This window comes from Perna viridis, chromosome 12, assembly GCF_037379345.1.
Source record: "Perna viridis isolate PV_CMFRI_1.1 ecotype Kerala chromosome 12, ASM3737934v1, whole genome shotgun sequence".
Lineage (NCBI taxonomy): Eukaryota > Metazoa > Mollusca > Bivalvia > Mytilida > Mytilidae > Perna > Perna viridis.
In genome coordinates, this window is record NC_142456.1 from 18,118,349 (window position 1) to 18,190,437 (window position 72,089).

General features: G+C 33.4%; 2 protein-coding genes across 2 annotated transcripts; one reads left to right on the top strand and one right to left on the bottom strand.

Moving 5' to 3' along the window:
* The first annotated feature begins 19,561 nt into the window (after positions 1-19,561).
* Positions 19,562-33,669, top strand: LOC148601534 (protein Wnt-4-like). The gene is made up of 4 exons (XM_088555953.1): positions 19,562-20,883; positions 25,082-25,317; positions 26,543-26,826; positions 32,070-33,669. Exons 1-4 carry the CDS (start codon positions 20,795-20,797, stop codon positions 32,535-32,537), a joined length of 1,077 nt encoding a protein of 358 aa, XP_088412079.1. The 5' UTR covers positions 19,562-20,794; the 3' UTR covers positions 32,538-33,669.
* An 18,356-nt stretch (positions 33,670-52,025) lies between these two features.
* On the bottom strand, positions 52,026-63,953 carry LOC148601535 (transmembrane protein 222-like). The gene is made up of 6 exons (XM_088554809.1): positions 63,716-63,953; positions 60,853-60,937; positions 59,624-59,655; positions 58,451-58,544; positions 57,339-57,469; positions 52,026-55,492 (listed from the first exon to the last, which is right to left on the bottom strand). Exons 1-6 carry the CDS (start codon positions 63,859-63,861, stop codon positions 55,408-55,410), a joined length of 573 nt encoding a protein of 190 aa, XP_088410935.1. The 5' UTR covers positions 63,862-63,953; the 3' UTR covers positions 52,026-55,407.
* Positions 63,954-72,089: the final 8,136 nt, after the last annotated feature.

The window sequence follows — 72,089 nt, forward strand, 5'->3', positions numbered from 1 at the left end:
GTTTTATTGGCGAGGGGTTAATAAGACAGTTAATATATTCCTTTTAACACATCTGAAAATGATGTATTTGCTTTGTGTAAAGTTTCATTAAAATCCATGAAGTTGTTTACGAGATATGCTTACAATAAATGTGGAACAAAACTTAAATTCTAATTATATATTTGTGGTGGAATCATATTTATTCATGCATATCATTTTATAATGTCGTTTAATTCAGTAAAGTTTGATTTAAACCCAGTGGTACAGGAGGACTTTGGCCACAGAGAAATATTGACCAAAACGTTCAAGTCTAATTATTTTACTCTCATAATATTTGAGAGTAAGTTGATTTTCATAGGCATCTTCATATGGAGACTTTCCTTTTTGTTAAGTTTTGTTAAATTTGTACAGCAATAAAGGATGAATTTTGAGAAGCGTGAAAAGCGGGCGAAATGTAGCCGTGTCGTGTATTTTCGGTACATTCCGCATACGTCCGTAACACGTTCAATATTTTTTCATCGAAAATGTTTTTTTTTTAAACACACGCAAGATAGATGGTTATCTAAGTTATTCTAAGTTATATTCATCTCTTAAGAACATTATTTTTTTTTCTGTCTTCTTATTTTTTCTATTGTTCGGATTTACTTAGTTTAAGATTCGCCATTCCGTGCCGATTGCTGATTCTCATCCTCATTTCAGCCAAACAAGCGACTTGCTCAATAAGCAACCGTTATTTCCTTGACTGTTACCCATGTAAAGCGACTAGTTTCCCGCGTTCAGCTTTCAATTATTTATCCCATCTCGCATGCGAGAAGGAAACAAGGGATAGACCCGTGGAAACATATGTTACGGTACATATAGTTAGCTTTAATCCTATATACCATTAAGTTCCAAATCATTTTACAACACATTGTTGAAATATGATAAATGGATGTGTTATGTAAGTTTAAAAAAATAAATATCTGAATAGTTACATTAAATCTCATTATGGTAAAGCAGGTTCCAAATTGCAAATAACTCCACTTTGCTACAGCAGATGGGAATGATTTTCGAGATACATTGGTGCATAACAAATTAACATAAAATCGATATTAGAACAGCGTCATAATTGACAAATGCCATATTTTTATCATAGTAAAAACTGGAAAATATATGGTTTCCTTACTTAATTTTTAAAGTGAATAACTTTAGAACACTACATTATTCTCAGGACGAAAAGTAATACGCGAATGGAAGTAACGTCTTAGTTACGATAATATAACCCTGCGTCATGTTAGGGTTACGATTCCTTCCCATTACTTGCAATGGAGCAGGCCACCAGATGTTAAGTACATGTAGCACTCCAGCTAAGAATCATGCAAAATGTGATACATGGTTAGAAAGCCTACATATTTTTATTTTTGATATTTAGTTTAAAATACTTTAAAATTAATGGGGATAACTCTGTAAATGACACTCAAATACAATAGAATCTACTGGATTTTCAATATTGATTATCTCCTAAGTGCTGACAAATCGGAATGAATAATTACACATTTCATAATATACATCCATAGAACAACTTAATTACAAAAATAAACATATGTAGACTTTTTTGGGGTGTATCACATTTTCCAGATTTTGCTTGATTCTCACAAAGAAGCTACATGTACTTAATTTCTGGCGCTCGAAATGGGAAGCTTATTTAAACTATGCAATAAATGGAATAAAAGGGTGGCCTCTACTGGGATCGGAACTGTTAATGCATTACATTGTCGTTGAGTACAGTGTGTACTAGGATATCATGTTTGCAATGACAATTTTTTAATCAAAAGAAGGTGTTCCAACCCTCTGCAATCTCCGTTGAGCTGGAACTACTTTATTTCATTTCAATTACTTTTTTTTTACTTTTTCTTCATATTAAGACGACATGACATCTTTTACCTGTAACAGGGAGTACAGTGTATATTGGGGCTAGAAGTACTTTGTTGCATTACATCTCTGGCTCTCGGCAAAGCAAAGCATGAATTATGATTTATACAACTGTATGTTCACCAAATACTTTTAGCCGACCGGAACTAATAACATGATTATCAGAGGTATATTTTGTTACATGTATGCATCAACCATGTAACATATTCTTCTTACTATTACATTGAAGTCAGGAAAGGAGATTTTAAACAACATGTCTTTTTTCTCAAAGTACGTATTCCCCGAGGACTTTTTAAACTCACCAGGCGCTTCCGGGCGTTTAGTAGGAACCTTACAAAACTAAAAAAAAATATCGGATTGTTCCAGAACTTATTCATATTTCAAACAACATTCGATGTAAAAAAGGCTAAAATTTTCAGTGTGCCCAATCAAGTTTATATACCCTTACATATATTAAGTTTGATTTGTAGCTTTCTTCGGTTTTACGTTTACGTTTATTAAATTTTAAATAATGATAATTACATATTTATGAATTTCAATTTCTAATAATTGTGAGGTTTCTTAATTTTCTCTTATGACATGTTCAAGCATTGAAATTTTCTTTACTATAACATTATCTTATCTATGTTATTGTCTGTCCATCAGTATGGATCCATAAATGTGGTTCATATTGCAGCTATAGTCGGTTCGAAGTATTCGAATGTGTTTCTAAAACTAATAGGCCACGCCGATTTCACGCTCGACCTTTGGAGAAGACAATGTACGAGAAAAAAAAAACGAGGGATGATGAATCACGAATAGCCAAGCCAAATCCGGATAAAAAGGACACAAAGACACAAAGTCAAACTGGAAATGAAAACAACAGACCAAAAACATTTTTTTTATATTCTTGAGGCGAAGATTTCATTTAATATACGTGACTTTGCAAAACTCTGGTCCCAGATTTAAAATAAAGAAGAGAAAATTAAACTTTTCTATAATTTCTGACAGCGTGTGGGAGATGGGCGTGTCAGTACCAAATTAAGTACTAATCTCTGTAAGAATCGGGTAGTGGGCAAAAACCATTATGAAAAAAACCACTATTTTAACTGTACAGTTTGACTATTCATACCATTAAAGACAAGATTTTCTTATTATTTTGGGACTACGAGTTATATTTACATTAAATGCAATGTAAATATACATTTCAAGGGCAGTTAATTCCGTCAGTAACCTAAACTTCTTTAACATTCAAATAAAAATGTCCAAACATGCAGAGATTATATAGTGTCCCTTTAAAATATAGAAGACTTTTTTTGAGTGAAATTATTATATTGCCTGCGTCAATTTTTTCTTCTTCAAAATGTGCCTGTTTCTCACAAAGACTTGTAATTAACACCTACAATTCAGTTATCATGGGTTAATAACACAGAATGTTTATTTTGGAAAAAAATATTCTCAAGATTATATCATGGCGTATTTTCATTCAGAACACCAACGACAACAGCAGATTGTGAAAGCCCTGACTTTTTACATTTCTAACGATAGTTTAAAGATTTTATGCTCATTTAAAGAACAATAGCCAATAACAATAAATTTCACCTACGTACGCCAGCAAGTCATAAATAAAGGTTAATATATCTGAAGTTAACGTAGCAAACAGCCATAAAACATTGCTAAATTCAATGGAAATATTCTTTGTTTGAAGGGATTATTGTTGAAAATTACTTCTCTCGCAATAATGATTATCACATTATTTGTCCAACGTTAATTTCCTCGTATTGTAACTTGTGTTAACTGATATAGGTGATCGGAAAAACCTTATCACTGTAATTGGGCTGGAGTTTTAAGATAGAAAGTTTTTGTAGTGGCAGGGGACATAATCAAACTATTTTTGGTTGACATGTATGAATAAATGCTATTGATATCATTCATTCAGAATTCCATCACATTACGTAACAGCGTGAGAAATAAATGACGTGTAGACTTATGCAACGCATACGAGAAAATAAACCGTAAACCTATTGCACAAGCATTTTAAAGACCACATGCAAAGAAATTAGTTTGGATTCTCAATGTGTTCTTACAAGAATCTCCAAAACATGGGTCCTTGTCTCTTATATAATTCTAATTCATTTAAACACAGGGACGAAGGAGCTACAAAGCTTCTGTTTCGGAGGTCGAAGCAACAACAACACAGAAAACAAAAATAAAATGAGCACTTCCGACTTCTGAAAATAATGATTAAATGGCTGGGAGATGGACCCATTGTTTTGAAGCAAAATCTTTGTTTTGCAGAAAAGAGGTTAGAGAGTAAAAGAACAATCTGCGGGGCAAAGAAAATCTCTCCTCTTCATTTTCCACAGATATTAATCATTATCAAGCGTCAGTTTTGGACTGGTTCAAGTCAGACAATTACACAGTTGTTGTCAAATGCAAGAACATATGTTTAATATATGTAAATAAATAAATTATGTAATTTTATATTGGCCCTGTTATAGGTTTGAGGTCTGTCATATTGGTCGAGGCGGTCGTATTGGTCCCGAGACATCGCCGAGGGCCAATACGGCTGTCGAGGCCAATATGATTGACCGAAACCTATAACACGGCCAATATGAATTTACATATTTATTGACAATTTTATTAACCAACTCAACTAGATGATTTGTAGAACAGTTGTTTTCCTGTATTACCAAAAACATATAGGTTTATTTGCATTATTCAGTCTTAAATATCCTTTTTGTATAAAACGGAAGATTTTTTTGTGTTTCTGCAGCTTTTAGGTCTGGTGATCAAAATTCATGAAATCCAATTCTAACTCAAAATGGTGGTGTCAAACGACCGGCAGTTATGATGCCGTATTGGCCCTGGTTTGATCCATATTGGCCCCGTATAGATGCCCGGTTTGAATTCATATCAATTGGACAGTTTTTGACATATTTTAACGTAGTTTGGGTAGTTGGTGAATAAGACTTTATAACAAACCCGTTAAAATTGATCAAGAAATAGGCTTTTAAAATAAAAGTTTTAAGAATTCCATATTTTGGAGCGCAGCAGGATATGACTGCAAGTATGGACATATTAACAAATTTGACACCCTTAAGCATAGGGACTTAGAGTTCATTATGGGCATGTCAACTGGTTTGGACACAATATAGCACAAAATTTTAAATTCAATCAGAAATTTTCGATATTGTTGGGTGTTGCCCCTTTGACCCCTTTTTACTGATTAAACTGTTAGAGATAAATGTATCTGAAATCTGATCGAAACATACAGGCTGAGATTTTATAAGGAATCCGACCAAAACAATATCGAAATCGGACCAAAATTTCAAAAGTAGATTTTTAGGAGTGTATGTGGCCACTTTTACGCATAACAAATCGAAAATCGTAAGAGATATCTGAATCTGTTTGAAAAACACAGACAGAAATTTTCATAAGGAATCCGATAAAAAATCAAAGTCAGACCAAAAATAAAACAGTACATTTTTTTGGGCGCGGTCCAACTTCGTACCCATTTGACTTCAAAACGGTTAAAGATAAGTCTACCATGTATTTTTTTATTATTCCAAAAGGAACAGATTGACATTTTCGCAAACTATATGGCCGTCCGCAATGTCCCTAGGAACAATGTGTTAAACTTTCAAAAAGGTCGGATACGTTTTACTCAAGTTATCGTAAATAAACTAAAGTTAACGGACGCAAACAACGACGACGACAGGGTGATACCTTTATACGACAAAAAAAATGCAGTCGTATAAAAGTCTCTCTCAAATTTTCTTTTGAGACACGTTAAAATGTCGTCAAATTTAGATCCAGCAATTTATAATTTAATACTCAAATTAACGAAAACTAAGTGTCTACGGACGACTTTGACACGACACATGCTCCGGTGGATCAAAATCCACTACAGCAGTGATGTCGGCTTTACCTAGACTCAGTGTAAATCAATTTCATCACAAAATCTGAGTTAGGTGCACGAACGACATCGTAGTCAAGCTAAACGCAGCGGCAGACGTTCGTTCCCCATCTTACGAAAGTGAATTTCATCAGATGCTGTTCGGAATTTGCGTCGCAGCTACCCAGATGACGACTTTTTACCATTATACGGAAAAATGTTGCGGCCGTAAAAAAAAAGTGTCGGTGTATATAATTATGTGAATAACGTAGTATTGAAATGTGGTACAGCGGTGTTGAATATTCATACTAAGTATTCTGTCCTCTTCCTGCCAAAAGAAAATTGCCTAGTCAGTACATGTAAGATGAAGTTAAATTCAGATATTCATATGAATTAAACCTTTAAATTACTTAAAGTGTTAAGAGTAAATATATGAGCAATAACAGAACTATAAAAGTGTCACATTTATATCCTTCTTACATGTTGTTACATAAATCAAATATTTTTGCATCAGATACATTCATAGCAAAATTTAGACGATTATTTTTTGTGGTTTAAAACATACTTAAATGCAAAATAAAGCCAGACTTCGGTTCAATTTGTAAGTAATCATTTCTTGTGTCAAGGTATTCGGAAGGCCTTTACATGCAGGTGTTTAGTTTGACAAGAATCAAATTCAAATGTTCAGCACTTATTCGATGAAATTTAAAACGGATAAAAAATAAAAAATACTTTCACATCGTTGTCATGCAAAGGCAGATGCAACAGACTCGGCATTCAAATTTCACGTCTCCCGTTTATCGGCGAAAAAGGTTGAAAAGAATGAAATCACTGAAGTTTGGCGGTGCTTGTTCAGATTCCTTCTCTGGCTCTGGTGTTTTTTGTTTTGGGGCTTTGGGTTTTTTGGTTTTGTTTTTTTGGGTTTTTTGTTTTTATTTTGTTTTTGTTTGTTTTTGTTTTTTTCGGGGGGGGGGGGTATATAGATGTGTTTTTCATTTAATGATATGGGTACGAAATTAAAAATATACAAATTATTTTTTACTACTGCGCTCCCGAATAGGGTTTTGTTGTTCGGAGAAATGCCTTCGTTTTTATTTTCCAATTTTAAAAGATAATCGATTAAAAAAAACAGTACATACCTACAATTATGAAAAACAAAGTTTTAAAGTAAATTGACTATTTTGTCAGGGGTGTAAGTAACTGTGACTGACCTCATTCTCACATTTGTTCTTTTTGTTTTAAGTGTAAATGGATTTATCTAATATCTGTACACGAGTTGATAAGTGTCTGTTTAATTTTTAAATTAAAAAAATGTGATATTAAATGGTTCTATTTGCTATGCGTTTCGAACATTCAAACAAGACAGGGAGTCAGAAAATATATAACGCACATCGTGATATGTTTATACATGATTTATATCTTAAAGTTCAATTGAGTATTGTGTGATGTCAGCAAGAGTGTAGACCGCAAAAACAAATATCAAGGTCACTACGTCGTCATCTTCTGATCTTTTAAAACCAGAAGTGATTTCTAAAAAGTCTTAATAAACCACACTAAAACATAGATTAAGGTCTGAACAATTGGTTTCATGATGATATCATAAAATGAAGAAAGAAACATAAAATTTGTCAAGCAGGCAGCCATTGCCGTGGCACCATAATCAGATATAGACGTTCTTTGTTTTGCCGCCACTCAAGTTTCATGTATTTCTGCGAAAGGTCAAAGTAAGCTTCAAATTAGACAAAGTAATTGTCGAGGATTGATAAGATCTGGTCATATCTCTAATGACAACGCAAAACCTAAAACGTACAAAACAGAAGTCGTAAACAACCGTTTTCCATTACGTCAGCAACATTTGAGAACGACAATCACAATCACCAGTCCGGTTTACGACAACACCCAGAACGAGGATGTTCAATCCAACAACCACAAACAAAAGAGATGTCATGGTCGTTTATTCACCACTCCACATTAAAACTTATTACTACTTCCGATCTTATTAAGATGGTTGAATGGGCCTATATGTGATAATATCGAGTCCGTAATTGCAGGAAGTAAACAAAAACGTGCTTTACAATAGGATTTACGGTAAATTACCTCGAGTTGGAATCTTAGAACATTGTTCTGAAATTAGCGGCAAAAACTATCATCCTCGTATAATTTCTCAATAAATTATTCTTTCCTGCTGTTTTTGCTATTTCACGTTTACGCGGTATAAGATTTTGTGGAATGAAAAAAAGCGGAAAGGGAACAATCTTACTGTCATATACATGTTCGTGAAAATTGTTATGGATTAATTTGGGGTAAATAGAGAGTAGGTAAAAAAAGCTTTAATTTACTTTTTACTGGGTGACGTCCTCTTGTCACCACCACATGGTGTTTAGATATCACAATTGTTCGTAAAAGTGTTTCGGATTCAAACGAAAGGAATCCTTATATAACCGAAAATTTTCATTTCAAGGTTTTCGGTATCAGGAACTCGTAAGACTTTCAACCGATACAAGGAACTCACTCTCAAATACAGATGCACTTGTAAACGATTAATACGCGCGGGCATCTCTCACCCTTTAATTTTACGGTAATATTTTAAACTAAAAAAACACGGAAAGCTCGATACTCACCCAGTAAGTTAACCAAGCCGTTGAATAGGCTCATTCGTAACAGATAAAGTTATGAAATACAATGTGGTTGTCAAATCATTAATGATACTTAGCATTTTTTTCTGTATTAACATTGATTCGCTCATACGGTCTTTACATCGAAATTAAACACTTGTTTTTAAAAGCAGTTTTTGGTATGATATGGTTTGTGTCCTTATTGTAAGACTTATGATGTACCATAATTTTCAACCCCGCATGGGAATAATTGGGATTGATTTCAAATGCGATGTGGACATCACTTTTTATAGGCTTGTACTGGTCTGGAGCTGGCATGTCAGTTAACTGATAGTTGTCCTTAGTTTGTGCATTAGTTAATTTATATTCCGTTTCTTTATTTCCGTTGTAACAAGGGACTCAGACCTTCTATTTTTTAACCGAGTTTTAGGTATGTATAATTGTGTAATTTCGCAGTGGTCAGATTTTAAAGGGGGACGGTTGTGATCACGACAAAGTACTTTAACCCCGCCCATGTTTGCGCCTGTCCCAAGTCAGGCTTCTGTATGTTTAGTTTCGTTTTCACCTTTACTTTATTTTTATCTTACTTGAGTAGATAAGGGCACCTCTTTCGCTGCACCTGTGTATAATGTTGTTTTGGGCCCATGTACAGCCTGCCCTATGGTATGAGGGTTTCCTCGTCGTTCATTGGAGGTCAACGGGTGGCCTTGGGCTGGCATTATAATCCCGGTGGGGTTGTTGTTTCTTTGATATCTTCACCAGACCTATTCTCGTTTTATTCATGTTCTTTTCCATTTCACGCATTTCAAAATATCGTACATTTGTACATTACTATAAAAAAAAGTGTATTCCTTTTTCGAAAATCTTTCATAATTGACATTTTAGAACGTTTCAAAGCTTCACCCGTTTTTAAAGTTCATTAGATATTCGGAGACTATGCGTTTCTCAGCTATAGTACAGAAAGTTCATTGCTAATCCATCATTTCATCTTTTAATGCAAACTTCCCGCACTCATACAAGTAAAAAACATACGTAGGACATATGTATATGTATACGTACTAGAGGTACATTTTGGTCTCATATGAAGCTAGTATTGACGGTTCTACGGCACCGATCAGCGGCATAAGGCGGTGTAGTAATATATAATTAGGCAAATCATATACGAATGTACAGTAGATCTACTTAAATTACGAGGGCAAGAACTCGCTTACAATATTATAATTAGCGACTTAAAAAAATTTCTTCATTGGAATTTTATAAGGTTGCGTCTTTCTTCTATTTTAGTTTAAAAATTAAAAAGTCAACATTTAAATGTTATAAATAAAAGGTCCAACGGGTTTATGTCTGTTTTGTTGATTTTATAATTCCAATACTTTTGAGAATCTCCAAAATTCACTTCCAATAATATTATGTTCCAAACCGTACATAAATTTTGGTGCAATTTCAAATATATTTCTATTCATCTCCAACATTTAAATGAATGAATATCATTTTAAGTAGCTTTCTTTATAAGAATCATGCAAAATCTGAAAAATGTGATACACCCTAAAAAAGGCTACATATTTTTATTTTTGTAATTAAGTTGTTTTATGGGTCTTTACTATGAAATGTGTAATTATTCATTCAAATCTGCTTGCTCTTAGAAGATAATCAACATTAAAAATCCAGTAGATTCTATTGTATTTGAGCGTCATTTATAGAGTTATCTCCCTTAATTTTGAAATCTACAGTGCATTCTATACAATTTTTATCTGCTAAGAGCATGGGTGTTATGAAAAACCACATGTTAATTTCTGTTTACTATTACATTTCAAACAAAATATCAAAAATAAAAATATAAAGGCTTTTACCCATGAATCACATTTTGCATGATCCTTAGCTGGAGTGCTACTTAACATTTTTTTTATACTAGTACTTTTATTGAACATTATAAAGCGCAAAAGGCAGACTCACCAAATCAAGCAACATTGATGCATTCTGTATACCGGTATAGACTAAACGCGTTTAATGCCGTATTTCTTAAATGTAAATATCGGAATGGGAGGTCTGAGCTTCAGTTAACCACAAAAAAAGGACAAAACGGAACAGACTTGAATCGATAGCATAATACAATGTATCTGTATTACGCAAAACAAATGAATATTGAGTCAATTTCGTTCTTGAGTAAGCAAAAGCATGCAAAGAAGAAAAAATACGCCTTTTCCCAGACATTGAAATTCCACTTCGATTCAGTTAAAAAACTTTTGATAATAGTTTATGACGCTGGAAAGTGCTTGTACACTTGGCATTGTACACTTACAAAGCCTTATAACTTGAATGCGCTTAAATTGAATTATACAAAATATCACAGTAAAAATTCGTGGTGATAAAAACAAATGGACATTTGGGGGAAAAAATGTCGAATATCCATAAAAAGAGATACAAATTATCTTTTATTTTTATATAATTTATAATTTATATATGAATGTATCATCCCAAAGAAGAAAGCCAAATATGTAAAAGTAAACAAGTCAACTTTCAATTTATTTTCCTCATTATTAGTGAAAAAACAATCAATTAATTTAATGAAGGAATGAAGGGGGAGGGGTCAATTTGTTGATGACATTTTTTTCTCATTTTGGACTTTCTGTAATAAGGCCATTTGCCTTTCCATGTCTTTCTTGATTCTCCCTTCTTTTAAATTTGATTCAAGCCCCACCCCACCACAAGCTTTCCACGTCAACAAAAGAAATAACCATTCCCTGAGAATTTCATACATTACTCATAATCACATAACAAGATGCTGCATGCTGCGTCGTGCTATGAATATCCAAATTAAGTCGTACAGTTTACAAGAAGTAGATAATATATATATATATATATATTATCTACTTCTTGTAAATTGTACGACTTAATTTGGATATATATATATATATCAATCCCTCCGCGGGATTCGAACTCGTGACATCTGAATTTTTCAGACCCTTCTATGCTTACGTTATCTTCCCTGTATCAATTTGATCTGATGGGACAGTGAAGCGATTAAGTCGTCACATTTTTAAACGTATATCTCCATGGCCTCACTCCACAAAGAGGGGATAACAGAAGCAATGACCCCCATTTTAGGGTGATACTGATAGCATTAAATAGAAACTCTCACGGACTGTATCATATCGCGTCAAATAAAACATAACAAGGTGTGACTTCTATCGAAATAAAGACATTTGAGTAAGACATTGCAATAGACACGTTGGGTCGAAAGATTTATCATCTTGTGAACTTTTCTCATAATGGTCTATCTTATCCAAATATAGGCGAATCTACAGGATGAAAGCAGTGTCAATATACCCCAAAATTAATGAGCTTTAAATAGTTCACAGACCATTGTGGAATTAGATTTTAAATACATGGGACAGTCATTCGTATGTCATGAACATAATAGAGAAATGACGGTTTGGTCATAGTAGATACACCAACTCGTATACCGTTCCTATACTTTAGTGATTAATTGGTTTGAATTTTGTCACCCTGGTCATGTACTGTCAATACGTTGATTCTCGAAACATCAAATGATGCAAGATTCAGTATGGTGAACATTGACTTTACGAGGTCAGGTCGTAGAAGTTGATCCAGAAATTTATAAAAGATGGGCCCAATGCAGATTTCTATTTAAAGGGGTTCCATGTTATCATATGGACATTATTTTCTCGCGCATTTTACGCCAAATTATCCCTACCCCCTTTCTGAATCCGCCACTTGATCCTTACTACAAAAAAGGCCGAAAATATGATTGATTGATTGTTGGGGTTTAACGTCCGAGCAGCAATATTTCAGCTATATTCAGACAATGAACATGAAATGAAAAAAAGGATGGGTCACAAGGATAATAGGGTCGACAAATTTTGATTGCCACTGGAAAAAGGGGGATGGGTAAGGTCGGGCAATTTAGCCTCCTGTGGCGGAGCGCAAAGGTTCCTACTCCTATCGAATACCACAGCAGGGTTCTTTAACGTGCGAGGCACGTGGCATCTTTCCCAACACGGTGCACCACTATGGTTTGCGGTCAGGTTTTCCGTATTATAGCCTGACAACCCCAGCATGTAACACGCCAGGGGTACCCCATTCCACCACCTGGGGCACACATCCCAGTTGCTCTGTGGGCAGAGCGCCTAGCCCCCGGCTAGGTTTCTGAGCACTATTTAGTCGCCTTTAACGACAAGCCTAGCACTGCTGCAGGCCTATTCTTTTAACACCCGGACCTGCACGGGGCAGGCCGAAAATAAACGGGCAAATCTATTTTACTTGTTTTTTCAAAAGAGCAGATAAGTATTTGTCAAGTAAAAGAACACCAAAGATCGATTATAAAGAAGATGGTGCTTAAAAACATTTCAGTTAGTATACATGAAGTATCAGACATACAATTGCGTATCAATAATCACGGATGTATTATTTTTACTTTATCATATCATTTTATTTATACCCCCAAATTCCACTCATTTGTAAAACAAGTGCTTCTGTTCTTTAAAAAAAATGCTTCATCACTCAGAGCACCCACTTCGTCTCAGTTCGTCTCCAGAGCAACGCCAGTTAGTATGTCGGAATGAGATGACAACATTTTACATCAAAAGTTTTGGAAAGTCACCTACTTTTGGATATAAACTTGACATTTTAATGGACATCCAAATCGTGAAGAAATCTTAATCCCTATTAGATTCGTGGTTCGTCTCCGTGTGAATCCATGTTTCGTCCTTGCAATAACAATAAAAACAGTTCTGTTTGGCATTGAAAATACATAAAATTGAAAAATAAAACAAAATAAAAACATTCAATATTAGTTATTTACTGTCTTCGAGCCATTTTGGTATTATTTTTATGATGAAAAAACCGTTCTTTTGTGGTTTGGCATATTATGACTTAATTTTAATGAGATACATCAATTTTTATTTAAACTATTGTCCAGTCAAATCCAACCAATCAATATTAGACTATCTGGTTTATATTTGTTTGAATTTCTACGTGAGCTCGTACATGCAAAAGAAAAATGAAAGTCTAACTTAAATTTTGGACATCAAGCAAGAAAACGCTGGTTTTGGGCTCTTTTTTTACCATCTTTTTCTACACGATTGAAGTCGCATACACGTCAGTCAGTCCAAGTCTTCATTTTGTGGTATGGAACCTTATGTTACAATTTCAAAGAGATGCGGATACTTATTTTCAAGTTATCGCCTGGATATCAAATGTCCACGGACGACTAATACGACGACGACAGATATCTAAACACCTTCATTTTGGACATACAGGTCCAAATAGGAGTCTTCGAAATGGAAGTAGTTATAGATCATCCCCGCCCACCTTCTAACTATAGTTAACCTTGCGAATATTGGAGGCGCTATCGAAGCAATAAACATAACATAACATAAAGGCCGTCCTTAAAAATAACTTCTGTGAAAATCGATCCCATCCAACCTTTTACGGCTATCATCAATTTGTTCAAGTCTGTAGAAAACCTGACTAAAACAAAGGTACCCAGGTGATATTTATAATTCATATAAGTATTCCCTCAATAAAGAAATGGTCCTCTCAATGGGGTTTCAATGAAAATCAATCAAATCGAACCAACAATGAAGCCGACAAAAATAGAGGCGATATTCTGGTAGCATCACAGGGATGACAGATTGACGGACTGGTCACCCAGAAAACAGTATGCGTTGTATAATTACCATCATCAATTGCTACTGGCATATATGAACGTGCATGTTAAGTCTCTTGAAAATTAACGCAAATTATACACGCAACTTTTAAGTTCCTATCTCCAGATGAGGAAAGATCTTATCATGACAACCTATACACCAATCGGAACTACTTGGCCATTTCCGGTACACTAAAAAATTACCTCGGATGCAGAAAGAAGAATTTCTTCTTGAAAAAATTGCCGGCATTGTCGTCATACGCGACTCAAAATAGTTCTACCCACCAGGTGACGCTAAAAATTTGGTTAGAGATCACTAAAAATAAAGGACAATAACTCCGTCAAGAATTTTGGCGCGAAGCGAGAAGCTAAAAAAAGTAATGGTAAAAATTTCAACCAGTAAAACTATAATTTTAGAATCGGATCGGTCAAATTCCGGATAGATTCTTTCGCCAAGTGTGTGTAACTAGAAAGTCTGAGGAGTTCCGATTGCCTATGTACCGAACTTAACATTTTCCCGGTTAACAACCTACATACCATACACCGAACTTAACATTTTCCTGGTTGGCAACCTACATACCAAACTTAACATTATCGGGTTGACAACCTTTATCTGGTTTCACTCACTTACATTGTGACGGCAGCTTTATATATATAATGCTTCAGTCTTTTTGATATTTTTCCAATATTTGAAAAAATACATGAAATGTGAAAAAGTATCATTGAGTCAAAACTCAGACTAAGATATTCTTAGCAAAGTTGAATAAAAGTAGCTTCATGTAGGAGTTTGCACAATGAGCTTATGGAATACAAAAGCTTTTCCTTGTGCATATATATTTTTAGAATGGTGTTGATACATACAGTATATACTATAACAGTTGCTTTGGAAAATGCTATTGCAGGGTGAAGCTCAAACCCGGATTTCGGAACAACAGTTTTAAGCAATATTGTGAGTTCATACATGTCCATTTTCGGGATACGTCAAGTTGTGGTCTTTTCATCCATCTTCGATTGATGTACTCCCAAACATTTTTTGGGGGAAAACGCTCTGGGACTTACATGGGATCTGGGAGTAAGCCAAAGCCTAAAAACAGCAGCCCAGTCGCTACTATGATATATATTGACCGAGTTCTTCGGTCAGATAACCCGCAGGCTGGACTCCGCCACTATCAATTGTTGGTTATAATCACCCTAACTAACACCGACCGTGCGAGATCCGAGAGAGCCCATATCTAGGTTGTTAAAACCCCTATAGTATATATACGTAGTAGATCTTCTTTCCTTTACCCAATTTTCAAAAATCAAGACATAAATGTGACTATGAATTATTATAGTTAGTAACGCAGCGAAACTTGCAAATTTGGTATACATGTGCGCATGTGCAAGTACCTGGAGCTACTGAAGAGCAAGGCAGATCTCTCCTGATACTTGAAAAGTTAGTTTGATCCTGTAATGAAAAAATTGGAAACACTGGAGCCGCTTTTCGTGATTTTTTTACCAGCCATGCATTAGATAAAAATGATGTCAGAAACAAAACCTTACATACATACATACATACATACATACATATACGAAATTCTAGATATTCTCAGGGCAATTTTGCACATTTTTGTCACGCTAGAGTCATAGTATGTAAATATTCACTGACCAGTGCAATTTTGTATCATAGTATAGCTGAGGTGTTATCTTACTTTTTTAAGTCCAAGTTTCATCCGAGAGGGTTGTAAAAAAGGCTGATTGTCTATGTCAGACCCAAAGATTTTGAAAAAAGAGGAATCCAGTTTAAATGAGGTTCTAGGCTAATTGTTCGCTCACTTCTGCTATAGTTTGCACGAAATGAACAGAATTTACAGCAAAAGGGGAATTTACATCTCAGTTAAATGTGATATCGATGATATGCGCTCCATTAGTATTTTGACGCGTTCACTTAATATTCGACAAATTGCGGATTATCGCGCTTTTTTACAGTGTGTAATGCTCCATATCGTTATTCACGAGCCAACCTATTTTAACGAATTACACGCGTCGTTAATCCTTGGTGAACAGCAGTCATTTTAATTCATCCCCATTAAAAAAAATCTGAATAAATAAATTTTCACACGTGCTGGTTTTCAGTAATACAAACAAAAACGAATATTAATGGATGAGTTTGACTCCGTAATGAACTCTGTCGAGTAACCGTACTCGAGAAGATTTGAGTATTCTTCTAAAGGAAGTAATCCGTCACTTGCTTTGATGTTTATTGAAGCCATCGGATTATGACAAGTTTCATTGCTGCTGATTGATAAATTGAATTAACCAATTGTTGAGTACAGATAATTGTATTGTTTAATAATTAAAATACTTTCAAATTAAACAACATATGTTTCATTGATCGTCTACTAATTATGGACATATTTCACACCTGTAATTAACCTAATTATCTTTGTCACACCTGCTTCGTTGGTGTGGGAAAAACTACATCTAGTAAGGAAAAAAAAACGTCGACGGTTATTCTTAAATATTGTCGATTGTTAGTCAATTAAAATGGGTTGTGTCGCTGAAATTTGTTTGCTACATGTATCTGCTGAAATGTTGACTGTTCCGTCTTTTATACATTTTGCTAGTGGAAAACCACGCATAAGCTACATGTATACATGTAAGTGTGTGAAAATACGAGTACATGCAGTTTGTCAAATGCATATTAGATATTAGGCATTGGACTTGCAATGTATATTGCATTTTTTTCATGGTATTAGAATAATATAATAAGGTTTCTGTCATTACTTCCATGTCTAATTGTTTCAATTTAGCGTGTGTATGTTTTACCCAAATAAATTAAGATAATTCATTCGTTTCTATAATCGTTAATGAAAAAAACAGAGATATGGATTTTGCTGTTGATAGGCGGAAACAATTTCTCAAATATTATATGTTTTTAAATATCAATTAAGATTAAAGTTGTCATCGAGGAAGTCGAAGTTAAATGTCATCCCCGATGTATCCATTTAAATATTTTGACAGAATTTTATCTAAAAATACTTATTTAAAAACTTTCAAAAAAAATCTAAAGGGTTTGAACTCGGGACTTCACGAAAATGTGATAACATTAACTGCATTTGTTTCCCAGTAAGATATCATAAATCAAGTACGACAACTCTGCACGGCTCTATAGATTCAATACATTTGGTGAAAATTAAACTGCATGAATCTGATGTAGAGAAAATTATCGTAATTTGAAACTTGCAAATCTTCTCGGACGGAGTCCAATTACAAAGGACTGCGTTGTGGGTACCTTAATAGATTCTATGTAGGCGAATTTTCAAAATTGGCTCATCTAAAATGACCATAATAGGATTAAACCCGAGGATAGATGCGTGAGTCCATCCTAGAATACATGCTATTATTTAGCTGATTCGTCTTGATATAGTATTACCCTCCTCTAGTATCCAATTGCAACTCATTGTGGAATGAACATAATTTTTTATGATTCATGCCAAGAAAAGGGCAATACACGACCAATCAATATCCGCTTCTAATCAAATAAAAAATTAAAAAAACAAAAACAAAAAATAAAAAAGTGAAAACGTAGCCATATATTGTGTAATCGCAAAATGCATTTATTGTTTTATAACGTTGCAAAATATAGGCAAACATTTGTAAAACTGCAAATAAAGCCTTACATTTTGTTTTGTACTCCATAAAGCGCCTTGACAATTGTAATTGCAATATACTTTTTGTACAAATTACAGCAAATGGCGCCTCGAGTTTTGTATTTTTCAGGACAAGCCTTAATTTCATAACTTTGAAATAGACATACCCGTTCACTGAGCCATGTGTAGTTTCTTTCGTGGTTTGCAAATATTGCATAGACAAGTATTGTTCACGTGAAATACACGTAATTTTCACGTGTAATCACTTAAGTATGAACTTCATGTAAAAAATTCAAATGAATTTCACGTGAAAGCTCGATTCACCCGAATTTCACTTTATTTGCTTAATTCAGGTGAAAATAACGTGAAATTCGTGTGAAATCATGTGAAATATTTTTATTTGATTGCATCACTTCTCACCTATTTTAAAATGCAAAAATGTTTAAAATAAATGATATTTTGATGAAGATAATCGTACCTGTCATCGTAACCTCCCCCAGTGTGCAGAAGAAACTTAATGGTAGAATTACGTATACATGTATTTATGAAACTATATAGCTATTAAAACGAGAACTGAAGAGGAGAGTGGTTTGTTATTGTTAGCTTTCAATTGGCTCGTGACTCCTGTGATACTTTAGTTTTTACGATTTTAAATACAAGTTCACCAAAAAATCATGTAGAGTGCAAAAGGTCCATGTTTTTATGAACTTTCGTAATAGTTTCAGTGCATCCAGAATGTAACAACACTAATATGGTTACAAATAAAAATAACGGAGGTTGGCAATGAGGGAAAAAAGAATGATTTAGTGATCTGGAGTGATGATGACGGGAAATTTTGTTCAATAGATGTGGATTTCAAATTATCTCTTGGGCAGTTGGTCAATTTCACTACTTTTCCAACCTATGATACCACCTTATCAGTATTTGTATAATAACTGTGACTTTCGGAAACATTTAAGGATATTTATAAAGTAAAATAAAAGACTTCGATTTACTACCTGCCATTTCGTTTGCAGAAGTTTTACGTGGACCTGTACTTAACTAATAAAGTTGACTAAAACAATAGATTAGATTACTAAAATAGCAGGTTTGTACACTTAATGGATTGCAGATTGGTCTTTAAACTGGTCATGTAAGGTGGCACAGTATAAAATCCACATCTTCTAAATCCCATTTTTGTAGAATGAATATGTTAATTGTCACTATCAGAAAGAAAAATATTGTCATAATAAAAAGTACTGTTGGCCCAAGAAGAAAAAATCTCTTCATCTAAAGTCATTTTTGATCAAGTTATCGCGGTGGGTTTTAAAGAATTTTAAGTGAAATGAATAATATTGTTCTTATTTCTGTTTAAAAAGATAAAAATTAAACCTAAAAGCATACATTACTCGTAAACATTCCTAAAAAACACACACACACTGCTAGTGCATGTAATGACAGGAATTAATCCTAAAAGCACACACTACTAGTAGATGTATAACACAGTAAGTATAGCACGACATTCTGAAAAGCCTCAATAGTTTTAAATGACATAGAGGAGGGTTAAAGCAGCAGCTTGATAGGGGAACAATACGTTTTTATTTCCAGCACCCCTTCATTCCAACTGCACAAGAACTGACTGATACAATGTAATAACACGCATAATCAAAAAGGAAGACTTTTGATAAAGCATGTATTTTCACTGTACTAAATTAAAGACGATTTATATTAAAAGCTGTCGATGTACTAGGCATAGGATGAAGTAATAAAAATTCACGTATATATTCTGCTCTAGAAAAAGATCCAAGAGTTTGTTTGTCTGGAGCGAGGCTTAGATCTGCAGATGAGAAATAAAAACATATAATAGTTTGTGATATTTTGATTACAAATCCACATGCCGGGTTTCCTCTGATCGCAAGTAATATGTTTATTTGTTCTGGAAGTAATCACATAGAAATCGCACAACAACAGTGCCACTACTACCGAAGTTTATTTCTTAAACTGCAAATATTAGCACATAATTCGATGGTAAATAACGACGTTCGAGAAAATATTGAACTGTGGTCTATAATTCTGGTTTTGGATTTAAGACATTCATATTGAATAAAATCAGGGATATAATATTTACAATGAAACAGCCTGTGTGTCAGCTTGTTAAGGAGTCTGTCGAAGACGCGCCGGACGAATAGACTAAATACATAGATCATTAAAAACAAATTTTTAAATTGATAATAAATTTTCAAAAGTGTGGAAGTATTGGATATTTAGTCGAACTTGTTTGAATGTGGCAATGTTAACACAACGTGTCTTGTTTGCGATCAAGAAATCCAATATAAACTCGTTGTTCAAATAAAAGTGAAATAAATGCTATATTTTCAAGGATCGAATTTAAAAGGATTAATGGATTGAGAAACCACTAAGAAAATATCCTTAAAATAGTTATTTTCTTCGATTTTTAGCATTTTACGTGGCTGGTTACATTATTTTCTGCTTATTTTAATCCTTTCTGAGAAATTTTAACTAATTATATTGTTATTTATAATTTTGTAATTACACGCGGAAATTGTTTTTATCTAATCGAAAATCTATTGTATGATTACATTTCTCAGACTCGTCATAATTGTACTTTTACTCAAAAATAGTCGGCTTCAAAAATCAGTCAACCAAAACAGTAATTATTTTCCGGTTGAATTCATCCAATCACAGGTTATCATTTGTCAAGGGGGCGGAGCTTTTGAGTAAAGAGGACGAGTCGAGAAAATGATTGTAATATAGTTATACCGACTTCTACTTTCATTCATACATAATTTGTGATAACCTTCAGGTTGAAAAATAGATATTTATTAGCGTCACGGGAGAAGAATGAGAAGTAACGATTGTACAACTTAAGGAAACGTTATATAAGTTGAAAAGGAGAGAAAGCTAACAGCCGGAATAAGTGTAATTTTAAAAAAGTTTATTATGGATTTATTTGACGGAAGGAACAGATTTCTTTGACTAAATATGTGAAATTTAAACCGTTTTCCAACATAATTTAAATATTAGTTAGTTTTCCTACATTTTGTTTACTTATTGCATTAAAGACAACACCGCACATGAAGACAGCTCACGATACCTTAACACGACAAGAAGAATGACTCGTATGGATAGTAACATTCTATATTCTACAATAGTTTGTATTATATTACAGTGCTTAACATTGGCAGGAGGAATTCAGTGGTTGTAAGTACAAACTTATACATTTTATTTATCTACAATATCGCAGCTTTGGCAAAACCTTAAAATAAATTCGTATATGCATGTATTTACATGTACATTAATTACACAACACACATGTGCAATAGCGGTGCATTATAAACAACTACTATAAACTATGATTAAGGAAAATTATAGATAAAGCTGACTGTCACCAAATAATACAGAAACAAACAAGGGGCTAACACAGGACACACATCTGTAGGCCCGGAAGAATTTACACTGAAGCTGTTGTTCAACTTAAATATTATTTTCATACCAAGGGGTGCAAGATTTAACACTCTTTAACGAAGAAAATGACAGGTTTGGATGAACTTGAAAGTTGAATGACCGGTTCCCCATTGTTAACTTTACATTCCTCACACAAGTCTGCATTTAACCACTAGCTTGATTTAGGAAGTTGATCCTTTTTTTTTTGCTGAGTGATTATACCATTGTACAATCATACCAATAAAAATTTTACATGTAATGTACATTCTTTGTGAACATAAGTATTTAATAAAATATAAACATTTTTTTCTGACTTGAAATTGTGCTATTGACCAGGTCATACGCCCTAAACTCTCAAAAGCACTAGATGACTAGAATACAAGGTAGCATGCACTTATCCGTTCTCTTTGAAAATCCACTACAAGAACATTACCATTTGTGCATGTAGTTTGCTGTTAAAACCCAGTCTCTGTGTACATTTGTATATGTACATATACATGTAAATAAGACATTTCAAAGTTTTCCCATTTCACTGCCCAATCAGCCTGTACACAGACCGTTCTGTCCGTAGACACGACGGCTTTCTTGTATCTACTATCAGTATTAATACATCTAAGTCAGAACGAATTAGTCTAACCTTTGGTATTTACTTCTGAACCCCTGTCTACCTTACTACCTTAATAAATTGTATTTGTTTAAATACGTATACGAGTATACGTTGTTTGTGGTATTTGGACTATTAGCCAAACTCATGTTGCGAAAAAGGTCCAACTTGTCAATGACTTTACCAATGGAAGCTTAAAATTTTGGTGTTATAGGGCTTTTCTAGGATTAAAGTATCAATTGTATGTAAGCTTGTGTACTAGGATTCACGATAAAGATTGGAATGTACCAACTTAACTGTTTGTCTTTCCGAGACACGTTGTGTAGAAGAAAAGGGCCACAGGGCCCAATCGGTAATGGCTCGTAGTTAAATATCACCCTAGGATTTTTTTTATGAAATAGAAAAATACAGGAGAAATATACAAGTTGATGCAAACAGGACCGGATCTAGATACATTGTACTTTGAAAAGGAGGGCTGCAAGCAAATATTCCTCAGAAAAAGGAGGTGCTAGGATATTATTTGTCATTTTTTGTTAATTTTACGCATGAAAATGACAAATTTTCCAAAAAGGGGGATGCCAACCCCATGCAGCCCCTCTGGATCCGCCACTGGGAAATAACATTTTTGAGCTTTCATCCTTATATATATGAGCCACTATATTGAGTATAGTTCTTGTACACTATATTTTGTAAGAATATTTTTGTGACTTTGGTGCATGAGAATGCATGTCAGTTTTCATATATAAAGGCTCTTAAATTACATATTTCATACAAGAATTAGTAAGGATATCCCTCCATTTTTGTTTGTTTGTTTGGTTTTTTTTTTGGCATTGCATGAATGAATCCCTTTTTTGACTGAAGCAAGTGTTAACATTCCAATCACAAGCTATTTTTTTCATTTGCGTTATGAAATAGTGGTACTTAACATTTTTGACATTAAAATTGAATTAAACTTTAAAAAATGTAGGCTGAAGATTTCCAAAGATATAAACTATCACACCAATCAAACTTTAACCTAATTTAGAACGCACAATGCAAAGCTATTGTCATGTGCAACTCTTAATATGCGGAAAATGACATTTTATTGGGTCTGCATTATATAAGTCGGTGTTTACAAGTTCACTATAAAATTTTGTCATTCTTTGGCGAGTTCTTGTGGTATGTTATCACAGCATTTATACCAAATACATCTGTTATTATGCGGATAAAGAAATGTCCCTCATTCGGATTAACATTACTTTGCATTTTAACAAAGCAACCGAGTTTCAAATTAAATTTTAATTTTGCACTTAGCTTTTAGAATATGCTTGATTGGTGTCAGAGTTGTTTATTTGTTCATCTATCAAGTGTTTCTCTGGATGTGATACGACGTTTGAAAAAGTAATCAGTGAATACATGAATTGGCTGAATAAAAACGGATTTGACAGGGCTATTTAAATGAAGATATTTTATGGAATTATCTCCCTTTAATAGAATTTTCAATCTAAAGGTCTTTTTGATCGATTGATAAGCTGATAAGGAGAAACACTTCAAGTTTGTAGCTTTATTAAAACACAACAAAAGGAGGGATCATTTTAGAAATTTTCAAACAGTCAAACAAATACGGGCGTATAAGTGTCAGGGTAAAAACGGATTTTGGATTTTTGTGTTTTGGTCAAAATTGAATTTTGGAAGTGGCACATATAAGCACCTTGCCAGAAGCTATCTACACGACTTATCAACACACCCTGATTTCGACTGGGTAATTGACATATCTGGTAAAAAAATGGGTGTGAAATTTTAAAATGTCTAAAATTTGATACTATTAATTAAAAAACTGAATGGGAATGAGACAAATATCAATAGAATTGACAATGATATTGACAATTCTACAAAAAAAAACGTAAACGTGAAAAAGGGGCGGTAACTGTCCCCTTCAGATACTGGTACAAATAATCATAAAATTGATAAGAAAAAATTAAATTATGACTATTAAATATTGTTCTACACGATGTTTTACATAGCGTCCTACATTCAACACGACCAGAGTAATTGATGAGAATTTCAATTGCATAGTGACCCTAACAATACGGGATATTTGATGTTCAGCGTTAAAACTAAAGAAATATTTGTTCCAAATTGTCCTGGGGGGCTGAAACGAAATGAAATATGTTTTACAATAATAACCAAAGGCCTATGATAAATAATATAATGAGAATTGTCAATGTCTGTCATTAAATTTGAATAATGATAAATTTGAAGGATTTGTAAAAAGTCTAAATATTTGGATTTTATTACAAAATTTATGTGTCACCTGCTAACCTTTTGCTTCGATTTGTCGATGATGTAGTTTTAGAAATTTTTTGATTGATTGATCGTTTGTTTAACGACACAAAGGAGTTTTAAATTTTGAAATTTTGTAGTTATACCGATCCAGTAGTTGAAACGAGGAATGTGTCAAAGGAACAACTTTTAAATTACCAAACTGGGAAGAAATCGTTTCATCTTTTCGTCAAAACAAAATTTCATTCGACAATTATTTGTTGTTTTTTAATTACTTTAAACATTGAGTTGAAGATAATTATTGATAACAGAAAAGAACTACATTTTTGTTTGTTTGAACGAATGCACCAGCATAGTTTATTTTATCATTTTGTAAAGAAAGGGGGGTAAATTTCTTAAGTTCTGTTATCACCTTGTGAAGTAGCCAAAAGACATGACACAATTATACATAATAACAAGAAACATGCACATTAGTTGTTTAATTGGCATAAATCACAAGTAAGCCGCCAATATTACAACGCTAATGGGTGGCGAGGTGTCCAAAAGTCACATTACAATAAGAAAATGGCATCTAGAAGCAAATGTCCATGTTTGTTGTGTAAACTGTTGATTTCTATAGATTTTATCATATATATTGCTGATATAATGGACGTCAAATTTGTTTGACGTCTTGTTCCAAATGACATCGCCAATTGATTATAGATTGATATTATACCCTTTTTCGATAAAAAAAAAATGTGCAATATTTCATTGTTCCTTTTATTAAAGAAATTTGTCAGGATGACAAATTATAACTACTAAGAAGTCAAATATAATTCGATTTATTTGTTATGGGGTTCTTAGATGTTTAGAACGAATGCCCATTTATAAGAGTTCGACCCTTTTGAAGCAGGTTTCAAAACGGGAACCTGATAAGTTTCAATGAATTGGAGTTCAAGTGTTGAATGTAAGACAATACACATGTGTGTTCCCAATACATAAGTTACCAAATGGCATATATTTTATTGACGAACTTTTTTTTGTAGAATAATATGCCTGGTCGTTTTCGAATGCACCTTTTTTAAATATGTTATTGCATAACTTTTCCAGGTCCCTCGCCAAAATGTCAAGTCTTTCAACAATACAGATTCCAGAAACTTGTGATTCTTTAGTAGGACTTGTAAAAAGACAAAGAAAAATTTGTCGAAAAAATGTTGAAATTATGGACAGTGTCAAATCCGGAGCCGACCACGCAATCCGGGAATGTCAGCATCAGTTTAGGAACAGAAGATGGAACTGTAGCATGGTAGAAACGAGAAATATTTTTGGAAATGTTTTAAAATTAGGTAAGTTGAATTATATCCCCATGGAATTTATTTCTAAGTAATCAACCGGATTTACCCTAATCTAGAAGCTCAAAAAGGCCAAAATAGACACAATTTAAAAGAATTTAGAAAAGATAACTTTCTTCATATCATACGCTATATTACGCCCGCGCTTTCCTCTCCGATTGAACAGAAACAATACAATCCAAGTTTTGTTTCAGCCAAAGGCATTAAAAACTGATAATATTTTGTGATATTTTTGGGTTCTTTTTAACAGTTTTCAATTATTCCTTTCAAAGAATTTATCAGATTAGATATTTGATAATCCCTAGGGTGTTTTAATGTACATGCGACCCGGGATCAAAGGAACGCTTGACCTCTAATCCATACATGTATCTAATGAACGTCAATGCACTTTGATATTTTTTTTAGGGAAAACTTCATGAATTTTAACTTCGATAACGATGACGAAACTATAGGCGACTATTCATTGTTATTTTATCTAACGGAAACAAATAATTTAACTAAATGTCTAAATGTTTATACATTTTAAGGGCATTAATTTATAAATAATGGTTGGGTGTATGCGGGGGAGTACGTTAATTACAATTTATTTGTATTACATTTGAAAAATTATATGTCATGTTTCGAAATCCCATGATGAATTTGTCATGCCGAAGAGTAAATATAGCCGAATGTTAGATATACATTGGATATTACGTGAGGAATACTTAAAACATTTTACCATTTATCGTGTTTTAAAATCAATTCTTCGGCATACGAAATGACTTGTATTTTAGCCATAAGCTAAAGTGATGTATAAGATATGCTTAACTTTCGATAATAAATGCATTTTATAAAAGATATTTTGCTTTGCCTTTGGCTGAAAGGTGGTGAATTATAGACGATGTTTCGCCATTATTTCAGCGGTTTTCTCGCCAATTTTTTTATTTCTACAAATGAAAAAAGCGTCATAGAATCTTATAACATGGTGTTTGCTATGCCTTAACTTTACAAAACGATCAATAGTGGGTTACACATTAAACAAAGTTACATACAATGAGCAACATGGGAATCGCCAAATCACTTTAAATCTTAAAGTTGCAGCACATATGCAACATTATGCACAGAGCAAGCTTTTGTTTTACGAATGTTTACCATCGATTTTTTCATATTTTCTGTACCATTTTCAGCAATTACACGTATCTGACCAGATCAAAATATTTACCTCCACTTATATTTTCAGGTACAAGAGAAGCATCATTCGTGCACGCGCTGTCGTCTGCTGGTGTTGCACATTCTGTCACAAGAGCGTGCAGCAGTGGTCGTCTGACACAGTGTGGGTGTGATAGGACAGTTAGTGGCCCCAGTGACCAGGGATTCGAATGGTCGGGGTGTTCCGATAATATTGCATTCGGAATTGCATTTGCAAAGACATTTGTAGACGCTAGAGAAAAGCGAAGAAGAAAGAATAATAAAAATTTAGGAAGACAATTAATGAATATTCATAATAACCAAGCCGGTCGAAAGGTGAGTCGTGAACGTATTAGCAAATACTAGACAGATAATGGATATGCATATTGTATATATGATATAAGACTACGGTACGCATTTCTTAAAAAAAATGAGAGACTTATCCCTATAATAAGAATACGTGGACGGATTTAAAGAGAAGGGGTCTGGGACACCCTCTTTGTTGTGAAAATTTTGTGAATTCCGTGTAAAATATGTACAATAATGATAAATGGATAGCAAGGACCTTCTATTCTGGAACACTTCTGAAACCCCTTTCCTTTTAAAAAAAGTTCTGGATCCACCCCTGAACAATTTGATCATCTAAACCGATTGATTGTAAGCAACTCATCTTTGTTTCCTTACGACCCCGTCAAACCTCGCTGTCTATTCAGATATGTCTGGTATCTATGAGATACGGGTCATTTTCTATCATATAAAACAAAAGAGAGGTCGACCCAAAGACTTTGTACTACACGTGCTTAACACTATCTTTACTGATCTAATGCAATTTTTATTGATGACTGTTATGATCTGATTAAGGCGACATCATATCAAAGACGTTACTTCGTCACTCAGACTAAACACGAACACGTGCACATCAATGCAAAGTCGATTTTTCGTTATTCAACTTATTGCAACAAGAAATCTTTTGATGAATAGGTATTTGAATGAACCACAAAAACGAAAGGTTAAATTGTGAAAGATATAATATGATGGAATTCCAATTCAAGCATAGCATTCGAACAAGTCAAGCACAATTTAATGGCCGCATGCCGATTTCTTATAACAATATGATGGAGGTTTTATACTATCCTCCCATTATTAAAGAGAGCCTAGGCGGATGATTTATTAGATTTTTGGACACATTACCCTTACGATTTTCAGTTTCAATCAAATTTGGGATGTTTCCCAGGTGGAATAATAATACGAAATTTACCATAAATCTTGACAGTAATGGCGGCGGTACAAAAGCAGACGACATATTTTATTCCATACCAATTGTCGTATGTTAACATAAAGGCGGTTAAAATTTCAAATGTTTGGTTGACGTCTAAATTAAGTCAAATCTAAATATTTTGTAAGCTGTAATGAAATTCTCGTTAGAATATGACCGTAAATATTGTACGAATTCGTGTAAAGCAGGACTAAGTAAGGGAATTCATGCTTCGTTGTAATCTAAACACTGCATGGATTTATGATTTTTTAAAACTATGATATAAAGTACTAATAATGTCAACATCAACTTGCTAAAAGCTAAAACTTTGTTTATGGAGCTTTTCGTTTGTTTTTTTACTATCTTCATTGCCGTGCCCTACTAAGGTTAAGATTTTTTGTTTTTTTGTTTTTCCTTTTTACACGAAAGCTCTGATGGGAGTCTATCTACGTATACGTTGCTTATAATAAATATAGAGTGAAACCCTTAAAATTGAATTGAAATATATTTGTAAATGGTCCCATTAAAATAGTATAGAAGAAAAGACCAGAAAATGTTTAAAAAATGATTCAAAACGAACCATTATTTATTTATGTCAGATAACGTTCAATTGACATAACCTAAAACATCAAATAACATTCGTCCTCATTAATTCAGATGACCAAAGATTGGGTATTACGTTGCATAAAAAACATTGAATTAATGGCCTCTGTACTGTTCCCCAAACCTTTTAACATCTCTTAATATATAACGTTATCCTTTTAGGGCACACCACAATCTTGATGTATTGAAAAGGTATTAAAAATATGTTTTAAAATATTCCATTCAAAGATCCGAGTCATCAGACCAAGAAAAAAATAGTGAAAAACTGACGTATTTTAAAACATAATGAACCATGGAAAGGAACGTTTTCTGATTAACTTGGTGTTTACGGACAATTTAATATCAAAAAGCATTTTCACGTCGAATATGGAAAATTTAAATTATAACTATGTTGTATAATATTGAATTTTGATATCATAAGCTTTAATTTTAAAAATGAGGTACGGAGATTGACTAAATCTGATCCTTGTAAACGGTAGAGTCTTTTTGAATAGCCCTGTTGATTAGCGAACTAGCTATGTTTATTTATGAAACACATATTTTTATAATGGGAGAAATTTGTGGTCTTTCATCTCAGCATTTTCAATTAAATTGCACCAACTCCGCTAATTAAAGTAGAAGTGTAAATATTCACCGTCTATAAAAAGTACAAAAAGCACGAGCAAATTGAATTAAGTAAATTTTGGCTTCTTTTCCAAATACTAAGCCCAAATAAGTCTCTAGAATACCTGGTATTCTAATTTCTTTGTGCTCTTGAAAGGGAACAATTCAAAACTATCATCCTGCATTTGTGTTTAAGTTCCATAAACTATCCTAAGGCTTGTCTGTTACGTTACTTTTTTTCTTTCTAATTATAAACTTGAGTTAAATTATTTTGAAGAAATTAGTCCAACTTGTACACTCGTCAAAATTTACGACTTCCATTTTCACCCATAAATTTCAGCTCTTCAAACAAATGGTGTAAACCCCACAAGATAGGTTTCTTACAATTTCTCAGTATCAGATATATCCTAGATACTAACTGATACAGTTAAAGTTTGATCTTAAGGAACATTTTCCTTTTATTTGAATACGTATTCATGCTATAATTTGTTTACTGAGGAATTACTCCGCGATAAAAATGAAATTTGGTCTGACAGTCGCCACTTTTTCGATTTTGTTTAATGTTGCAAATAAATAGATAAAATTGTTGAATATTTTTTCACTTTTGTTTCCTTCTAAATTTAAGGCCATAATATTTGAATCTCATTTCCTGCTTTATAAAATTTGAAGAAGAAGAAAAATCCTTAAGAAAGTCAAACATTACTCGTCGATTGTACTTAAAACTAAATCGCTCTATATATAATTCATAAAAAAACACAAAAAAAAAAGATAAAAAAAACATGTTTCGATGAAAAGTAACTCCAAGGTCAGTTTATTTTATAAAGAAGCGAAATATTTATAAACAGGACTTGAATATGTGATGAAACATAACATCCAAAATCGTGTCAGGACGGCAACGAGGGCACCAAAACGGATCATCTTATCACATGATCGCTGATCAATGTTGAAAGACGCGTCAGTCCTACCGTCTCTATTACGTAAACATATAAAATAAAAGTATACTACATAGCAACGATTACACCTGAAATAAATGGCATTCGTTAGAAATTAAGAAATGAATTAAAGAGTTTTCGAGAGGAAACGATCCTCAAAACAAATTGGTTTTGCAAGGATGTTGATACTGGCTTGCCATTAAGGCCAGAACTCAAGCTCAAAATTATTACTTTTGTCACTTGTGGCAGCTCATTGAATGTCATTCATTCACTTTTGACAGAGATAGATTGCTTGGTCACTTAAAAGGGCAGGTCAGTCACATGCTGAAGGTAACTTACTTTTGCAAGGCGAAATAAGAATGATCCAGATGGTTTAGAAGTCTTTTAATAATCAAAGCCATTCCGATATGTAGAATCATACTAAACTTTTTGATTTAAAAATAAAAACTGTACGATGATTGTACCCCATTCTGGATTTAAGCCTAAAACGATGAAAAAAGGCAAGTTAAAATTAAGATATTCCCTAATTCCCTCCATCCCTAATACATGACTGGAACGGAGCCGAAAAATGTACATTGTTGTTCAACTTTTGTTGCGAAATATGTATATACAGTGGAAAAAAATGGGTTCTGGTTTTCAAATCATCATTAAATATCAATCAAAGGTAGCGAAGGCTTGGGCGCTATCAAGAAAAAGAATGGCTTTTCGAGAGATCGACAGATTCAAAATATTTATGCTTATAATTCTATATTTTGGCACCATTTCTTAATTGTCAATCCCAACTTTACTTATCTTTTTGTAAGTAATTCCATTGTGCACTTGAAGAGGAAAATAATTTGTTTCTACTTCTACACCCCGCTGTTTTATGTTTGAATATAAAGTAATTACGTATAAATTAGTATTTCATTCGATGAGATTAATTGAAGATTGCGAAGTACTTTAACGCAAGACAAAAAAAATGGTGAAAATAATTTCGTTCTTGTCTAATTGAAACTTTAGCAACATATTTCACTACCAAAATGAGTTCTTAATTCGTCCCACACTCATCACAGCTTCTGAAACATTTTCGCATAATTCTGGAACATATAATTGTTTATTTATTGTTTTCCTTCACCACAAATAAAGGAAGTCGATATGATATAGCCTTCAAAGTAAATATAACCAAAGACCAACCCTCCCCCTTCTCAACCCCAAGAGATATCTTAATTGTTTTAGTAGATATTAAACCTCTGAGCGATTCCTGTGTAGCAAGGGACCATGAGGAGACTAGTTAATGTTAAAAATCCTAGGTGACTTTCAAATAGCAAGTGATACAACCATCAAAGTACTATCTTACTTAAACTTTGCCCACAGACAAACATTACACAAAATTTTTAATGTGCAAACGAGCTCTTTATCCTGTGCATTTGTCAGCAAATAACACCGAATAAGCTGAGTAATTCCTCATACAATACTAACTGTTGATGTTTAAATAAACTCACAGTGAAAGGTCAGGGTCAAAATGATGCGATTTAAAAAAAAAAACGATTTCCTTAAATCCTTCAATACTTTTGAGTTTTTATGAGATGCTCAATTTCATATGCAAGTAGAAGTGCATTATTTGCAACTTCACAGCTGTGCATACAAATGGCGTAAGTTTTGATTCCATCACCGATCGAAAATCAGATTCGCTAGTATGGGTTAAGGTCATTATCACTTCGTCATTGCTAATAAATAAACTAATCATAAGATATATAAAATGAAATAGGCCTCTCTAGTAAAATGTCAAAAATGTATTAAGTACGATTTTATACCATGTAACCCAACAATAAACATATCAAATTTTAGTGTTCAGTAAATCGAGCATAAATAAAAACGAACAACAAAATTAATGGTTTCCGGAATACTTACACTTCCACGTCCGAAACACGAGCGGATCCTTGTCTTAAGATGAACTTACTAAACAAACATAGTAATAGCACAGACAAGCGACAATTTTAGTATCCAAAATATGCAAGAAGTCTGCAAATTAAAACAAACAAAAAAAGTCATTCATGACACGATTTGAAAGCTGATTTCCTCAGCTAAACTCGTTTGTTTCCGTCGAATTTTATTTAAGGGCCATTTGATGGCCGTATTCGATACCATAGATCATTCTAGCATTATAGTTAGATTTTTGTCATTAAAAGTTCGATTTTCTTTTTCAGGGCATAGAAAACAATATGCGAATAGACTGTAAATGCCACGGCGTATCGGGATCGTGTGAGTTACGGACTTGTTGGCGAGCAATGCCTACTTTCAGAGAAGTTGGTTCCATCATTAAAGAGAAATTCGATGGCGCAACAGAAGTAAAATTAGTATACACAAACAATATACCGAGGCTTGTACCCGTGAATCCACAGTACAAGCCCCATACAAGTTCAGACTTAGTATATCTAGTTGCATCTCCTGATTTCTGTGAACCGGATCCTAAATCAGGATCACTCGGAACCCGGGGGAGAATTTGCAGCAAATCATCAAAAGCTATTGACGGTTGTGACTTGATGTGTTGTGGGCGGGGCTATGAATCCCGGAAGAGGAGGATTGTGGAAAGGTGTTTCTGTAAATTTCATTGGTGCTGCTATGTTTCCTGTCAGGAGTGTGTGCGCGAAGTGGAGGAATATTATTGCAAATGAGGCGCCATATATGTTTCTACCAAATTGATATTGACACAGAAAGAAATCCTGTCATCAATGAGATCACCAATCATCCTACATGCCATAATCTCATTTATTTATAAGTGCTCCTTCATCGTAGACGAGGTTTTGTCTTGAAATTGTATCATTGTAAATGACATAAAAAATGTCAAGGAAGACATTGTTGCAAATGCTTCGCCTAAGTAACTCAGGTTTTGTTCTGTTTTAATTATTTGCAAAGTGTTAGTCATGCGCACAGGTGTACATTGTATCCATGACATTTTGTATACATGTAATAGCATCTTCATTGTACATACTAATATTGACAATTAATAAGTGTTATTCAAATTGCGAGTACATAGATACAAATATTAACAATTGTTAAGTGAGTGCAAGAAGGTCGCTTGCATTTGTAGTACACGTTTGTGATTTCAATACTTCTATGCATACGAAAATATGCAATATATTTAACAAAGACCTGGGTATACTACTCAGCAAGAACTGTTATTGTATAAAGAATGATAAAAAACGTTCACCATAAGTGCTATTCCTGTGGTAACACGGGTCATATAATAAGTTATGTTAGTTTTGCCCATCCAGCACATTGCCTGCGTCTTGCCTCTTCAGTTTTCATTATATTTATTTAACTCATATTTCATTCAGTTCGTTCTCGTTAATTACGTTCATCCTTAAATTGATCAAACTATGAGCTTTCTGATATTTTGATGGCCATGACGGACATCTTGTTTTTGATATTAGAAAAAAAATCCTCACCATTTCATGATTTTCATTTCCCTTTGTATGCACTCTTTTTGATTTTACAATGAAATTAAAAGATTATTCTCTATATTTACATTCTTGTCCTACTTAAGTTTACACGTTAAACATTTCCAGGTCCTTTTTTTTTCTAGCGCCTTGATTTAAAGCATTTTATCTCCAATTAATATTTTTTAACTTATGCAAATGCTCGAAGATTAAAAAATACACAAAGTGAAATATAAATGTGCTGTTAGTGATATAAATTATTTTGTGGGCAAAAAATAATGTTAAACAAATGTGATACCTAATTGTTGTACATTGTCTCATAAACTAAAAAAAACTATAGAAAAAATAAAACATATCTATTTTGTTACTCTTTGTCCTGTTTATTTTTATTTGAAAGGTATAAAACTCGAAGAAACTATCGGGTATCTTTGACTCATTTAAAACACAGTAATGTGTATTTTGTTAGTGGGAGCAGAAATATTTTAAAGGAAATGAACCCGTTGACTAAACCGCTGAAATACAAAAACTTATGGGACTAATCTAGAATCAACCGGAAACCAGCAAGTGTGCCAAATATCATCGAATATCATCCATTTATTTAATTCTTGTACTTAAAATCTGCGTAAATAAAACAAAAATATGATATGAAAGACTAAGCAAAGCAAAAACAATATCGAGGTTTCACGTGCTGGATACACTACCACTCGTACTGCAATCACACGAAACCGGAAGTTGATGTCAGACAGCAACCATAATCGCTTACAACGTATGCAACATCTATATTCAAAACCACATATCACATTTCAATGGCAGCAGAAAATTTTCTCGAACATTCCATGTAGTAAAAACGGCAAGGTCCCACAAACAGACAGTTGATTTCAGACAGTTTAAAACTTATTTCACCATTTATATAAAGCTTCGTATATATTAATAATGCACGGAACTTGAAATTAATCCATCAAATGTGTGCCGAGCGAGAAAATTGCGACTACTGTAGAATGTCAGTTTAGAAGTCTTGTACATTCATAAATTTAAAAAAAAAAAAACACGGGCAGTGTTTCAACATTTTAATGCCAAATGTGTATGCAAATACCATACAACAACTACAAGTAAATGTTACAACAAAAATCTTTTATGCAACATTGTTTTGTGGTAATATACAATGCTAATAAATGAAACACGAAGTTAACCGCTAAACGAGTAATTTTACTTGTTACAAATGCAGTAGTGGTTATCATAAAAGGGAGACAACTACCAACCAAAACACCACATACGCAAACGTAACAAAACAAAGAAACTATAATATAAGGTCAAAATCCATTGACCGATGTTAATTCATGACAAGTGTTCGAAAGTCTTCGTGGTGATTTTGACCTTTGATTTATGACCTTGAAAATTATAAATGGGTCCAGTTTTCCGTTTCAAAAGGGTGTTGAGGACGGAGAAAAAGACGAACTCTCGGTTGTTGGATAACAAGTTCTTAAGATATACCACAGTCAAAAACCGAGCAACCTTAAATAACAGAATAAAGCAAAATACAAAAAAAAAAAAAAAAAAAAAACAACGAAAAACACTACTTTTTGCAGGAAATTTTTTGACACAGTTCTTGAGTACTGAAATCGACCACCATTCCGTGCAAAAACCTTAATTCACTATATGTACATATTTATATCATTATCGTCTATTTGAAAAGTTTCGTTAAAATCTGTGAAGTTACAATTTGTTTTATGTGTATGAAAATCAAACAACGCAATCAGAGCTTGATCGTTGTATCAAACACATAAATATAAAGAACAAGGGTAATATTTCTGTTCAGTATCAGTTAATAGTCGATTTGTGCCACAAAAATGGTCTTTAAACGGAGTATTAGATATTACACATTTTATCACAAGAAGATAAAAAGATGGAAAGGTTTTAAAAATGAAAGAGGATGTGAAAAATCATGGGATTTTGATTTTTTTTTCAGTATGTTAAAAGAGGACCATAATACATTACATATTTCATCACTGAAGATAAAAAGGCATTCAGAGCCAAATCTATCTCTCATCGTCAAACCTAACTTACCTAAGAACTAAGAAATCTCATAGTGCTGTTTTCTCGAAGATGAAACAGATTTGCAGATATTTTTAATTTGTTTAGAATTGAATAATAAGTTTTCTTTCCTCTCCCTACAGCAAGCTCAAGATAATGACCCAGTCCTGTTTACTCTACAGAAATGGATTTTGGATTAGCAAAATTAGGTATCGAACGAAAGTGAATTCAGATGAGAAATGCAGCTGTTTAGTTGCAACGCAATTCTATTGTTGCTGGGAAGTGATTGATTGTACTTTCGTGAAAGATCGGTATAAAACACCGACGCCGACCCCCTCCTTATGATATCAAAGTCCCTGTCCTTTATTGTAACAAAAACGACCGATGATCTGAATACTCTGAAAGAAAGATCACACAATAGAACTATATCACTTCGGGCTAGTTGGAATATAATTTACAAGTTCCCGGTGCAGAACCGATATCATCTGGTATTTATAAACTGGAGACCGTTCCTAAACAACACAACCTTTAAAATAATCACAGTAAGGAACAAGACTAAGTTCCGGATAATTTATAATGGAGACAGCCACCTACTCAGACTAATTACCAATAATTAATACGAAAATAATCTACAATCTATCCAGATCAACCGTGGACTTTCAAAAACAATACACATAACTTTTAAAATAATGTCTTCCGCGATCAAAAATATATAAAAGGGGGCTTAAATGGAAAATTAAGTGGTACCAAGCAACGTAATGGTAAAAAAGGGGGGATGGCACTGTTCAAAATGGCTTATCTCGACAACTGCACATTGGATTTTGCTGTATACAAAACTTAACCTGTATTTTGAAGTATTCCACAACTGCACAATGTTAAAAAAATCATTGATGCACTCTCAAGTTATCACTGGAAACTGTCAGGGGTCGGACAAATGACCAGACAGGCAACTTTTTGTGGGTGGGGGGGTGGGTGGGTATCCACTTCGTGTGTAAAATATAAATGTGTAATCCAATATTAAAACAAATGTGTAGCTTGGGGAAAATGTCAGTGATAACAGAGAGCACGCATGTACAGGAAGAAAATGGTGGTACAGTCAACCTCCAACAAATGTGTAGCTTGAGGAAAATGTCTGTGAAAACAAAGAGCACGCCTGTACGTGAAGAAAATGGTGGTACAGTCAACCCTCCAACAAATTACGACTGGCACATTAAAGAGATTGCTGCTCGTACTAGCCCTAAAGAACCATTCAGTGTAAGAATCAGGCAATAGGTGTCACATAATTTTTATCAATTTAATGTTTTTTTACTCAAACATATTCAACACGTCTAGAAAAACTGAAAAGCTATTTTAATTTATCATGAAGCAATTGTGACGTAGATATTTTTTACTGTTTATATAGGGAAAAGGTGCAGGAAAATTTTTTCCGCCATTTTTCATAGTGCATTTCTTCTAAACTTGATAAATCAATAACTTAAGAAGTCAAAGTTTACAAACACTTCTATTATTATTTCTGGAAACTATGCAATAAAAATACTTGGAAAATGCAATAAATTTCTGCACATCTTTTCTTAATGTGCCACACCGTATTTTCATTCCACCTGATTCTTAGACAGAGAAGTACTTAAGCAATTTTAAATTATTACTAAACCAACCAACATTGGTCAACACGAAGGTAGAAATACCTTTACAAGCTTTCGAAAAGACTATTAAATGGATTTTAATCATTTAAAACATGTAGTTGGATTATCTCTGTTTGTAGTTCTTGGTAGAGATTCCTCATACTTTGTAAGAAATAATTCCAAATCATCTTCCAAATATACAGAGGAAGATGTTTACAAAATGAGGCTGACTTCAAAGTGTCTGTAGAATCTTTTATCTCAAGTTCTTTTGGGTAGATGCAATGTATCAAATCCCCGAAATTAGAATTGTTTAAAGATAATATGTCATCTATATAGCGGAAAAATTTTTAATCGACAACATATTTGTCCAGTGTGGTGGACGTGTTTTTCAACAAACGGTCGGCATTCCAATGGGAACAAATTGTGCTCCTTCACTTGCTGACCTATTCCGTCACTCTTATGAGGCTGACTTTATAGCTGATCTGATCAGAAAGAAAGAATATCGTTTGGCTAGATCCTTCAATCTCAGTTTCCGCTATATAGATGACGTATTATCTTTTAACAATCCTAATTTCGGGGATTTGATACATCGCATCTACCCAAAAGAACTTGAGATAAAGGATACTACAGACACTTTGAATTCAGCCTCATATCTTGACCTACACTTAGAAATCGATGGTAAAGGAAACTATTGACCAAACTTTACGACAAACGTGATGACTTTTCATTCAGAATTGTTAACTTTCCTTTCATCTGTGGCAACATCCCTTCGGCTCCTGCGTATGGAGTGTTCATATCACAAGTCATACGTTATGCCAGAGCTTGCCGAAACTACGCAGACTTTTTGTATCGCGCTAGAACTCTAACAAATAGGCTTCTGGAACAGGGTTATGTTGCTACAAGATTGAAGTCATCACTGCAGAAGTTTTATGGTCGTCATCATGAAATCGTGGATCGTTATGGTGTATCCATCAGCACCATGAAAACTGATGTATTCAACGGGTCATAGTTTTCCTTTCTTCGTTTGTCTACCCCGGACTTGACTTTTTATGAGCAACTCGGCGGGTGTTTCTAGAAATGCAGAGGACGCATACCCTACCGGTGCACCTGGTCCATGCTCCCAGTTTTTAGTGGAGTACGAGTTGCTCATTTACTTTTGTTACTTTGTATGTATGATTTTAGTTACTTTATGTTCTTTGTTATGAATGTCTGTTTTCCATGTCTGGTCTTTGTCCCTGGATTACATTCTTTCGATTACCGCTATAACCTTGGTTCCCTTGATTACTCTTTGCAAATACCGGACAATATTTTTCATTCATGCACATTTACACATATCCTAACTATACAATTTCAAAAAAACCCATTGAGTTGTTTAGAGAGACAGGCTGAGCTGGATTTCAGTTTGAATGCATACAAGTAGTCACTTCTACAAATGATAACTGACCTTGCTACAAATTGTCGACAAAAACCATTGAGCGGCTTCAGAGGATTTGCGAACAGAGGAACAGGCGGGCAGCCGAAGATCGAACGGACAGATAGACAGACAGACAGACAGACTGACAGATAGGATGGGTCCAATATACCCCTAAAAATGTGTAAAGTTACAATATAGCATAACAATGACAAATACCAAGAAGTTGCTAGCTTGGGACAGGTGAATTATTTATGACAAAGTCTTACAAAATCAACGTAATTTGCTATTTGACAAATGTCCACTCTTTATGCGGACAAATTATATTCAAATAATAGCGAATAGTTTGTACCAGTTGGGAATCGGGCACCTGTTCAGTTGCAAAGCGATCCGTTGTTGCTGATAATTGATTTGTTTTGTTTTTCAAGTTGCATGAAATATTCCTTGAGCTTATCCCTTTTCAATCAGAAAGTATTCAATCGCACACAAACGTTTAATTCTTGTCATTGTAGCTGTAACAGAAGTTAACATTGTACATATAAAAAATAATAAAATAAAAAACCCACTTGTCAATGACTTTATTGATAAAAAATCGAACTTAAAAATCAACAACTACAAAAGTTTGTGACCAAAGGGTTATTGAACGAGAAGAAAACTTGTTAATTGTTATGTTTATCTTTGTTCAGAGTTAATTCGTCTAAAACCAGTTATTGAAGGAGCCATCTTCGCTACTTCAACAAGGAGGTAAGCGGAGTGATACATAGTAAATGTGGAAGCGGTTGTTTGGTATGCGGATGTAGATGTCCGATCGAGTTGGATTTATATCGACATTTATTTCGTTGTTGGCTTTTTTGTTCTTTTTATTATTTTTTTCTTTTGGTTTTTGTTAGGCCTTTTTGGTGAGGAATTACTTCATTCTCAAATTCTTAATTTAAAAAAAATCGAGGTCAAAAACACATTCATTGTGTACATGTATTTCTTGAATTCCAAAATGGAAGATTTGAATGAGTTGGCAAAGGATTGAGCTTTTATCTTGCTATTTTCCTTTCTTTCGGTTCACTTGAAGAATCGTTTCCCGTTTGTGAAATGCATTATTTTGTACAAAAATCGTCAATGCCTTGACAATGATGTATGTAAAATATTATATAACAGTCATACTCAAGGGGAGTCTCACTGAGCTTCTAGTTTCATCCAGACAAAGCAGTATTAAATGCTTATCAATATCCAAAAAACAATAAAATGTAGACTTTGAGGTGCAAATGCATTTAGTCAGAAGGAGAAAAAGAGAACAGAAACTGATGAACTCAAAGATTACCAAGCAAGTAACTGCATGTGAGTATTGAAAAAAGAAGATTCAAATGTCATATGATGTTATTCCACAAGATCCAAAGGGAATCAAAGATTAAAATTGTAATGAAACTACACTGCCATACAGTGTAGAATGTTCACAGCTTTTGAATAAGAATAAAAAAGAACTTGAGATTTGAAGAGTTAACAGTTGGAAGACAATGAAAGGCAATCACAGGAATGTCACATAAATGGTGTGGTGCATAGATTTGTCCATACAATGATATAATAGGACTTACTAAAGGATACAAGTATTTCAAAAATCCTTGACATACTTTACACATAAGCCAATTTCTGACAAACAAAGCCTCGATACAAATAAAGGGCAATACCATCGCCACAAACAGCAAAAGATAGTATCATACTTTATATAAACACAAACAACAAATAACAACAAAAATAAAACGAACAAAAAAAGTTATTAACCCGGTAAATTACTATAATACGGCACTAAAATCAAAACGAACAAGTTAAGGTAGTATATCAAGTTGACTTTGGGTCAGATACATCTACTTGTCAAAGACCAGGTTGATTGGTCAAGAGACAAACAAGATCAAACCAAAATTAACTTTCGTATTGAAAGAACGAGAACAAGATAACCACATAATTGTCTTCCATCTTTGAAGGGGAAACAAAATTTAGTAAGGCCGTGCAGAGGATATGTACGGGAAAGACAAGAACCAAAATGATTGTGTAAAAAGGTGTTTCCCTGTTTTAGACTCCATCATTTATGCAATTATAAATTGTTATAGACCGAAATATTAGAAGCGATATTGTTTTTTCTTTACCATATTTGGAAATTGAATATTCTAATGCGTAATATGGTCCGAATATAGAAAGCTTACAAATGCCCTTACAATTAGTTTAGTGAAAGGATTTAAAAATCATCAGATATACCTTACAATAAATCTGATATAAAATCCGTTAAAAGTTGTTATTTTCGTGGTAGCTGTTTTAATCTCAGTGCAGTTTTCTTAAGGCAATCGAAGTAACGGCTGGCTCATTGCGCCTGATAAAAGAAAAAGATAGTAAGTGCACGCCGTTTAATTTTGATTTAAACACCCATAATTTTTGAATAATTTACAAATTTGTCATTTTAAAGCATTTTTAAAGGTTTTAAGCACTTTGTGCGTGTCTCTTTTCATAGCCATAAGTTACTAACAAATATGGCTATAAAAGTAACAATTAAAAGGGGAATATGAATTTAATTTCTAAAATTGTTGCTTCAAGAAAATGTCACTCCTTCCCAGGATGTCATTGTTAACATTTTACGCCTCTGAATGCATCGGACCACTGATCGCCTATTACAATCTGTCTGTATTAATCATGCACTTTATGTTATGGACCAAATACAAAAATACCAAACATATTTTAATTTTAATAATGCAAATTTCGATATGCTGTACACGCGTGTCAAAGAGTAACCTCCCTTCTGTAGTATTAGAATCAAATGCACCGGAAGTTCTAAATCTCAAAGGGATGTACTCAAATTAAACCAAAACAAAATAGGAAGCAAAACCTCTGCAACGCGTGCAATACAAATAATGAAGCCTATGAGGTTTAGGAATTTTGAAATTTATAACACTGCAAATTTCCATAGTTATTATAATATGCAATCAACTATCTAAATAAAAAAATCAAAACCATAAAAGAGGGAATGGCAAAGCTTAAAACCAGCATATCTTAACAGCTACAATCCAAATTTAAAGGGGGAACATTGTGATCACGCCAAAGTACTGTAACACTGTTGCGTTTTTTTGTGTCTGTCCCAAAATCAGGATTATCTGGCCTCTTTATGTCTTGTTTCGTTTTCTACTTTAGTTTATTTTTATGATACTTGAGTCTTTAGCTTTACTTGTGTATAGTGATGTTTTAAGGACCAGATGCAGCCTGCCCTGTGGTGTGAGGGTTTTCTCGTCGTTCATTGAAGACCAATGGGTGGCCTTGGGCTGACATTTTCATCCCGTTGGGGTTGTTGTCTCTTTGACATATTCACCATAGTTATTCTCGTTATATTGAACTACATCAAGTTTATAGTACTAAATCATTATTTTGTTTGTCCATGTGAAATTGTCATCTTGTGATTACAGTGTTAAACATAGATGCTACAAGACATACAGACGGTCTGATAAGTGTTGGCGAGGCGAGACTTTTCAACATGGTGGGCGAGTTGATAATGAAGAGTAAACTATCCAGTTTGCAACGTCATAAGTGTCATCGCCTAATCTTTATAAAAATCAAATTATTTTAATACGTAATTTATGATATCATTAAACAGAAAAAAATTACTGAAATATGACTCTCCGTGTAAAGATTTGGTATTGTATTACCCAAATTTATTGTTTTATACTAAGGCTCCACAGCCAATGCGGTCAGATATTATTTATTTTCTGTTTGGATAATTGTTCAATCCATTTCCAAATATGAATCCATATCCCAAAGGACTTAAATGTGGCGTTGCCATCACAATAAATCAAAGTTCATTCTTAGGAACATTTTGTTAAGAAAAAAAAACAACACAAACAGTCAACAATTTCAAATATAAATGGTCCATTCCTTCATACATTCTTTGCGTGGATATGCTGGTTTGAATATATTTCAAATTGAAAAATTAACTCTTTAGCGATTAAGTTGCAGTTGAAATATTCATTTGGTGTAATACCGTATAACGGGAAATTTTCGCTAAATGCGCGAGAAATAAAAAGTCGCCAAATTTACCTCCAGATGTTTCACAAATAATTTTCATTCCATTAAATCTGAGGACGCAAAAAATAAAACTGACAAAATTTAATATCTCTATTCTTTGACTAAATCACGAAATTGGGCACCAGCTATCCCCGCTATACGGTATTTAATGGAACAGTGTGATAAAGTACGAATACAATTACCCATAGTGAAGTACCAGAACAAGTTTGGAAATTCACGTTATGAAGTTGGACGAGAATTTTTGGCGAAAACATCACGGCACCCATGAAGTTGATGCGCGACCCAGCAGGAAACCTTTAGCCAATGCTTCATAGCATATTTCTAATCTACTCCTACAACGTAAGAGGTTGGAATTTTGTTCCTCCATACCCGAACCTCTTACTTCCGAGCGCCATATTGCATAACGCTCGTTCCATCGTTCGATTCCCGGTAGGTTAAACTTCTATTGTGTAAGTAAAAGACATAAAGTATTCTAAAACATATTTTAGCTAATTAACACTTGCGGTGACTTTCAACATGTCACATGCTACAGGTTAGGATAGCACCTAGTCAGAAATAGCTTGCCAGACAACCTCTAGTGTTGCATTGCTAGAGTGATTTCTAATCCTTCAAATGGATTATTGTGGAGTACTATGAGTGGAATTATGAAAACCCTATAAACGAGCAACGGAAATATTACGACAAATATGAATTGATGTGCGAACAAGTTGAAAAGCTTACACACAGTAATTCCAGTATATGCATGCTGAAGGTGCATACCAAATTTTAATTCGTTCACATGTACATTGTAAGGTTGCCTAGTATTAAATACGAACATACATGTATTATATACGAATCTGTAAAAAAAAAAAACAATCGAACTGTGATAACACATCTGCAGGAAGTTAATTTGTCACAAAGCCGAAAACATCACATACGCGTTCCGGTACAACCCATCATGCCGAACCTGCTCACAAAATTTGAAATTGCTCCATGAACGGTTATCGTTCATTTACGTATACGGACAGCGATAAAACGTAATGTCCATGACGCCAAAAGGCGAGGGTACCTTTTGATCACATTTCTAGTACTCCGCAGACATAAAAAAGAACATGACAGGAAGCTTGTATTGTTCTATACATGTATTTCTTTACTTACCTTAAAGCGTTATATCTTTCACCAAGCATGCGCGCAAACATTTTTTTTTATTTTCTTTCCAATTGATACAATATATCGAGCACAGGCGGCCTGGTTATTTTTTTCAAGGATATAACAGAAGTGTTGAGAGTAAACCTCTACGCAGAGTAATGTTTATTAAACAATTTGCACCGCGATCTGTTACAAAAGTAAATTTGAACTGCTGAACCAATCTCGAAGAAAGATGATCGAATGTGTCAGTAACGGCAAACAATCAAAAGTCTTGAAATGAAATTTAATGTGGTAATAATGAACATTGTATTTTGATACTAAGATAAAACACAAGTGTTAAGATGTCAACACGGTATTTTCAGATATAATGCATTATTGCTTGGAAAATTCATTAGAATATTTGATAAATGTGAACAATTTTTCATCATAATGACTTTTTATGTTTAATAAATAAGTTATATACCATAGCTCTGGGTGGTCTTTGTGATAGCAATTCAAAATGAACTATTCTAGGAAAATTTTGAATTATTATTAATATAAAAATGAAAAAATGTCTATTACAAAAATAATTAGGATTCTAAGAGAAAACATGTATAAACTTGTTGAACTGAACATATAGATATACAATGTATTTCATATCAAAACTGCATACTGTTAAAGTACTATTGTTCGAGGGGTACCAATGTTCGTGGTTTTTGTAGGTAGACCAAACCCCAAAATTTGGTTCCTAACGAAAATGGAAAAGGGAGATTTCTCATAAGCGCTTGCTTCCGTCTATGTGGGGGAAATACTTTCAAACTTGGGCATTGATAGTCGACCCCTGTTTGATAGTATTTATCCCAAATAGACAGAAACAAGCGCATGTGAGATTTCCACTGAAGTATACACCGAAGACCTCAAAACAACTAATTCAAGAATCCACGAATTAGTGTTTCTTCCCTAATCTACGAAAATTGTTATCCACGAATTAAAGTACTTTCACAGTACTTTTAGTAGCATCATACAAGTCCAGTCAGCTTATGGGAACTTTTTTTCTGTATTCAGTTATGTTTTGTCGTTTAATCAAATACCATCGATGATTGTGAGCAAATTGTAAGAAACAGCCAAAACTGAAAAATGAATCATGCTCAGAAACATAATTTATGGTCGATTGAAAGACGAAATATCAGTTGCAGAAAAGCGAGTTCAAAGTTACAATAGACCAGAAGAAGTGAATTATCTCCCTTTCATGATGAAATTGAAATGCATTTCATATAATCATGACACTTAAAAAAAAGAAATTAATGCCTTTTCTGCATTTCAGTGAATACGACTTGAGTGTTTTTCCCACCATGATTCAACCACTGCCTGCATCTTATAGAGAACGGCACCACTTAACTTAGAAAAATTGTGAGGCTGAAAAGTACTGCGAACAGTAATTTTCTTGTGCTAGTTTCTAAGACATTTCGTTATTTTTTTTCTGTTATTTGCTACTTAGAGTCGATAAACACACAATTCAGACTCACAGTAAGAATCCTACTGGATCCATGGCATGGTCCGAGTTCTTCAAAGACCTAGTTGTCATATTCTCAGAGAATTTTGAAAGTAACTTTAAATTGCCTAGTAAGAGACTCTTAGTAGGCAATTTAAAGTTAGTTTCAAAACTGCACTGCTGTCACTATCCATTTGGGAACGATCATATGGAGAAAAATATACAGAACACTTAACTGGTTAGCAATAAACAAGATATCTCTACATAGATCAACCCATTGATCTCACAACTTCTAATCAGATAAGAACGATAATTTATGAAAAATGTTAATACAGAAATAAACGAATTTTATAGAAATAAATATTAACACAATTAAGATTTTGTATCTTTATCAATTTTTCAACCAGAGCTTCTTCGAGTGTACCGGTTTATACTACAATTGTCAAGTACCTGCTGAACACTTGTTATCATGTGAATTTAACACCTATAATTGAATAATAATGGAAAATGCCTGCACGTCACGCCTAAAATTTAGTATGTTTTTTTCGGGAATGATGATCCTATCTTAACATATTGTTTGACATTTTAAAACTAAATAAAATGCTCCGTATGGCGCAGCTTGAAACGACCGTAGAGGTCGAACTGTGAACCATTCAAATATGGTCGTTTTGAATTTTGATTACGGTTAAGTATTTGACACAAGATACGAATTTGACCAGAATCGAAGTGTTCACTTTTTGGCCCAATTTTCTAACCGGTTTCAGTCAAAACCACTAAAAAAGACCATTCTCTTTACACAGTTTATTTTCTAGAAATCAGAAAAAAAAATGTTTCAGGCCCCTTTGTGGCCCCTTATTCTTTACTTGGCTCAATTGACCACCCCAAAAATCAATCCTAATCTTTCTTTTGTCGTATGAGATTTTATATGAGATCCATTTACTTTTTCTAAAATTATTGTTAGAACATGCTTCTTTCAGGCCACCTTTTGGTTCCTAATTCCAAATAGATCCAAGTCTTAACAAAATTTCAACGAGATCCATTGTAGTAAAGAAAATGCACGTTTTGCCACCTAATTTCTAAAACCTTCAAATTTAAAACCAGTCTGACCATTGTGGCATATACGTAGAATATCATGGAACAATATCATCGATATTCCTAAGTTTTACTGGAGTTATATAGTCAAATTATATGCAATGCTTGTTTTGGTCCTTTTTTTGTCCCTAACTCAAAAACGAATGGGGCTATGACTCCAAGAACCAATACCAACCTTCCTTTTGCGGTTTGAAACCTTGTTATGAAATTTATAAAAGTTCAATCAACTAATATTCAAGTAATTGTACGAAAACCAAGTGCCCAAGGACGACGACAGCGCTATGCATACAATTATACAGTTTTTATACATTTTTTTTTTTTTTTTTTTTTTTTTGCGGTCGTATACAAAGTGTCTATTTTAAAGGCAACAATTGCAAGCAAAAACAAATCATGTAACCATAGCAACTATAGTTGACGAAACATTGCAAAACACAATAATGCATGCAGATATTTGGTGGGAATTATAGAAAGTTGGTATGCATCTGAAACAAATCGAAAAGAACAAACACAACCAGTTTTAAATTATTGATGAGGAAGACCAAACAGGTTAAATCACGAAGGCTTGTCGTAAATTATAAGGACGTACCTTCGTACACACATACCCAGAAGCCTGTAGCTTGATTATATAGCTTCGACATTAAAGGCTTAATAAACGACGAAATATATATCAAGTTACATTATAGACCAAGACTTGAAATTTAGGAGTTCATAATACAGCTGGCTGCTGACAAAACAAAATGAGTTTACAATGGGAGATAACTGTTTCAATGGAAATTCCGAACTGCAGGTTTTAGTGACATTGACCGAAACATCAAATTGCAGAAATAAAAGCACATCACATGTATAACAAATGTTAACACACAAACAGTATAACAAACATGGTATTATCATTGCTGTTTTAATATAAATTCGAATTAAACCAGTAAAAGGAATGAAACAGTGTCATGAATGTCTAAAATTTCTGTACGAATTTCGATATGCTATTGCACTTGGAAAGCAATTGACTCATTATAAATCAGTTGTAGAAGGTCATTTCATGCACTTCGGGACAAGATATTAAATTTGTCAAATGGTCGAAGTGACCCTAATACTCTTAAGATTTCCGCTTTCGATGTTCCCAGTTAGTGTAACAGACGACTGTTCAATGCAAACACTACACATATCCATTGCACGTGATAAGAATCGAATGACAGCTGGGTAATGTTTGCAACAAATGTTGTTAACAAAGAAAATTAAATTGTGTTCGAGTTAATGGTAACTGCAGTTACGGTAATCTGCTTGTCAGTGTAAATTTTGTGAAAGATCGACACTGTAGGTTACAAACTAGATTGCTGAACATCACGCGTAAGAAAAACCAGTGACAACTATAATTTTCAAAATTGGTGACCTCTGTTAAGTATGGTACAATACACAGTTATCCGCATCATCCTTCACTCCTGCTAAGAAGCATAGAGGATTTCTTTCGGGACTGATAGTGAGACTGCACGCTAGCAATGTAAAATAAGATTGGACAACAGGAGTCTGGACTTCACTTGTCAAAGAGACGGCTACTGGTAATGGAACTGCAATTTAAGAGCTTGTATTGAGATTAGTCTATAAGCTGCAAATGAGATTGTCCAACTGGTGACTGGATATGACGCAGCAGTGTACAACTGGGATCCAACACATCTAGGAAGCTTGAAAAGGGATTACACAGAGGCTGCGGTTTTAATTGTGCTCTGAAAGAATAGAATGAGTCTGTTCTTGGACAGTCTGGAAATAGCATAGGAAAGGGGTAGGACTGAGACTATAGTTGGAGAACTAGTAATGAGATACGATTAGGAAGATCCAAATGAGACTAAATATAGGAGCTGAAAATAAGACTACACCCAGGGTATATATGAGGAGCCTGAAATAAGAACATATGTCAAACGAAGAGCAGAAATGACAGACTTGGTATATTTGAAGTAAGACGATATTTGGAGCTGAAATTAGTCAACACTTGAGGATCTGCGAATGATAGTCCATTAGAGAGCTGAAATTAAAATGACACTTGCATAGTTTGGGAGCGGATAGTGAGACTACACTTCTATAGAGGTAAGAGACGGAGAGCTGGGGAAAAAACTACATTTAAGGAACTAGGAATAAGATTACACTTTTGGAACTCGGAATGAGATCTTACTGGAAGAGCTGGGAATAAGATTGAAATAAGGGAGCTTAGAAAGAGACTAAACTTTGGGATAATGACATGACGCTACGTTATGGAGTATTGAAATCGTTCATTGTAGTGGGGGAGATGGGAATATGTCTGAATTTTGATATATTCAGACAAGATAACGCTCTGTGCATTTTGACATTAATCAAGAAATCTAAATATTTCAAGTTTATTCCACAAACATATCTAATTCAATAAACAAAACTCAAGGAAATTTCATACTGATGAAATAAACAGGTTAACAATTAACTGCATTGTAGTAAAACATAAATTTATTTGTTCTTTGACTATTCTGAAACTCATAAAAATTCAGAGAAAAACTTGAATGCCAACTCGATTTAAAAGTAAAAGTGAACAATAAGTAAGTACAGAAACATAACAGTATTTTTTTTTCACAAATTTGTTTTATATAAACAAAATATGTAATTTCAAGGATACAAAGCCAAAACTGAGATAATATATAGCCAAATGTACACCCATCCAATTATTGCCAACCTGATTTATCTTCATTCTAATGCATTTTTATAACATACATGTATTAGTAATTGTTTCCAGATACTTACTACAAAGCCATTACAATAAATTAGTGAAAGTAGACATTTCAAAAGTCAGGCAAAACACAACTATATGGCAAGAGGACTCATGGAACTCAGTTGTTTTCCATGGCGCCTGAACCACCTGAGCCTGAACAGCCTAAATGTGTCCCATTAAGCCTGAACTGCTTATTTGTGCACCATAGAGCCTAAACTGTGCACTTTAGCTCCATAGAGCTAGAACTGCTCAGTTGTGCCCCATATAGCCTAAACTGTTCATTTTGGCTTTATAAGACCTGATCCCTTTTGTTTGAAAACTTTGTTAATTTTTTAATAATAAAACAAGGGGATAAAAACAAGCAAATACAAGTCTGACTGCCTATTTGTGCCCTATGTTGCCTTGTCTAACCTCCTATAAGGGGGTTAGACCTGCTTTTGCTAGAAAGTGTTGTTAATTCTGTTAAAAAATGGGCAAATGAAGGCCTGGAACACACACCCCACCCTTTTTCTGTATATCTGAATCGACCCCGTCATCTCATTTTACAATTTTCGTGGTCCACTCTAGAACAGGCAAAAAACAATTCAGCACAAGACTTATTCTAAGGCATGGCATTTATAGATCACAGGAACGGTGGAGAAAAGTCTTCGATGATTCTTAAACTCAGAAAACAATAAATCAATAATAAACAAATTATTACCTAGAATATCGGGATGATAAAATTACAAGAAAATTAAAAATTTTCTGACTTCAAAATTTCTGCAGGTAACGAGGTTCAGCACTGTGTTTCTAACATTTGAATTTAATTAGTACATTAATATGCCATAAAATCTGCAGCATTATTACATGGCAGATCACATCAGGCTTACTTGTAACATGTAATAATATCGTTACATATCAGCGACCAAGTTTTCTCTGATTTTTAACCTACATGAGCATCTATTTACATTTTCCTCGGTATTATATATTATTTTTTGGACATCGGACTTAGGCTGATTTGTCATTATTTGAACTTGTAAATTAATTAAAATCAAAATCTAAATCCCTCCCTTTTAGAGTTGTCCTTTTGTAGAAAATCTTCCAGCAGACCTCAGTTGAGTGACTGAAAATTAGGGTCACATGGTATTGGTTTCCTCAGGTTTCCTTAAATACAGTGAAATCTGTCTAAATTAAACCTTCATTCTGTTTTACAAGGTATGGTTTACAAAGGTTCATAAAGTAATGACAAAAGTTGAATTCTAATTAAATCACATGATATTTTTTCTCAAGTTTTTAGGCACTTGGAACCGTGAAACCTCTCTGAATAAAACTTTTGTTCTGTTTGACAGGTGTGTGGTTTACACAGGTTCAGATTGTGATGAAGCTGATATAATGAATCGTTGGATATTGATTGGTTCATTCCATTCAGTAGGTGGTTTGCACATGTTTAGGAGTTTATCACCTTCCTAGAAGGACCATATTTTCAAAGTAGATTTAAATAAAGAGCTTCGCTGAGTGCAGCAAGATATGAAGGCAGCTATTTGAACCCTGTACATTAGAGGCAAGAATGGACACAATATTAGTTTTCACACACTTAAACATTGGAACTTACAGTTCATGGAGAAAATGACTGGTTTGGATACAATATTGCACAATATTTTGAATTTCAATTTAAGTAAAAATTTCTGCTTTCAAGATGCTTTCATGGATCTTTTTGTACCCAATTATTTGAAAAAGGGTTAATGACCGAGTTTATTTGCAAGCATACTTCTTACAACTTTTGTAACGTAGTAAATTTTACAAAACAATAATCAATAAAATCAGATGAACTATTTTGAAAAGACAGTCTTTCCAAAAATGTTTTCGACACCTTTGACAATTTGTAACTAAAAAAACGGTGAGAGATATTCCAACAACTACTGAATTAAGACAGGTAAGGATTCCCAAAAAGAGGAATCAAATGAAAAAAATCACAATCGACCACTAATAAAAAATGCATGAAATGCTAACTGTTATTTAAAATCTTTAATATTCTTTAAACAGAAATGTTAGTGTATTAATGGAAGGGCCATTTATTCAATTTTATAAAAAGCAAACTTCCTCTAGCAGTAACATTTAAATCCCTTAATTTTGATGATCTCCCTTAGTAATATAATGATTTGATTCCCAACCATCATACAATAATTATTTTTCATACCTGTTAATCTTCTCATATTAAGGGAGACACCCAAAAAAATAAATGAAAAATTTCGAATCCCACTTAAAAATGTAAAGCTTTTCAACGGTTAAGACAGAGAGGTTTTTATGGGTACAGAGCCACAGTCAAACAAATCGAGAGAGAATATTTCAAAACTCTGTGGGGAGAAGGGATAAATGATAAAAATAGCAACCAAATTATAAATACTGGTACTCTCTATGACAACTTTTTCAGGAAATAATATACAACTAATTTACATACAGATTTTCCTTCACAAATGAGTGGTTTAAATTATTTCTGCACTTCAGGGGATAAAAGGTAAATTTCAACATGCAAGCTTTAGGGAGCTTGTTAAAATCTTAATTTTTATCATAGTGGAGAAATAGTTAACATCAAGAATAGGCTAAAAGAGAATTGTTTCTCACATCAAATCAGTTGGAAACTTTGAAAATGAAAATTGGCTGTGAAATCTTTAATTTACAGAAATTAAATCACCGCCAGTTGTAAAATCAAAGTGCTGTTAGCACTGGAGGTTTTTGGTTCTAGTGAAAATTGTAGTATGAACAAATTTTCAAAGACTACACAATGTAGAATAAAACTATAACTATACATTTGTGTTTCCCATATATATGATATCATTTAGAACTGTTTGTTTTCTACTTTGAAAAAACTGAATATCAATATTGACAACTTATTTCTAAGGTATAAACTGTAATCAATAGTTAAACAGTATCTTCACACACATTAACAAATTTTGCTCCATTTCATGTTTTCCCAAAGTCTTCAGTTGATTTGAAGACTAGATCTTAATTTTATTTTGCAGAAATAATAGAATATTTATTGAGCTGAATAAATGCCAGAAAAATATTTACTGGTTGTAACACAGACATTGAATGATATAAAAGGAATTATATTTGGATTGTATTTCCGAGTAGAGTTCAGAATAGTAGGGAAGTTCCAGACAAGGACTGGTGACACGGAGTATTTTGATCATATAGGATTATAAACCCAAAAAGCAATGAGCATATTTAATCATTCATTTAAATATAGACTTAGAATAAGAGAAGTACATAGCTCTGAGTTAACTTAAAGACAGGTTTCACTGTACACTTAAGACATGTTTCACTGTACAATTAAGACAGGTTTCACTGTACACTTAAGACAGGTTTCACCGTACATTTAAAACAGGTTTCACTGTACACTTAAGACATGTTTCACTTTACACTTAAGACAGATTTCACTGTACATTTAAGACAGGTTTCACGGTACACTTAAGACAGGTTTCACAGTACAAATGCTTCCTGTGGATCCTAATTAATTCAGAACCATCATAAATACAATTACAGTTATAAAATTCCAAATCAAATGTGTTCTTTAACAGATTTGAACTCATTGTACTGAAATAAAAACCTCTTTAAAGACAGATAAAATAAAAAATCTGAATGTAATGTTACTAATGTGTATATTACCGATATTATCATAAAAGTTGGGATGGAAAATTTGATCATGATAATAAACTTTATTAAATGTTCTAATAGAGAAAATTATGATTTTCTGGAGGGATGAATAGAATATGATAATCTTCTACTTTTGATGCCAATTAATTTGTTATAACAGATAAAAGGATGCTGCAGATAGAATCTTTTTAATGTTACATCATAAGGCCACTAAAAACATATTTCTTGTTTCTTTAGACATACATGTACAAGTATTTCAGATTGACAGATTGATTGATTGTAGTTTAACATTATATGGTAGATATTGAAGTACTTCTCCGTCTAAGAACCCGGCAAAATGTGTATAAGGTGTGGCACATGGAGGAAAAATACACAGAGATTTTATTGCATTAACCAAGTATTTATACCTGATAACCTCCAGAAATGACCAACAAAGCGTTCGTAAAATTTGCTTTTTTTCTATGATATTGATAGGTCAAATTTATTTGAAATGCACTATAGAAAGGTGCACAAAATATCTATGTCACAGGTGCTTCAGAATAAATTCAAATTGCTTTTCAGTTGTTTTCTAGATGTACTGAATACATTTGAGGCAAAAAAAAAAAACAAAACAAATTGAGAACTATGATGTGCCACTCGCCGCCTGATTCTTAAACAGAATGGTACTTAATACATATAAAGAAGAGATAAATTCATCATTAGAATAGACCCTGCCTTGTACTAGTCCAACATGCTGAGCCAGATTTCTTTCAATGTGCTAGCTTACAGAAGCGTCAGAAGCTAGATAGGAATGTCACCCCACTCGGACACATTTTCAGACTCCAAGCCAGTAAGTCATCATGCTACCTCCAATATGCCATATGCTTGTTTTACATTCTATGGTATTACAGGGCTGGGGTCCTCAAACTTCACCTCATACACCTGAGGCAGGCCCATTGATGTGGTCCACATATTTTGAATAAAATGGTTCAAAGTGAGGAGTATAGTTTTATAGTTTTTTGGTACAGCAAAACTTTTATGGTATATTCAAATCCCCAGATTTCTAGTAGTCATGGCTAATTTTATTTGTTTTGTTTTCTTTCTAGAAGCTGTTATAAATTAGATTTCAAAGGGTTCATCAAGGAAAAAAAATGTTGCTTCTATCTGTGGAACAGGACTGTGGAACAGGACTGTGGAAACTGAGGTACATGTACCAGTATTATCATTTAACTTTTATACCCACCTTACAACAAACTTATTCTAGAAACAATGACAAAGAAATTTGACTTACTGAAAATCAATAGGTGTCTGGTGGAAACCAAATAAGAGCAGCAAATAAAGTTCTAAAGCCCCTGCATTCTCAAAAGCCTAAGGCATTTAAGTGGAGCAAGTAATTAAGTTTGCATAAATAGCATTTGCAAAAGATTAAAGTTTTACTAGAGCTTTACATGTGATTAAATACTCCATCAAACAAGCCTGAAAATGGAATATATTACACATTGTATGTAAAGTAAAGCAAGGTTGGCAAAACAGAAACATGGTTGCTTGGATTTCAATTTTTTTTCATGTTGATACCTTATACAAGCCTCCAGGTTTCACAAGACACTTTTACAATAAGCTTTGAAACTAAAAAAAAAAACGTTTTGAGTGGCCTTATTTCACCAAGTCTTACAAACTTAATTACTAGGTGTGTAGTCATTTAATTTAATTACTAAATAAACTATTACCACCTGTTGTACTGAAAAATCACATACAAAAGTGAACAAATTTATAAAATTTATATACAATGATGATGCAATATGAAAATGTAATCTTCTTATGTTCCACTTAAGAAGTAAATAACCCCACTGCAGGTGCCCTAAGGTCTGACCAAAAATTTACAAATTGGAAGGGCACCATAGAAGGGGACTCTGCACCCAACCCAACAAATATTTGGGAAGGTACATTCGGTGGGCAAATCCTGGATCTGCTTATGTGTCTTAACAGGAGTTCAAATAAAGGTGACTATCAATTTCTGACAAAGGACCGTTGAAATTCACTGGATTTGGATTTGGATTTCTAGGTCCTGGGCCTTTGATTTGCTCAGGTGGACCATCAATTTGAAACTTGGAAAGTTCTGGATTTTCCACTCTCTAAAAAATTGATCTGGATTTCTTGATCCTGGGCCTTTGATTTGCTTAGGTGGACCATCAATTTGGAAAAGTTCTGGATTTTTCACGCTCTAAAAAATTGAAACTGATAAAGCTGTACATGTACTGTTTTTCTGTTGCCTGTCTTAGTTCTATGTAGGGCGATTAGGGACATTGTACAATCATGTTTAATAGTTACCATGGGACATATGGTAAATAGGGCTCACCTTCCAGCTTAAAAGTCTTAGTACTGGTACATTGCTGGATGGTTACCTTCATCAGTCTGGATTAGAAGGGTTGATTAATCATGATCTTTACCACACATAGTCAGGGATGTCAGTATTATTTTAAGTAGCAGGAGAAAAAGAAAATGTAGCAGGTAGACTGATGGAAATTTTGCAAGAGTTCACTCATTTTTGAAAATAAAGTAGCCATCAAAGGATGAGCAAGTAGCCTTCCAGTTTTATAGCTTGATGGCTTCTATTGACATCCCTGATAGTTTTTACAATAGTCTAGAAGGTCACTACTCAATTTGATATCTTATATTCAAAAATTTTCTATCATCTAAACTGCAAAAAAAACTTACTTTACCCTATAAAGAATTGGGTTCTATAAATTTAGGATTTAATGTGCATGTTATAGACAATCATATAACATTTTCCAAATCCCAAAGTTTGAATGTTCATTGCATTATTCAAAATAAAGTTTAAACAGTTGACACACACTGCTTTCTTACGATACAAATGAAATATCTTAAGACTCAACATGAAATAAATGAAAATGAAAATATTGACAAAATAAATATCACAGACAGTTAAAAATAATGTTCTTTCACAATGAGGTTCCAAGTGTCACTGCCAGTATTATCCCAACCATAATGAGGAATGGTAACCAGGTCTTCAAAAATCCACAAAAACTGTAGAAAAAAGAAGATAACAGTGCTATACTTTGCTTGCCTGATTGGTAATAAACAGGTTTACATTGCAAAAGATTGAAAGGTCAAACTAAAGCAGTCAACAGAATCACAAAGGGATACTCACAGCTAACAAATGGACTCATGTTAATGTTCAAGTTGGGTTATCTCCCTTGTCAGGTATCTGACAATAATAACCTTTCTTCATGCACATCTACATAATAAACTCGACATTCATAGTAAGTTTTTTTAATACTCATTGAATGGTTTAGTACTGATGCACATAATGGTTTTAATATACCCTCTCCCACTTTGGCTGCAGAGGAAGCCTAAGGATGAAGTTCTTGGCTAAACTCAAATACGCATGTAAAAATGTAACCATGATATGGATACAACATATGCTCATGTAAACAGGAAATTATTTGAAAAAAATAATGTCAAAATCCAACAGAAAATTGGCATACGTGCAAATTCTACATTTTCACCACATGAAAAGGGAGATAATGAGATAATATGTGAATGTGATCAAAGGGGAACAATTAAGTAGCCATAAAGTACGACTGAATATATTTTTGTTTTTTTTATGTTTTAAGGTTTAATTCATATGATTTTCCAACCATGAAATTTAAATATTCATATACACAAATCACAAATTTGTAGTAAGAAGTATCCTAACTAATATTTTGTGGTTTTTTTGTAAAGGATAAGCAATGGAAAACAGGAATGTTAAATTGGTCAAAAGTAAAAATTGTCACCTGTAAATATTTTCTTAGTGGACAAATGACTTTTAAGTAAGCAAAATAGTTGAATACAGATTTTTCATCAGGTAGAAGTGGGATAAATTATTTCTTTCCAATTGAAGTAGTAAAATGTAGATTTTCAGCACATAACCTTTAGCAAGCATTTTCAGTTTTGCTATCAAGAGTGGTGAAATCATGTAATTAAAGTAGAACATACCTATAACATGGAGCACCATTTTTTAGTAATCTCAGAAATTCATATACATGTAGAAATATATATTTTCAAGAAGCAAATAGTGTTTGATATGATGTAAACAATTAATTAGAAGAGTGTTTGACTTTATATAGTAAAATTAACATATCTATTACATGGAGCACCCTTTTCAGTAATCTCCGAAATTTATACATGTAGAAATATATATTTCCAAGAAGCAAATAGTCTTTTATATGATGTAAACAAATAATTATAAGAGTATTTGACTTTAATGATGAAATTAAAACATACATGCCTATTTAATCACTCACTGAGAATCAGTGAAAATTTTTTTTTAAAACTAATCTGTGATCAATTCAGTTATTTCATTATAATCACAAAACAAAAACAAAAACATAACAGAAAACATTTGTATAATCAAAAATAGACCTACACATATTGTGCCATTTAGTCATTACATGTAGGAGCCAATCAGATCTAAGCTTTCATGACTAGGAAACTAATTATTTAATGGAAATAAAGACAGAAGATTCTTAAAAGGTTATTTGAATAAAAAGAAATGGTGCATGTATGTCGTACTCTAATCAGTGACTTTATGGAACAATGAATAGGCCCAATTTTAATTAAACTACAAAAGTACCAACCAAAACTAAACATGGCCAACCTTAAAAATGTCATTGTTTCCAGTACCTGACCTGAGTTTATAGGAAAATTGGTGAAATATTTTCTTTCATCAAAACAAGAATTGGTATTGACCTTACAATTTACTGACCTTTTAGTAAAAATATACTAATACAATGTATCTACAAAATCAAAAGCATTTAATATGTTCAGGTATTAAATCAGTTATGAGAAACAAAGCTTTTTAAGTTTTGGCCTTAAACTGTTGACATACCTGACATATTTTCCATACAGCAGCATGTAGAAACATAAGTTGACCATGTTGAAGGAAGTTTTACCTTGGTATTTCATTGTGTTCAGTGCCATGGCACAGTGGGAATGACAGTTGTCACAACATAAATTATGCTGAAATATAATTCAAATATTGAATTAACTTCTGGCCAATTTTTTTGAAAATTTACACTACCAGCAACCAGACATTATTCCCATTTCTTTTATTTGATGGGGAAGGTCATCACTAAAACAAATCAATGTCTATTTTTCTGTGTTATTTCTGTTGTTTCTAGGTTTCTTTTTGCTTTCGCCTGTTTTATTTGCCTGCCTATTTATACAATGTATGTCCCGTCACTTTTGAAATAGCATACAAATTCATTTTGAATTTTCCTTGATTTTACTTCTTTGTGAAAGCAAAATTGCAAGTTAACATTTGAAAACTGACTTGAAAAAGAAATTTTCTAAAAGGTTTCTAAAATTCTGTGCAAATTTACTAAATTCTTTGCATACATGTAGATAATTTGAAAATTAGGCCAACTAAAATAGTTTCCTGGTTCCTGTGTCTTCCCTCATTTTTAAAAGGGTTCCCCCACTTACACAGCCAAATGTGCCCCATATGATAATCATATGATGCTCGATTCATATGATAGTCATATGGTAATCATATGACAATCATATGATATTTAACATATGATAGTCATATGATTATCATATGATTCTCATATGATTATCATATGATTCTCATATGTTAATTTTGGCTTGAAAACATGAGAATCATATGTTTGGGAAAAACATGATTATCATATGATAATCATGCGATTATCATATGTAAACCGAAACATATGATTATCATATGGTGCTCAATTTATATGATAATCATATGATGCAAACCATATGATTCTCATGTGTGGCACATTTGCCTATGTATATTTTCATATCAATAGAGTAACAACAAAAAGCATTTTTCTCATAATTTTCTATGGCTATTAACAATTCAAAAATCACTTTAATCAATTCTCATGACAATACAAGAGTTAAAAATTCCCCCTCTTATATTTTAATAAATTTGCCTGAGAAACAAGAAATCACTTTTGAATGGCCTTATTTACTTGCCATTCTATGTTTGTATTCCTCACAAGCGTCTATAACACCTCTATCCCAAGCGTCTTTCCCATCACGTACATTACTCAGATCTAACTGCCAGTACCTAATCAAATATAAAGGAACATGAACATGTAGTAAATATTATTATATGATAGAGCTACATAGGGAAAATAATTTCACATGATTTTCACCTGAATTGGGCAAATAAACTTTGTGACAGAGTTCATGTGAAATTTGGGTGAATCCAGCATTCACATGAAATTCATGTGAAATGTTCACAAAAAATTCATGTTAAGTGAAATTCACATGAAAATCATGTTAATTTCATGTGAAGCTCGATTAACATGAAATTTACGTGAAAAATATTCGCCTGTAACCACTCGTCTGTATAATGTGTCATTGTTGCCTAAGAGACAGGCCATTGGACTAAGATTATACAAAATTATGGTTACAAGTACATTTGTATATGCTGCCTGAAAAAAGTTTTATTTCCAGTATCGAAATCTTATTAAGAAATATTATTTCTGAAAAAAAAAGACTAAAGACAATGGATTTTCTTTATATCATGAATACATAGGTATTGTTTTGACTACTGATTTTATCAACTTTGCCAGGTGCTGCCTGTTTAAATTGCAATATACCAGAAATAATTAACCATAATTCAAGTGGTAGGTTTAGCATGCTATAAAACCTGGGTTTAACCCAGCATTTTAATTGGAAATGCCTATACAAAGGACCATAACAGGAGTGTTCATTTTATGGATTTTGTCTTGTTATCTTGTCATTGCCATTTGTTAGATGGAATTTCTTTCTTTTGCCTATTGCCTTGAATTTGCCTATCAGTTAGGTAATTTTGTATACGGGGGTGCACTAATTAATGTTTATAAAAATCAATGGCACCACAAAGTGTTTGCTGGACTGATTACTATTAAGAAATGCACACAAAAGGGAGATCAACTTCACCAAGAGTTGCGGCTCTTTTATTGATTATGTTCGGCAAAATAATGTAAGTCTTCAGGACCATTTATGAGTTTTCTCTAGTTTGTTTCTGTGTTAGTTATTATCAATATTGTTTTTTTTATTTTGTTGTGAATGCACTAATCATCAGTAATGGACTTTCAGTTAAAGAAAAGCAAAATTTTAAAAAAGTAGACTATTTTGTGTATCTGTAGCAGTACTCACTTCACAGGATTTCCAAAAGCCATACAATCTTCCTGTCAAGAAAAAAAAAACAAAAGGCATATTTAAGAAGTTAGTGTTTATTTAATTTCAGTATTTTGTTGTAATATTGAAACAATTAAGGAAGCTTCTACATTTACATGTGTATATAATTTGTTTTTCTGTAACAATTCTAACCTAGCTTCTGTAAGTACTATTAATGTATGGCAATGAACTAATTTTGGTAGGACCATTTTTACTCGGAAGTCATGTGAGTGGCTTCGAGTACTGTAAGTATAAGAATGACAAAAGGGCTTCCGGCAGATAACTTCACAGACCGAAATGCTGTCTTCAAATTAATGCGTGATTCTCTTTTAAATTTTAAATATTTCACCAATATCCCAAATGAATGATATTTCAAACATTTTTAAGTGTTAATTTTCAGCTAAATATTGTCGAACTGGTAAATCGAGATGCCGAACTATTTTTGGCCACTTGGCCGCGTAGTAGATAGTTAAAAGCTATCCTGGTTCCTGGGACTATTGAGTATTGTGATCGGGAACCAGTCTAGTTAAAAGCCAATTCAATTTAATTGGAGTTATCTCTCTGGGTAATGTTGGATTTTAACTATGCCCCATGGATGGTATTATAATCAAAATAATTTTATCAAGAAGCATCACATTCAACATCATCAGCTTCCTCTTTTCAAGTTTAAGGTCTCAAGAACATAAACAAATGCAATATTCTTATTTTCACGATATTTATGAACATCTTTGTTTTCTTTTGCTGCAGGTTGCAAGAGAAATATGGGTTCAACATCAAAACATTCTCAAACCTTAGTCCATGCCATGACCGACACTCTAGCACATTGCTTAAAAAATAAACATCGGGAACCTATCTTGCAGGTTGTATGCCAAGTGCCTTCCGAGTTTCAGCACCTTTGGTGCTTTGATTTTATGAGTAGGTAGGGTAAGGAGAAACAAACTTAATTTTAAAATGACTTGCCTCTCTGTAACAATTTGAACCTTCTATAAATGCCTTAAAAAGCAGCTTTATTTGAAACAATGTTTGCGGTTACTTAATTGCACAATGTATATAACTGAGAAATCTGAATTGATCCTAAATAGCAATGCTCTACAAAGAACCCATAAGGGAGTTTAAAATTGCTTTTGTTTAGACAAGTGTTCCTTTGACAAGGTTTCAATACATGTACAAAATTTTAAATTGTTCAAACTGTATATATATGAACTCACAGATACATAATATGGTCCAGCAAAATCTCTTATAATTCCTGAGGAGGTACAGATGCCCATGTGTCCAATAAACGGAAATAACCAACTGAAATAATAATTAAAAAAATCAATGTATGTACATGTATTTATAGAAATAAACATTGGAGCACACAAATCAAATGCAGGTAAAGCAAGACAATTTCACAAGGTTTTTATTTTTACTATATCTGCAAGGTCTTGGGAGTTGGAAAAATTAACCCTTGCCAAACTTAAGTCTAGTTATTTTACATGTACATATAATTTCCGTTCCATTCATTTTTGAAGTCACAAAAATTTAATACTGCTATAATTAATTCACAGAGCAAATCCTGAAAATTGCCACCCGTGAAAATTACTTACTACATGGTACGTGTAATAAAGCATCTGGAGTTACAATGCACAAATGTAGATCTACAATGTACAGGAACAAATGTATGTTGCAGTTTCAGCATTTTTTTATGTGGAAATTAATACTAAAAGAAAATGTACTCAGAGCACTTGTCTCGGAAAAAAGTTACTTGCCAAATTTTTTAAAAAAGGATTTTACTGCAGTTTATCCACAGATAAAACTTCAAGTTTGGTTGCAAAATATTGACCTGGGAGTTAACTCTGTGACCAGTCATATTGTTTGCCGTCTTCAAAACTACCCCATCCTTTTTACAACGTACATGTAATTGTGAAAATATTTTTTTTTAATTTAGAAATTTGGAATAACTGTTCAAAACCTTGAAAGACCAGCATGTAAAAATCTACCATAGAAATGTGTTAAATTATGTCATTTTTTCCAATGACTGAATGAGATTCACTGACATTTGGACATGAAAAAAGCCTACAAACGGACATTTGGTCACTCAAGACATCATTTTAACACATTTCTTTGGAACATTTTTACATGCTGGAGGTTTAGTTTGACAAAACCTCGTGTGTAGCATGTACAATACCACGTTTGTAAGGCAAATGGTTTTGATTTCCTTCTAGGTTACAGACCACCAATTCAACCAATGAGCATTCGGAACGTACGCAAAAATAGTCCTACGCAGAAATTACCCCTGTTCCTCATAGTGCTGTGAAAAAAGTTCTCATCTTATTTAAAAAAATTAAACAGTTTCTGAAAGGAAAAACATTTCTGTACATTTTATAGGTGCATTTTGCTTCTTGTGATGTGAAGCCTAATCTCCATAATGATTTTTAAATATACCCCTATCTTGTGAAAACACTGGGATTTCCCATGCTATTTATAGACCCTTCACTTCCGGTGACCAGTACTGCACTGCAAGTCTGCTAACCCCACATGCCATTCTGAGGATTGTGAGCTGACATATGTAGAATCATGCTGATATATAGTCATCTGCAGGTTAAAGTTAAGGTAAAGTCCAGAGAAGCCATTGAATATTGTGAAATTAGCATAGAAGCCTATGGGAAGTGGAATTAGTGGTTTTTAGCCTTAAGCTGAAGCCATGGCAAAATGAAAAGTTTCTTGAAATAGCTTTAAACTACTTGAAGATCTTGTTAACTTTGCCATGAGAGGAATACACTACAAAAATCCTTCAAAATATGCATTTTTTTAAGTTATAGGTCCAAATTATGGAAAATTGGTCTTTTTGGCTGATTTTTATGTCCTATCTTGTAAAAAGTGTAGAAAATTTAGTAAAAATATCAAATATTAAACTTTGAGGGCTATATTTACCTAAATATGGTAGTAATAAGCACTTGAAATCAAGTTTTGTGTAGATTTGAGCAAAAATTAGGTTAGAAATGAGGAAAAACTCACTTTCATTACTGCGGTTAAGGCCATATAAGCATTCCCCTATGGCAACATGGAAAATCCATTATTGAGCACTTTTTTTGCTTTAGGTGCCCTTTACTGGTCATGTTTTAATGTGAAAACACTGTATTTACAAATTTAAAGCCAAATATATCACCTTTTGTGAAAATTTAAAGATTTAGGATTTTTGACATGTGATCAAGAAAAAGGGGAGGCAAGTCAGAAATAAATTTTTAAAAATAGACCAATTTCTCAGAAAATGATTACTTTTAAAACTATTTCTTCATTAATATTGTTAAAAAACAAGTTGTGATTGATATTTTTTATTTGAAAAGTCAGAAAAAGTTCTTTGCAAATATTTCATGCATTTCAGTATGGTAGAATATTTTCACTTTTTTGCTCGCACAACTTGGTTACCCTATATTTAAAAATCAAATATTTAAAAAAGTGCTTGTCACATTTCACTGAAACTTTGCAAATGCATTCAGTATGTGTGTAGGAAGATACCTGTATAGTTATTTATTTTTTCTAAGACAAAAAGTGACTCTTTAGGTTACAGACCACCAATTCAACCAATGAGCATTCGGAACGTACGCAAAAATAGTCCTACGCAGAAATTACCCCTGTTCCTCATAGTGCTGTGAAAAAAGTTCTCATCTTATTTAAAAAAATTAAACAGTTTCTGAAAGGAAAAACATTTCTGTACATTTTATAGGTGCATTTTGCTTCTTGTGATGTGAAGCCTAATCTCCATAATGATTTTTAAATATACCCCTATCTTGTGAAAACACTGGGATTTCCCATGCTATTTATAGACCCTTCACTTCCGGTGACCAGTACTGCACTGCAAGTCTGCTAACCCCACATGCCATTCTGAGGATTGTGAGCTGACATATGTAGAATCATGCTGATATATAGTCATCTGCAGGTTAAAGTTAAGGTAAAGTCCAGAGAAGCCATTGAATATTGTGAAATTAGCATAGAAGCCTATGGGAAGTGGAATTAGTGGTTTTTAGCCTCTACCCCTTATTCTGCCTTAACGCCTTAGTTTTAATCAAGACAAGTCCAAAAGAAACTTACGTAAGACAAGGAATAGGTGTCCACACAATACAATGGGGATATCTATGTTTTTCATGGTCAATTTTCTGACTTCCATACATCGGCAGTTGACCAGGCATCTTTATTTTTGTTTTCTCCTGAGTACCGTCGTATTTATTTTCATCCATGACAGGGATACTCTTTTAATTTTATATAGGAAGTTTATTGATTTGTTTCCATTATTGATTATTATGAATCTGACATGTTTAAATGAATACATCCGAGTAAAATATTCAAATCGAGATTAATATAAGTCATAATAAGTCTCAGCAAATGAATTAAAACAAATCAATCTGAAAAGCATATCATTCAAATAAGTGCCCCCCAACCGGAAATGAATTGTGATGCATAAAATTTCCGACAACGGAGTAAATGTTTTTGTTTTGAATCCGGACTGGTCGACTGGTCCAGTGCGCTAGACTTCATGCAGGCGGTTGCCATAGATGTCTCAGCGGTACGACTTCGACTCTCACGGAGGGAACGATCTTCCCTGAATCCGATGGATGGAGTGAACACTGGGCATCTGCTATCGTAGTAGAAACAATGATTGTTTTTATTAAAACTGTACATGTAGTAATGCGTAACGCTTAACAGTGTATAAAGAAGCCTAAACATTCGAATAAATTTAAATCAAAGCATTCTCCTTGAAGATAAAACGGTACTATTGTTTCCATAGGTGACAAAGTTTCACCCCTTTAAAACAATGACGGAGCTATAAACGAAATCCTTTGCTTTCTTACATTTTCTTAAAATTATCCTCACTGGCATTTCTCTATACCTACCCCACTTGTATAAAGTATGATTCTTGACTTGACTGTATCGATATATGATAATTCAGGTGTATGCTTTGGATTCATCATAAGTTGTTGTCGAAACCCTTTTTTTCTATCTAGATTTATTTAGATTAATGCATAAATATGCATACTTTCACATAAAGTAGGCTGAAAAAAAGCTTTTATTTCGAGTCATTTTCTAGAACTATAACACCAACTCCATTCCACACTTTAGTACGTACCAAGGATTTATATATAAATCCTTGTACATACCAACAAAATAACAGAAATTAGTATTAATGACTGAATTTACATTGTAAACTAGTAAAACATGGCTAAAAGAGGAAAAATAAAGTATATCTCTTTAAATCTATAGCTAGATAATATTGAGATAAAATAACACATTTCATTGATTGCACGGTCAGACAAGCATATAGTATAATCAAAGCACTGAAGGTCCTGAAACTCGTAAGTCGCTTGGCGTGAAACCTGCAAGATAGGTTCCCGATGTTTATTTTTTAAGCAATGTGCTATCTAGTGCCAGTCATGACATGGACTAAGGTTTGAGAATGTTTTGGTATTGAACCCATATTTCCCTTGCAACCTGCCGCAATTAAAACAAAACAGAGTTGTATACAAATATCGTGAAAATAAGATTGTTGCATTTGTTTACGTTCTTGAGACCTTAAACTTGAAAAAAAGGCAGCTGATGATGTTGATTGTGATGCTTCTTGATAAAATGATCTTAATTATAATACCATTCACAGGGCAATTAAAATCCAACACCGCCCAAAGAGAGATAACTCTAATAAAATTGAATTGGATTTTAACTATCTTCTTTGAAATTATTACGCGGCCAAGTGCAAAAAAATAGTTGGCGTCTCGATTTACCAGTTCGACAATATTCAGCGGAAAATCAACATTTAAAATGTTTGAAATATCATTCATTTAGGATATCGGTGAAATATTTAAATTTTAAAAGAGAATCACGCATTAATTTGAAGAAAGTATTTCAGTCCGTGAAGTTATCTACCGGAAGCCCTTTTGTCATTCTTGTACTTACAATACTCGAAGTCATTGGTGTCACTTCTGAGTAAAAAGGCAGCTGATGATGTTGATTGTGACGCTTCCTGATAAAATGATTTGATTATAATACCATTCACAGGGCAGTTAAAATCCAACACCACCCAAAGAGAGATAACTCCAATTAAATTTTATTGGCTTTTAACTATCTTCTTTGAAATTACCACGCGGCCAAGCGCAAAAAAAAATTTGGCGTCTCGATTTACCAATTCGACATTATCTAGCTGAAAATTAACACTTAAAATGTTTGAAATATCATTCATTTGGGATATCGGTAAAATATTTAAAGTCTAAAAGAGAAACACGCATTAATTTGAAGAAAGCATTTCCGTCCGTGAAATTGTCTACCGGAAGCCCTTTTGTCAATCTAATACTTACAATACTCGAAGCCACTGACGTGACTTCCGAGTAAATATAACTTTTTTTTTTAATAAAAGTGGTTTAAATGGAAGCAAAACGTTGAAATATTTCAATGTAGGCCTGTTTTACCCCAAAACCTCAAATGTCTTAAGAAGGACCACCATGAAAAGCTGATATAAGGTTTTAAATATGCTGAAATTCACATTTTTCCTGTAAATTTGGCCACATGGAGCCTATTGTTGACATTTTATTTCACAAAAAAAACATACAGCACTGGGGCTTGTTCCCACTATTGAATATGCAGCCCACTATTATGTATAACCACGAAAATGGTGATTCCCCTTTTTAGTGGAGTCCGAGTTGCTCATTTGCTTTTGTTACTTTGTATGTATGATTTTATTTACTTTATGTTCTTTGTTGTGTATGTCTGTTTTCCATGTCTGGTCTTTGTCCCTGGATGAAATTCTTTTGATTACCGCTATAACCTTGGTTCCCTTGATTACTCTCCCCAAATACAACCACGAAAAAGTTGATCCCAGATTTTGGGGTGCCTCGATTCAACTCATTTTTTCCCAAATAAAATCAAATATATCACTATTTTCTGCTAAACAATCACTTGACAAATGGTAAACCTAATTGAAAAAACACGGGTATCACCATCAAAGACTTCTAATTAAATCAGCACAATGATTTGAACATTCAAGCTCCAAATTTCTACAATCGCTTGGACCGGAAGTGAAACTAATACGACCTTTCCATTATATTGGAACTGAAAAAAATGTTTGCCTAGTCCAAAATTGAAACTTCTCACCCATCATTGTGACTGATGAAATACCAAGGAGTGTACTCCAGCCGTGCTAGAGGTTGTCTGGCAAGGTATTTTCTGACTTGGTGCCATCCTGACATGTTGAAGTTCACCGAGAATGTCAATAAGCTAAACTTGTGTTTTAAAACATTTTGAAGTTAAACCCACCGTAAATCAAGCGATAAAAATCCGAATTTTTTGTTAATTACCTAGAAAATATTTATGATGAAGACAGTTATCAAAGTCGGAACGAGCGGTTTGCAATACGGCGCTCGAAAGAAAGAGCTTGGGGTATGGAGGAACGGAATTCCAACCGCTTACATTGCAGGAGCACCAATAGTCCATGGGATGGGAGGGTCCACCGTGCACCCCTCACTCATCAACTTCATGGTGATTTTTAAGTACATTTATACCTCCTATTACCGAATCAATTTGTCGCCAAAGAATATTCTAGGATTCTTTTGTAGTATTGTTAGGATGCTGTTATTTTTGACAATTGTAAGATTGTTTGGCCTGATCTGTTTGACCTTTATTGCTAAATATAGAATTGGCACATTTGTAAATTTCTTATTTCAATAAAAGAATTTTCTAGAATTTGTAAGCAAACAAGTATTGTTTATCTGACTCATTAATGATTAATTGTTTTCTAAATTATTCTAGAACTTACTCAGTATTACTAGATTTTTATGATATTTATATATAAATACTGGACATCTGAAAAGGTAATTAATCTAATTGACTGATGAATGACTGAATGCTGTTTTGTGAGTACAATCATTCTTTAGCACTGGACTTCTGAGGACACTTTTGCAAATTGGACTAAGCATTTGAAATTATTCTGTGCTGGACTAATACTACCTAAATTAACTTTGGGATTCCTGCTATATAACAGAATTCAAAAGTGGTCATCAAAAGTTGGACAGATTAGCAAACTATCCAGACTGTATAGTGATAAGTAACTTTTGTAATTATAATTACTGTAAATTGTAACACATTACTTATTTAGTTTAATTAAAATTATTGAAATTGCAATTTGTCTCTTGTTGGCTGAATCTTTCTAAGAGGTTATTTCTGACCTTGACATTTTTGTTGTAACACTATTTTTGTACCCCCTGGGTCAAAAAGGCAAGATTTTTCTGACTCAGATGTTTGAGCGTCTAAGCCTTCCTGGGACAGCATGTATAAACAAACTTTTTGTTATCATTTTTAGCCTAATGTCTCAGCTTTATAATGATACCAAAAACGTTGCGGTAACACTTAGAGTTTTGGGGTAAAATGAAAAAAATACACCCCTACCCTACCGAAAAATCGCTTAAATTCACATATCTTTCAATGTCAAAACCCCTAGAGTATTTATGCTTCAGTAAAAATGGCTTATTTGGGATTTTCTGTTTATTATCATCATAATGGATACTTCTTGGGTCTTTTGATGAAATTTGGCTGACAATTAAGGCAGCGGGAGGTTACGGAATTGATGATGAAAGATCGGACGGCTCCCATCGGCGAACCGAAAATCACACCATCAGTTAAAAAGATAGTTCAATTTAAAAATAAATAAGTTAGAATTTTTTTTCTTGAAATGCATTTTTACTTCACATGACATTATAAAAGAGTAATCAAGGGAACCATGATTCATGCGGAAATCGAAAGAATGTAATCCAGGGACAAAGACCAAACATGGAAAACAGATGAACACAACAAAGAACATAAAGTAACTTAAATAATACATACAAAGAAACAAAAGTAAATGAGCAACTCGGACTCCACTGAAAACTAGAGCATGGACTAGGTGCACCGGTAGGGTAAGCGTATATATTTTGAATATATTTAAAAAAAGCCTGTATTATTTTTCCATCTTCCGTAACTGTTATTATTGGCCTTCCAATATGTTCACTTATTCAATATTAAAGCATATACAGGTTCAATACTCATCTAAACACTTAAAATAATCACGTGGTCATTTAAAAATAGCAAATATTCACATAATGCATGGATTATCAAATTGCACCAATTAATACTTGGCAATGGTTGTTCCTCGATAAGCCGTTTAGAATTGTCACTGGTCCCACTAAACTAGCATCTCTAGATAAGTTATATGCCGAGATAGGGTGGAAAAAAACTTTCCGTCAGACGAGATATAATATCGTTTAATAATGATGTACAAAGTTATTCAGCAAGAAGTTATATGCAAAATATGATACCAGGCACAGTTGGTGATGGTCTTTCCTATAACATTCGTCATTCCCTTAATATTCTAGAAGTGCTAAATTGAACACATTTCACTCAAACTATGCTTCTTGCCTCACTCCATCAGATTATGGTACAGGTTTCCAGATGACACCAGAAACTTCAGTTCCTTAAGTGTTTTATTCAAAAACAACTTTAGAACCCAACACAATTAATGTCTAGTGTATCGTTATACAGGGTACCGAATGGGGAAAAATCAATGCAGACTTAGGTTGAATTGGAATTCCTTGAACGAACATAATTTTTTACGTCAAAATGTTCTTGCGCTTCCATTGAATCTACAACTTTGTAATAAGTACTCGGAACTACGAAATGATACGATATTTGGAAGAATTCTTCCAGTGACAATTGACAAAAAATTATTATTATTTGGTTCATTTTTTTTAAATGTTAAACAAAACAGAAACATTTTTTTTTATTGTTCAAAAATTATTTTGAAAACTAAACGCCTTTCAAATTAACATGCATTCACCCATTTAACTTCTTACCAATATTAAAATTATTTATAAACATTCTTTACTTTTCCTACAGTAACTGAACGGTTATGTAACGGCTAGTTAATACACCATGAGATGCACTGGTATGTGCTATACAAATTTACACTGTTTTACTATTGCCATACTCTTAGAAGAAACTGAACCGTGCTTGTTACCAAATCCTAGTCATTTACAAATATTAACGTAACTGCAATGTTGTACCTATTATTTGCTTCATAAATATGTTTAAACTAAGTCTTTGATTAGGACACTGAACCGGTGTATTTAACGTTTCAGAGACTAGCCGAAGGAACACATCAGTCGTAGAAATTCTGAAGGCCTATAGGCTGCCTCCGTTTTTTTTTTATTCATTGTTAGGTAAAGTAATTGTCTTTTTGACACATCACTTCCTTTTTGTATATATATTTTGTTCATATTACTCATTTGACTATGTGAGCTTTATGCTACAGGTTTTAAAGTTTGTCTTAGTCTTGCAAAATCATAAGTCTGCAGATCAAATATGCAGATTCTCTGTGTGTTTCAACCATATAATTCAATCATATAATTATATGCTACTTGAAATACATCGTATTAGGTGTAAATTCAAAGTTACCTAGTAACTTATATTTACTTTTTGTAATTCTAGACGGTTTTGAATAAAACGAAAATTAAGTTAATTTGATCTGACGAAATTAATATATAATAGCCAGATATAATTTCTATTTTTACACTGTTTACTGCAACGAACAAATGTACTTGCATTTAGGTCAGATTTTCACAATTTTGCGCTGAATCAAATATTAAATATGACAATATGCGAGAGCCACGAGAAAAGACATCCAAAGCTCAAAACTCAAGGAACAACTGCTGTAATAGTATTACTAAAGTGTACTTCGAGTTTCTAACCATATACAATATTTCTGGATCACTATTACTTAAACTGTATTTGGCATTGCATGCCACATGTAGTAGGTTGTCTGAATGGGGAGGATTTATATACATGTAGACATAGCCTTCAAGTTGACTGTTTCAAATTATTTCTTTTGTTTAAAAATGTTCAAAACAAATCACCAACTTAAGACGAATTGACAATAAAAACTTAGCCGATACTTCCATGTTTTGCATGAATCTCCAAATGGTAAGGATTGAAAAATGCATAACGTATATAGATGGATAAAAACTTGGATTTCCATTTCAGACTGTTTATATACATCGCCCAGTATTCATACTATGAACTGAATGTTGTGGTTGTTTTTGTGTGTGTGTGTTTTTTTTTCTTTTTTTTTTGCAGTGACCTCTATAGTGTTGTCCCATGTGAGATGATATCAAATGTTTATTTACATCAGGAAACAGAGAACTTGCGATCAGAAAACAAGAACATATTTTTCGTTACATGCGAGTTTCAATCATTTCGGGTTTTATAGTGTACAATTATGTTGCTGTTGTTTTTATTGTGATATCATAGGACTAGGATTCCAAATAAAAAAAATATATTGAACAATGATAAAACAAAATAAGACAAAACAAATAACAAATAATGAGAGAGTCATGTTTACTTTATTTAAAACTACTCTCACACACACATACTTCGCCATTACCATATAAAGTTTATTTTATGTTTTTTAATCGATGGGATAAACGCCTGCGAATTCTGTATAGATACTTCATGTTAATCCTCCTTGGTGGCATCATGTCTAGAGACACGATGGACCCAACGATGCAGCAGATCAACAAGATGCCAAACCAGCCCATGCAAACAGACGACTTCCGGTCATCGGATGCGCTCGTCCTTCCCCGGATGTATGATGATAGTGTTGACTTATCAACTTTTAGGTCATTGACGTTGAAGACTACAGTTGATGTGTTGGGGTTTGTCGAGCCGGTATTGTCTTGATCACAACAAATTTCTTTGCAGTCGTGATGATCTGAACAGATAAAGTGTAAACATTTCATGTCATAGAAAAGCTAATCATTTTAAAATAAACAAATTTAGCAGTAAGTTTTCCTTTGCATTAATATTAGTATTATACCACAAAATAAAGCATGCTATTAACATAAAGTAATATCTAATAGACTCTTTTGTGTTAATTATATAAGTTAATGAGCATGCTCAATATACACTTCCGCGAGATAGGTCTTGGGTAGACCCAAAAAAAAAATTTTCTCGCGGAAGTGTACATATGAGCATGTACAACGCATGTTCATCGACTACCCCACATTGAACAGAAAGGGTCAATTGAGTTTTCTTACGTCAATCCCGTTTCCCGTTTTAGAATAATTTTGCGTTAACCGTTCACTTAACAACATGAAATTAAGACCATCAAAGTAGAAAAACGCATGCCCTCTACATTGAGAGAATAACTGAAGCCTTTGTTGCAAATATAACAAGAGATTATCCCCTAATAACATGAACACACAGGGCTTCTCTGTCCCCTTAGGTCAATTTTTAATAAAATTGATTTATTTTTGTGATTATTTGACAATATTTGATTAGCATTTTTATCACGTGATAATACTTGTAACTGCAGATTGAATCGAGGTTTCGCATTGAAACACGTATACAGCATACTGAAATTTGCAATATCTGTATTATTGGTATTATTGTATTTACA

Excerpts from the sequence above, each read along its gene's own strand:
- LOC148601535 (XM_088554809.1), bottom strand. The coding sequence starts at position 63,861 with ATGGATGAAAATAAATACGACGGTACTCAGGAGAAAACAAAAATAAAG. Across the intron at positions 57,470-58,450 it reads AGGAATACAAACATAGAATG|CATAATTTATGTTGTGACAA; the intron begins GCAAGTAAATAA and ends ATTATATTTCAG. Across the intron at positions 55,493-57,338 it reads CTGTATGGAAAATATGTCAG|TTTTTGTGGATTTTTGAAGA; the intron begins GTATGTCAACAG and ends TTTTTTCTACAG.
- LOC148601534 (XM_088555953.1), top strand. The coding sequence starts at position 20,795 with ATGACTCGTATGGATAGTAACATTCTATATTCTACAATAGTTTGTATT. Across the intron at positions 20,884-25,081 it reads GCAGGAGGAATTCAGTGGTT|GTCCCTCGCCAAAATGTCAA; the intron begins GTAAGTACAAAC and ends TAACTTTTCCAG. Across the intron at positions 26,827-32,069 it reads ATAACCAAGCCGGTCGAAAG|GGCATAGAAAACAATATGCG; the intron begins GTGAGTCGTGAA and ends TTTCTTTTTCAG.